We start from the raw sequence: 72,089 nt of genomic DNA, 5'->3' as shown, positions 1-72,089 counted from the left end.
CCCCTGCACTGCTGGGGGGTGGGGGTGGTGGGAGACATGGGTGGGGGCCTGGTGGAGGGTGCCCCTGGTGGCTGGGGGGGGTGGGGGTGGTGGGTGACATGGGTGGGGGCCTGGTGGAGGGTGCCCCTGGTGGCTGGGGGGTGGGGGTGGTGGGAGACATGGGTGGGGGCCTGGTGGAGGATGCCCCTGGTGGCGGGGGAGTGGGGGTGGTGGGAGACATGGGTTGGACATGGGTGGGGGCCTGCTGGCGGTGCCCCACAGTGCTGGGGGGTGGGGGTGGTGGGTGACATGGTTGGGGGCCTGGTGGAGGGTGCCCCACAGTGCTGGGGGGTGGGCGTGTTGGGAGACATGGGTGGGGGCCTGGTGGAGGGTGCCCCTGCACTGCTGGGGGGTGGGGGTGGTGGGTGACATGGGTGGGGGCCTGGTGGAGGGTGCCCCTGGTGGCTGGGGGGTGGGGGTGGTGGGAGACATGGGTGGGGGCCTGGTGGAGGATGCCCCTGGTGGCGGGGGAGTGGGGGTGATAGGGGACATGGGTTGGGGCCTGGTGGAGGCTGCCCCTGCACTGCTGGGGGGTGGGGGTGGTGGGAGACATGGGTGGGGGCCTGCTGGAGGATGCCCCTGCACTGCTGGGGGGTGGGTGTGGTGGGAGACATGGGTGGGGGCCTGGTGGAGGGTGCCCCTGGTGGCTGGGGGGTGGGGGTGGGGGTTGACATGGGTGGGGGCCTGGTGGAGGGTGCCCCTGGTGGCTGGGGGGTGGGGGTGGTGGGAGACATGGGTGGGGGCCTGGTGGAGGATGCCCCTGCACTGCTGGGGGGTGGGGGTGGTGGGAGACATGGGTTGGACATGGGTGGGGGCCTGCTGGCAGGTGCCCCACAGTGCTGGGGGGTGGGGGTGGTGGGTGACATGGGTGGGGGCCTGGTGGAGGGTGCCCCACAGTGCTGGGGTGTGGGGGTGGTGGGAGACATGGGTGGGGGCCTGGTGGAGGGTGCCCCTGCACTGCTGGGGGGTGGGGGTGGTGGGTGACATGGGTGGGGGCCTGGTGGAGGGTGCCCCTGGTGGCCTGGGGGTGGGGGTGGTGGGAGACATGGGTGGGGGCCTGGTGGAGGATGCCCCTGGTGGCGGGGGAGTGGGGGTGATAGGGGACATGGGTGGGGGCCTGGTGGAGGCTGCCCCTGCACTGCTGGGGGGTGGGGGTGGTGGGAGACATGAGTGGGGGCCTGGTGGAGGCTGCCCCTGCACTGCTGGGGGGTGGGGGTGGTGGGAGACATGGGTGGGGGCCTGGTGGAGGATGCCCCTGCACTGCTGGGGGGTGGGGGTGGTGGGAGACATGGGTGGGGGCCTGGTGGAGGGTGCCCCTGGTGGCTGGGGGGTGGGGGTGGTGGGTGACATGGGTGGGGGCCTGGTGGAGGGTTCCCCTGGTGGCTTGGGGGTGGGGGTGGTGGGAGACATGGGTGGGGGCCTGGTGGATGATGCCCCTGCACTGCTGGGGGTGGGGGTGGTGGGAGACATGGGTTGGACATGGGTGGGGGCCTGCTGGCAGGTGCCCCACAGTGCTGGGGGGTGGGGGTGGTGGGAGACATGGGTGGGGGCCTGGTGGAGGGTGCCCCACAGTGCTGGGGGGTGGGGGTGGTGGGAGACATGGGTGGGGGCTTGGTGGAGGGTGCCCCTGCACTGCTGGGGGGTGGGGGTGGTGGGTGCCATGGGTGGGGGCCTGGTGGAGGGTGCCCCTGGTGGCTGGGGGGTGGGGGTGGTGGGAGACATGGGTTGGACATGGGTGGGGGCCTGCTGGCAGGTGCCCCACAGTGCTGGGGGGTGGGGGTGGTGGGAGACATGGGTGGGGGCCTGGTGGAGGATGCCCCTGCACTGCTGGGGGGTGGGGGTGGTGGGAGACATGGGTGGGGGCCTGGTGGAGGGTGCCCCTGGTGGCTGGGGGGTGGGGGTGGTGGGTGACATGGGTGGGGGCCTGGTGGAGGGTGCCCCACAGTGCTGGGGGGTGGGGGTGGTAGGAGACATGGGTGGGGGCCTGGTGGAGGGTGCCCCTGGTGGCTGGGGGGTGGGGGTGGTGGGTGACATGGGTGGGGGCCTGGTGGAGGGTGCCCCTGGTGGCTGGGGGGTGGTGGGAGACATGGGTGGGGGCCTGGTGGAGGATGCCCCTGCACTGCTGGGGGGTGGGGGTGGTGGGAGACATGGGTTGGACATGGGTGGGGGCCTGCTGGCAGGTGCCCCACAGTTCTGGGGGGTGGGGTGGTGGGAGACATGGGTGGGGGCCTGGTGGAGGATGCCCCTGCACTGCTGGGGGGTGGGGTGGTGGGAGACATGGGTGGAGGCCTGGTGGAGGGTGCCCCTGGTGGCTGGGGGGTGGGGGTGGTGGGAGACATGGGTTGGACATGGGTGGGGGCCTGCTGGCAGGTGCCCCACATTCCTGGGGGGTGGGGGTGGTGGGAGACATGGGTGGGGGCCTGGTGGAGGATGCCCCTGCACTGCTGGGGGGTGGGGGTCGTGGGAGACATGGGTGGGGGCCTGGTGGAGAGTGCCCCTGGTGGCTGGGGGGTGGGGGTGGTGGGAGACATGGGTTGGGCATGGGTGGGGGCCTGCTGGCAGGTGCCCCACAGTGCTGGGGGGTGGGGGTGGTGGGAGACATGGGTGGGGGCCTGGTGGAGGATGCCCCTGCACTGCTGGGGGTGGGGGTGGTGGGTGACATGGGTGGGGGCCTGCTGGCAGGTGCCCCACAGTGCTGGGGGGTGGGGGTGGTGGTAGACATGGGTGGGGGCCTGGTGGAGGGTGCCCCTGGTGGCTGGGGGGTGGGGGTGGTGGGTGACATGGGTGGGGGCCTGGTGGAGGGTGGCCCTGGTGGCTGGGGGGTGGGGGTGGTGGGTGACATGAGCAGGTGTGCAGGGTAGTCCCCTGTGGTGTGTGCTGCCTGCAGGGGCCGTGGAGGGTGTACAGGTAATACCTGGGAGCACACAGCCAAATCGCGTGTGGAACTTCCTGCGCACCCCTGCAATCCACGTACCCTGACTAATCGCGTGTGGAATTTCCCGCGCACCCCTGAAATCCACGTACCCGGCCAAATCGCGTGTGGAACTTCCCGCGCACCCCTGAAATCCACGTACCCGGCCAAATCGCGTGTGTAACTTCCCGCGCACCCCTGCAATCCACGTACCCTGACTAATCACGTGTGGAACTTCCCGCGCACCCCTGAAATCCACGTACCCGGCCAAATCGCGTGTGGAACTTCCTGCGCACCCCTGAAATCCACATACCCGGCCAAATCGCGTGTGTAACTTCCCGCGCACCCCTGAAATCCACGTACCCTGACAAATCGCGTGTGATACTTCCCGCGCACCCCTGAAATCCACGTACACGGCCAAATCGCCTGTGGAACTTCCCGCGCACCCCTGCAATCCACGTACTCTGACTAATCGCGTGTGGAAGTTCCCGCGCACCCCTGAAATCCACGTACCCGGCCAAATCGCGTGTGGAACTTCCCGCGCACCCCTGAAATCCACGTACCCTGCCTAATCGTGTGTGGAACTTCCCGCGCACCCCTGAAATCCACGTACCCGGCCAAATCGCGTGTGGAACTTCCCACGCACCCCTGAAATCCACGTACCCGGCCAAATCGCGTGTGGAACTTCCCACGCACCCCTGAAATCCACGTACCCTGCCTAATCGCGTGTGGAACTTCCCGCGCACCCCTGAAATCCACATACCCTGACAAATCGCGTGTGGTACTTCCCACGCACCCCTGTAATCCACGTACCCGGCCAATTCGCGTGTGAGACTTCCCGCGCACCCCGGTATACACGCACACGTTTTTTTTCTGTCAGCGCGTGTCTGTGTTTGTGGGTACCCCTTTGCACGTCATTTGTCCTGGAGGGCCACAGTATTGGGCATTCATCATGGCTGTATATAGGTGCTATTTGTTGGCGCACCTTTTGGCGCACATTTCTTACAGGCGCAGAGACGCTACCGCCTGCTTTCTTGTGGCGGTCGTGTTTGTGCCTGTGCGCTGGTTTGAGCGTGCGCTTTTTTGCCCTATTCTATTCCATGAATACGTGTTGTAGGCGAGCGTGTGGGCGTTCCGCGCACTTGTACCCTGTGCTTCCCCCGTGACGCCCACATTTTGGCAAGTTGTTCCCCATTCCGATTGGTACGCCCCGTGGTCCGCCTACTTTTGTTGCGTGCGCCGCGCTATGTGCGATTTTCGCTTTGGCCTGTGCGATTTTCGCTGTGACCTGGCGCACGCTGTTTGATGGCCTGTGCGCCAACGTGCGCCGCGCAATTTTTTATCGCACATCCGCTGGTTTTCTCGCGCACGGACTTCCATGAATCGATGTGCGCTGCTTTTCGTGCGATTTTCGCACTTGCACTGCGATTTTCGCTATTCCACTGCGAATCGCACGTTTTTGCCCACTTGCGCCGCGCAAATTATTCCATGAAACGGCCTGTAAATATGGTTTAAATTGCTGAAATTGTTTAAATTCCTATGGGAGCCGCTTTGGATTGTTACACACAAACACTAGCAATGACTTAATACTAAGAAGCAATGTGAAATCTTAAAATTAAGGTCGGAAGCAATCAAAAGCTGTTTTACACGTGTCAGAATTTCCCTAAAATTTCCCTAAAATGAAATTCGCTGCAAACTTGGATGCAGATTCTGATGCGAATTAAAGCTATGGATGTTAGCTACAAGCAGAAGTTGGAATTTTGTTTCTAGCACAACGACTGAGTAAGTTATGGACGTTTTAGTGGAGGTTGTATTTCGAGATAGGCGCAAGAATAGAAAACAGGAATGCACTTTAAAATGACAAAAAGTATTTCTTACACTATGTTAAAGACTACCAAAAAGTATACTGCCACACAGGAAGGTCATTCACGGCCGATCATAACAGTTCAGGTGTGATACTCTACTTTCTGTTTGGTTTGGGAATTCTTTTTTTAATCAATCAATAGGAAGTTAGGGTTTAGGAACACATATGAGAGAAGAGTCCACGCAATGATTGTTCTAACAATACTGGCTCTTAAAGAAAGAGAGGATGGGTTTAAGATAGGGATTAACTAAGCAAGGTACATAGGCTATTGACACAGTTCTATCTATAGATACTCACTAGATGTGTTTGAAATGGAACCGTCAGGATTCTGGTCAGGGTTTCTGGTTAGGACAGACTGCTGAGCACTTCGGATTAGGCAGCGTCAAGACTCTCGGGACACTGCACGGCACAACTGGACTGGATCTGATCTTTTGGTTCTGATGATAATTATTTCAGCAGGCAAGCAGTACAGCACAACCCAGCTGTTTGTTTGATGTTCCCCTTAGGTTTCTGGGGTTGGTTCTGGTTCTGGAAATGTAAGGCCCTGCTGAAAATGGTTCAGCTAATGGAATGGGCCTTTCTGCTTTGCCAAGTTTCTGGAGTCTGGAGCAAGTAAGATGGATAATTCTGCTGCAGGGTGCTCCGCTAGCATCTGGATAGTGGGTGAATCTGTCTGTCCTTCTGAGTGCTGAGCTGTCTCTATTTATGCTTATGATAAAGGGGTGTGTGTGCTGGTTTATCCTAAGCTTGCCCCTTGGACAGGGATTGGTCATGGTCTCCTCTCTGCCTTGATAGGAGGAGAGAAACAGGGTGTCACCTTGCTTTTGCGGGTTTTATGAGGCCTAGAGTCCACCCCTAGCCTCGTGAAACATAAAATCTACTTTTGGTACAATACATATTTCCACATGTGCGACCTCTATTACAATGATATATACAGGTTACATATTTTGTGTAGCAGATACTCCTCCAAGCCCCGTCGCTATGGGATCTCGTGTCTGCTTTTCACCAAATTTAGCCCTTTTTATCAGAAACACAATGTCCAGTTTATCAGCAAATTTGCACAAGTGTGCACGTATAACATGGGCTTAAGTGTATAAGTTTAATATCACATTTTCCTCTGTTTCTTCCCAGAGCATGCAACAGAGTTCTAGCGCCTTTTCACCCGTTCATCCAGAAATTACATTAACAATGCTGTTCTTTCTACATTTTTCACAATGTTACATAGTAAGTTATATGTATTTAAACAAAATGTTATTTGTGAATGTTCAGCCACAGATGGCTGTTTGTCTCCGCCTCCTTCTGTCTCCCTGCATTTCAAAAGCAGTCTCCTCCCTGTTTCTCCTGGGCAGAGGCCATTTACGACCCTTCACACTTAGCCTTTCCTTTAGCTGGAGGAAGTCCATTGTCTTCTTCCCCACTGCAGACCACATTCTTCCCCCACCCTATAATCATCACATAGGTATGTTTTTCGGGTGGAGAGAAGCTGGAAGGAGAGCTGTTATTCCAGTTTGGGTGGCTTTTAGCCAGGCTTACATTTAATGTTAATTTTTTTGCATTTTTTCTTGGCTTAAAAACAAACTTGTGATTTCAAACTAGCAGCTAGAACACTTATTTCAGATTCTAAACCATTGGATTAACATTTACAACATAGGTTACTCTCAGGAACAGGCCACTTAGATTTCAAACATTTGACTTCAATTTATAAAGGTTTTAAAGTTTATCATGCAGGCTTCTGAGAGCTGTCATTCAGGTGGCTGAGGGTACTGCGCCCATATTTCGACAGATTTCACAGGCAGGCAACTTTTGCTGTGGATATTTCGTTGATAATTTCAGCTTTTCAGGAAATTGTATGTTGACAATGATTTTTTGAACTAAGTGAATTGTAGCACCCGGCAAGAATTATGCATGGTTGAGGGTGTTTTGTACCAGGATTCTGCAGTTTTAGGAACAAAGTAAAAAGAATTAAAGCAATATTTTTGGATTTCCTTTAGCAGAGCACTGCTTTTCCCTCTGTACTTCATTTTCACTTGTTGTGGAGCCCAGTGACATGTTTCAGGAGTGATATCTCTGTTCCACCACTGACAACAGGCATGGCAGTTTGGGCAGCCCTCTTTTTTGTGCTTTGCAGAGCGCGATTTTCAGAAGTATTGGCGCGCACCATGGTTTTGCGGCCATTTTGATGTTTCTGGCACCATCAGAACACAGTGATGCCGCATGGCAGAGCAAAAGTGGGTTGAGACATCCCACAGAGGCATGGTGGATGGTAAGGATCTTGTCCAGAGTAATCCTCGGTGTCCCAGTGTAGAGTGGACAACCAGGGAAGAGGAGAGGACTGTCGGCAAGTGGTATTTGCTAGCCGGAGGATAACTGGGTCTGTGAAGAATGGCCATCTGCCAAGGGGTAACAGTCTTGGCTTTTTTGATTTGTATTAATGACTAGCTGATATTCCCAGCGTGGCACTGGATTTTATTTTCTTGTAGGTACTATTTGATAGAAATACCTTAAGGTAGCTTTACGCATTTTGGAAAGGCCCCATAAGAAAGGTGAAAAGAATAATTGACTTAATTTTCCAATTTATTTCACATTTTAAAAGGTTTTCTCATAAAAACTACACAACACAGTGTATTGTTCTTCTTAAAAAATAATTCGGAAATATATAACTGTACGTGAGAACAATTTGGAGATTTCTGAGCAGCATGATGGGTGACATGATGCCGATGGTGCCAACAACTATGGACCTAAAGTTCAATATTAATAAAGTACATGTTCATTGTAAGTCTTTTTTAGAAACAATATTTTTTGTTTTCCTTCCCGCTGAACACTGTTGCTTCAATTACGTTGGGCAACAATTTTTTACCACATAGCCTTGAGTAATTACACTGCCTAGGTGGTTCGGGATTGCGAAGCAGCATGATGGGTGACACAACTTTCAGTTGTAGTTAATCTGGTGGCATTCCTGGGGGTCGAGTAAGTAGAGGAATTATGTTGGATAGTTTACGTTATCATAGGCATCCACCACCGTATCGATTGAGTTGTACACAGTAACTGTGCCCGGAATCATATCCTGAATCTGATCCTAGGGCATGAACCTCAAGTTTTGTTCCTCGTGTCAGGACCGGTCCTTTTACGTTTGTGCCCATTTCAAGCAACCGTCCCATGTGTGAAGCTGCTGAAATCCGGGGAAAGGTACGGGCGTACAAATGTCATGTAATAAGTAATGTCCGGAGGGCCTTAACAGTTAACTATGCAAAATGTGGTGCAGATTGGAGAAACAGTGTGGAATTGTAAAAGAAACAGTGCTTCGCTTAGCAACAAACCCACAAACACATGTTGATGTGTGCTGACATCCTGGGAACAGGGTGGGGTGCCAATTGTCATATAGCCAGGAATGTCCACAAGGTCCTAACAGGTGACTAAGTGAAAGTTGGCACAGATTGGTGGAACAGTGTGGAATTGTATGAGGACCAATGCTTCACAAAGCCACAAACCCACAGACCCACACACAAATGTTGACTTTTACTGAAATCCAGCAAAATGTGTGGGGTATCCAAATGTCATGTAGCCAGTAATGCCCAGTGGTCCTAACAGATAACTATGCAAAATCTGGTGCAGATTGGTGAAATGGTGTGGCATTGTGTAAGAAACAACCGTTTGCCAGAAACCCAGAAACCCACAACCCATTTTTACTGTTTGTGAAATCCAGGGAAAGGGGTGGGATGACCAAATGAAGCACCACATAGATCTAGCTTAGAAATATCATGGCTCCCTGGACCTGATTCAAGATCTCTAAGATTAGAGTGAGAGGATACCGGTTCTTGATTGTAACCCTATTCACATCTCTATAATCTATGCAGGTTCTTAGAGTCCCATCTGGTTTTGGCACAACAAATAATGGAGAAGCAGCTGGGGATTGAGAAGATAAACCGTTTAGCTACATTTTCCACTAAGTATTCCTTAAGATAATAATTATATTTCTCTGTGAGTGCATACACTCTACATCTAGGTAACACTGCCCATGGCTCCAGATCTATCCTACAGTCAAAGCTTCTATGTGGAGGTAATTCACCTGCCATCCTTTCATCAAACACATCCTTAAAATCTTGATAACATTGTGGAAGGAGCCCTAGAGTTACTCCAATGTTATGACCAGTCATTCCAGCCTCAAATAAAAAGGAGGACACCATACCCTGTAATTGATATTTCCCTTCACTGCATTCCATAAAACAGTTTTCCAAACAAAAACTGGATTGTAACTCCACTCGCCCACTCCAGTCTATCCTAGGATTATGTAGGGTAAGCCACGGCATTCCTGATATTATCTTCAAAAGTGTTGTGTCAATTAAATCAAAAGAGATTTCTTCCCTATGGCCCCCAGCTAATTCCATAACTAAGATATATGTCTCATGTGTTATAGGACCTGATGAAAGAGAGGTTCCATCCACAGCTCGAACCTTTTCCACCATTTCCCTTGCCACCAACGGGATTCCCAATGCCGTAGCCACTCCCCAATCCATAAAATTCTCGGTGGCCCCAGAATCAACCACTACCGGACCAAACCCCTTCTTTTCAGCTTTCCGAAACAAGGATAAATTTACTGTTATATGTGGAATTGCTGACTGTATACGGTGTTCGCAATCTGCTGCCCTCTTCCCACCGCTGATGATATTTTTGGTGTAAACGGGCATTTCCCTAAAAAATGGCCACTCATATCAAAGTATAGACACAAATTGTTCTCACGTCTTCTAGTCGTCTCTTCTTTTGTTAAAGGACCCCTTACTCTAGACTGCTGTTCATTTCCATTCTGCCTAACCTCCTTACTTCCAACTTCCAACCTCAGATGATTTCCTCTTATTGCAGTCCTCACTTCCCCCTGATTACTACAGCGCTGCTCTGCTTTCCTCTCACTCAAACGAAAGTCCAGTTGAACCACCAAATCTATCAGATCATAACAAGATGAAGGACGTTGAACTACACTGGACAACACATCCTTCAATACCTCTTTGAGACCTCCATAAAAAAATGAAGACCTCTTATCTTCCGGCCATTTACTCTCTAGAACTATAGACCTAAACTGTGTGATATAAGTAATCAAGTCCCTGTTTCTTTGATGCAAATGTAACAGTTCACCGTCCACCTCCAACAAAACTTGCCTCTTATCAAACATTTTCTTAAACTCATTCATAAAAAGAAGAAAATGTCTCAAGGCCGCACTCCTATGTCTAACCAATAATCCCGCCCAGGTAGAAGCCTCGCCCGAAAGATATGACATTAAGTTACCCTGGAAGCGTCTGAAAGGAATAATTCTGGTCGACTAAGAAAATGCAACTCGCATTGGGTTAAAAATACCTGAAATTTACTTGGCTCTCCATAATGATGTTTGGGGGCTGCTAAAGGTACTGGCATGACCAAAGCCCTAAAACCTCCTTCAGCCCCTATACCTCTCCCAGCAATTCTCTCCTCCCGTTCCCTGACCAATTCCAGGGGAGATCTTGTTTCCTCAGATATTTCCTCCACTCTCTGAGTCTGTGTGATCTTTACACTCAAATCATCAACCTGCCTTCCTAAATCCTTATATTCTTGGTGAGCCTCCTGTAACTCCCTAATCAAGGAACCTAACGCCTCCATTGAAGACTCGCGGTTCAAGAAAGCTTAGGCGGACTTATATTTTCTGGCCTTTCGTACTGTCAGGCTTGAGGTCCAGTAGACTGATTGTCCGCGGAAGTTGCTGAACCCCCATATTCCCCCACGAATGCTACCCTCTCAAATGGTTGAATACAGTTAAGCTGACCACACCCTCAAGGGAAAAGGGAAATTGGGACAAAATAATAAACACCAGGTCTGTCTTGCTCTGCTCAGGCCGTCTTTCAACCTAATAGAAGAAAGTGGAATAACATTGTCTGATCACTAACCTTAAACTCTGGAAATCTCCTTCTTACTCATTAAGTTAAATTAAACATACACACCATACCTGGTCCTCCCCTACAAGAGCCTAGAGGCGTTATTACTTGCTGGACTCTTCTGGCAGAAGTAAGCTGCTAGGACTGACAAAAAGTTCCTGGGTGCAGTCCAACCTTTGTCAGTGACAACTAGAGTTCTCTTGTGGTGATTGCTAATTTTGCACTTTAAACCAATTAATCTGTTGTTAGCTTCTTTACTACTTCAATTTGACCAAATAGTTTAAGTTAGGAAAGAGTTAACTAACTTGACCAGTTGTAAATGTTTTTGCTGCTCCTCTGTTTAAGTTTTCTTGAAGTTTATTAATCATTTATACAACTGTGCATCATCACGTCTTCAGTTTGTCAGTACAGAGAAATTTGTGAAATGCTGCCCAGTTGCTTAGTTATATTATCCTTTTCAGATTCACAACCTTGAATCGATGTGCAGGGATCGAACAGTGTCACAGTTAATGAATACGCAGAGAAAAGGAGAATCTGCTCGTAACGTCCGCGCGCAGAGCAATCAGTGGCTCTAACACCCGTTCAAACAAAAGATCAGTAAAACAGTATTGTGCACGCGCGCAAGGTGATTAGTGCTCCATATACATGCTGTTGATTCAGGCTCACCGCGCTGGTCAGAAGAAGCACGCGCCACAACAAAAATCCATATCTACACTGTCATTTGCACAGACAGTGCGAAATGTTCAGCACGTCACGCCCAACAACATGAGGACTAATTTAAATACTCATTATATTTATCACTCGAAACAAAACATCCTTAGCACACGGAACAGTAGTACTACTCTCACTCTTGTGAGCTCGAGCGTGGCTCTCCTTTGAAACTAGTAAATGGATTGCTTAGCAACAGAAGGGCTTTATAGGAGAACAGCAGTAAACAGAAATAAACACGCTTTCCTGGCTTGCGCAAGAAACGTAATGAAGAATAGGAATGACAAAGCAGTTCAATATGACATTCTCAGTCTTTCTGACCGCTTTAACTTAAGCAGACTCTCTACTGGATAAAGTCTTCTTTTAAGAAGGGAATAGGTTAACTGGGAATTGAACTAAACAAAGGAAAATTAACATCTCATAAGGAAACTAACAAAGTTTAGTAACTTTACAAATCACTTAGCTTGCTTCTTTCTTTGGATGATGATCTCTGGAATGACTTCTTTGTTCTCCTGACTCTCTCCAGATCCAGATAAACCTACATAGACTTAAAGGCCCAGCTAAAGTCACAAAGTTACCAGAGCTTCCTGCGGGACTGCTGACAATGAAAGGCAGTTTAGAATGTCCAGCCAATGCCTTTCTTAAGCTCCAGGCCAATCAGAGAGCTTACTTGGAATCTCCATCTTGACCTGGGAAGCTCTTCACACACTGTATTTGAAGGTTAAGGCCCAAACCAAAGACATAGGAAACACATATTCTCACAAACCCACAAACACATTTTGACGTTTTCTGAAATCCAGGGAAAGGGGTGGGATGACCAAATGTCATGTAGCCAGTATGGTCCGTGTGGTCCGGATGGCCGTAACATGCATCTGTGAAAATTGCTGTGCACATTGGTGAGACAGTGTGGAATTGTATAAGGAACAATGCATCGACAATCCACAAACCCGCAAACAAATGTTAACGTGTGCTGAAATCTAGGGAATGGGGTGGGGTGACCAAATACTATGTAGCCTGTATGGTCTGGAGGGTCCTAACAGGTACCTATGCACCATTTGGTGCTTGGTGGTGCAGCAATATGGAATTGTATAAGGAACAACGCTTTGCCACAAATACATTTTCACTTTTATATATATATAGATAAACACATGGTAATTATTCTATCTCTGAAAGAGTGGCCTGCTAACTAGACCCCTGTTTAGTAAAACTCCATGCCACAAACATAGTGTAAATCTGTGCCATGGAGGAGAGAAAGTAGCAGCAAAAGCCTCAACTGACACACACTTCAAGGGTCGGATGACCGAGAAGGTAGGTGGCAGTCCTGGAGTCAGCTTGACCTGCGGGGAAGAGAGAGGTGTGAAGAAAGGAGAAAGTGATTTCTCCAAGAGAGAAGAAGGGTAGAGAAGGGGAGGACTGAGACGATCAGAACAGTTTGTGAAAGAGTACTGAAGAAGGGCTGGGATCATCCATGTGGATGTTTTAGTCTCTGAGGAGGAGAAGTTGAGAGGTAGCGGCAAGGAGTGAGGAGGAAAGGTCAGCCGACTCTGAGAGAAAGAGGTCATCCTGGCCAGGTGGCCTATTGATAGTGGCCACAGTGAGAGAGAGGCCAGGAGAAATGGAGAGCCTACAGATCAGGCATTCAAAGGAGGATTAGTGCTGCATTGGAATGATAGAAGCAGGGATCCACTATGGGAAAATCAAGGCTACACCACCACCGGGATGGTTGGTTCTGGGTTCAGTGTGGATCCTATAGTCTTCGGGAAGGAGTGTGTTGAAACTCGTGACAGAGCTTGCTGTGACACCGAGTACATCCCAATCAAGCTCTTCCAGGAGACAGAAGTTGTCAGAGGAGTGCTTGACAGCTGAACGAGAGTTGAGAGTAGCGATGTGGAGCAGGTTGCCACATTTGAAGGACTTCCAGGGAGGGGTATAGGCCAGAGGTACACCCTGTGGAATTGTTTGAGGTGTCCGAGGATGTGCAGAGGAAGAAGGAAGAGAAGGCAGGGATGTCAGAGAGGAAGAAGAGAGTGTCGGAGGGGTGGTGGAGGAGGGAGACAACAGCATGGCCAGAGGAGCAGCAGGGGGTGCCAAAGAGGTGGCAGAAGAAGGAGGCAGAAGAAGAGCCAGATAGGGGTAAGAAGGGATATCAGTAGAGAAAAGGAAGTTGATAATGCGTGGGAAGAGTCTATCAAAGAGGAGGAGAGTGGCCTGAGGGCCATGGACCAAGACAGTGCAATTTAAGTAGACATTAATGATGGTCTTATAGGAGTGGAAGGAGGCCAGGAAGGCATCCTACTGGGTGCCACCATTAATGGGAGAAGAGATAAAAGGAGAGAGAACAGTGACTGTATGTGGTGTCCATAGGCCTGGAGAGGGAACGACAAAGAGTATGTCATTAAGGGTCTGTCTGGAGGAAGCACTGATATAGGTATTAGCGAAAACTAGAAGGAGAGAATGCTGTTGTAGTACAGAACCAAGGCAGAGCACAGAGCACAACAGGGAAACTAGAAATGAAGAATGCAGGCAATTGCAATGTGATGCCACAAACCATGGATTGCAACACAACATCAAGGACCGTAGAGAGCAAACACAAAGTCAATACAGTCAACAGGGCACAGAACAAAACAGGAACCTAGAAGAAGAATGCAGGCAATGCAAAGTAATGCCAGAAAAACAGTGGAGCACAAGTCTGTGTCAGAATAGTACACAATAGATAAAAGAGGGAAGGGCTGAGATGTGAGAAGAAGGAAGGGAAACGCAGGAGGGGGGAACAGAACAGGATGGAGGGACCTACAATGCAAGGGAGCGCATATGACTAGAGAAGCAAGGGAACTCACGTGGCTAAGATGTGAGGGAGCGCACCCACGCCACCGAACAAGATGAGGGGACCCATGATGTGAGGGAGCGCATGTAGCTAGGAAAACAATGGAGTGCACATGGCCTGAAGTTGCTGGGGAACGCACATGGCCTCATTTGAAGGGAGCACACAAATAGGGGAGACACAAGCACATGGAGGTCAGAGGACCATACTATCATGGGAGCAAACTGAGGTTTGCACAGCAGAAGGTGCATGTATTGTTTTTATTTAGGTCTGATTATTATTAGATACTCACATATAGAAAGCAACACAATGTACTACTGTTGCGGTTGCAGATGTTATAGATAGGGAAGTATTATAGGTCATGTATTTAGTTGTAGTATTCCTTGGTATGGTCTGTAGTGAGGTGCTGGGAAAGAAACAGGTGCAAGATTAAGTCAGACAGGTACTGTGGTATATGAGAGGTCAGTGTAATAATATGGCAAGAGGTTAGTGTATTAGCATGGCAGAAGTGTCGCCATAGTGAATGGTAAGGCCTAGTATACCATGAACAGAACAGAATGCAGGCCCTGCTGTGGTGCTGCAACTCTGTTTAGCTCATGACCAAAAACAATTGCTCTCTCCTGTTCCCCAGGGGAGAAACCGAGGCCAGAGACACTGGCAGTGCACATATAGAACGCTAATTGTATCCAACTGCAGGTCCTGACCAGGTTGGAATGGAATGTGAGGATAGGGAGAAGCAGGAAGGGGTGCACCCTGCAAACGATAAACTCATGAGAGCAGTGCATTATGTTTTGTGATGCAAATGGGCAAGGAGGTGATTAAGAGTAGTACTGCCCTCACCCAAGAACAGTCATCCCACTTGAATTACAAGCACATGTACAATCACAACAAATAAATCCTGGAAATGTAGGTCCAAGAGCGGTGCCTGTTATATCTTGATTGTCGTGAAAATTATGACAACCTCCGTCCCCAAGTACCACATAGGGAGATACTAAACAACTCCCTGTGTGATCCTTGAGACCACAGGTGTTAAGTGCTGAAGTATCAGGAACCAGGAACGCCGGAAACCCCCCTGACCGCTGTAAAGCAAGCAAGGGGTTAGTACATAAAAATGGCAAGAACAGACAGAGCACAGAATGTAAGCTGGGAAACGCTAATTGGTTTACCTAGGTGGAAAGGGGGGGCGTCAACCATGACCTGTATTGGGACAGACAGAGCAGGAGGCGTTCCAGGCACCAGCAGTGTGTGAATGGCGGCAGCAAGAGGTGGAAAACACTGATCACCACTCTGGATGAACACACGCTGTAACATCTGTGTGAGCCATGGTTGCGGGCTCAAGCGTAACAATGAAGCAGGGCAGTCCAAAAGCAATCCAAGAGTTATGAGGTCAGAAGCCAAAGAGCACAACAAAGTCTGAGGGATAATCCGAAGGAAAACCAGTTAGCAGTCCAGGAGTCAGACCAGAAGCAACAAGCAGAACGTAATCCAAGGGAGAGGCAAGAGGAATCCAATTAAACTCTCTGTAGTCCGATACCGTGATCAAGAAAGTACTATGACGCCAAACAGTGCCGAAATGAACAGCTGTGAAGCACTGTGCAAGCGTATCATCGCCGTTTTTAACTGAGCTGAGTAGTCAGGTGATCAGACGCCTTTGCGTCATGTGATGCACGGCTCCCCAAGTGCTTCCGCATCACGTGTTGGCCCCTCTTGGTCACGTGATGCGGATGTGGAACTGAGCTGGGCGGAGACTACGCCGAATCGTTGCAAAACACCAAGGCAGCTGCCAATGGAGGAATGGACGCAGGGACCTTGGACGACCATTCATGCCCGTCTGCCTCCATGTGCGTTGCCAATGAACACCATGCTGCTGCCGCCTGATTGGGTAAATGAGGGTAAACGGGCAGATGGGCGACTGGAATGACGGGAACCTGAAGGGGCATTGGCACCGGAGTGATGGAAACCCGCAGACTGCATGACAGTGCCCCAGTCACGTCATTATGGGTCCCCTGGGCTTTGAAGGAGACACGGGGGGGGAGATGTTTATGGAACATTCCGTGATTTGGGATAGGAGGAGAAGAGGTGATGCCAATACATTTAGTACAAGGTCGGGGAGGCAACTTGTGTGTGCCAAGGCAACTGGTATAATGAGGAGGCCTATTGTCTTTTTAAAAGCAGAGTTTTCCTAGCAGTTTACTTTGATAGCGTTTGGATAAGAGGGGTGCACATTACGTAGGAGTCTCTATTCATTAATTTGTCAAGAGGTTCAAGCCACCAATCCCAGTATCCGGATGTAATAGTGACAATGTAGAGGACCACGTGTCTAGGGGAATGAGTTTAGATAAGGTGTGGCCAATTGGTCCAGAGACTACAGGGGGGAATTTGCATGTTTTATAGGTGGTAGCCAACGAGGGTTGTGGTATAACATTGTAACCTACATATGATAATTTTGCGGTCACCGCTATATAATCTGTAAATTTGTGGAAAGTGACGAGCGCCGTCTCAGTTCGGTTCCAGGAGACCGTCTGAGAGCCTTTTGCATGTAATAAACCTTTTTTTCCCTGGTGCAGTGATTATTTGCTCTTTTGGATTATTTTTATCGTGCAGGTTTTGGGTTGGTATTTTCTTTACAGAACATATAAAGTGAGATGATTATGGAAGATCCAGAAACTTTAAATAAGGAGTGGGTTTTTTAAATGTTTTAACTGTTTTAGTATTCCTTTTGAATATTCATGATGATGAAATGAATTGAAGAATGTTAGAACATATTTTGCACTGTACTGGTGATATTGATCTTTGCAAATTATTTAGAATGTGTTTTATTAAGTGAAACCTTCATAAATAAACAAATAACTGACAAATGAATATGAATAAATAAGAACACATTCTGCACCTTGCCTATTTTCTACCTTCTCGCCCAGTGACGTAGTTGAGGGTAACATGTACTTTTCCATGACGTCCACCACTGTTATGGAGCCAACTACCATGATTTACAAGTAGAAGGCAATACAGACAGTGCCTTTCATGGCTAATGGTGCCATACCTTGAACTCTGTTACCACATTAGTGGTCTGCAACGCGAAGGGGTAAAGCAGCCTAGCTACTAGATGGCAGGACTGGGTCAGGCGTTGAATAGCTAGACATGGGGGAGGAGTCAGGAAACAGTTTGTGCAATCATGGAGCAAGGAGGAGATTGGGTCCCTTTGCTATCTGGTTCTAAGGCATGTGATGTGACCACCCTTTCCGCATCCTTGTGCGGTGCCTTACAGTCGTTTATCATCAAAGCGGTGCAAAATGCACTCTTCTTGGTTTACCCCAATGAGCTGTCTTCTGGCAAAGGTTCTGACAAAGGTTCATTATGACACTGCATGCCTTCCCCACTGACATGAACATCCCCTATAAAAATGAAGTAGTCACACCCCAAGGCCAGACGTGGAGGATGTATTGGGTGGCTATGACATCTATTCCCCCGACCCCTCTTAGGAAAGCCTCAGCCTCCTGGTCCCCCTCCACGTGGGCAGACAATGCTGCAGTGTGTCAGGAATTCAGCTCGACACACATGGCGGAAATGGAGAATGAATCATTCAAGATACCAACAATGGAACTCAAGATGGCGGCTCATCAGCGCTATTACCACACGACGATTACCGTTCTAGTTGTTTCCAACATGGCGACCGCGTCTGCCCATTCTATATCTTCCTTTCTATGGTTGGGCCAGACGCGTCGCTTCTGTTCGCTTCACCTCGCTTCGCGCTGGTGCTTTTTCTAAACTTCTGCAATACTACCGCTGAGGTTTTCTAAGCCTCTCATCCTCTCTTTTGCACTCTGCGTACTTTGTCTGAGTTCCGTCTCAACTTATTCTACTTTTCCTTACCTTACTTTTTCCCCGTTTCTCCTCTTGCCGTTCCCCGTGCACTCGTGTGCGGTTCATTTCTACTCTACTTCCTTCCTCGCTTCCTTCCTTACTTTACTCCTTGCCTACTACATAGAGCTCGACCGGACTTCCTTCCACGTTGCTGCTCAAGTTCCTTTTCGCCGAGCGGATTCCTGAACCGTTCCGTCCACAAGCCTGCTGCACACGACTTCCTCTACATTGCTGCTCGACCCTTCTTCCCGAGCGGATTCCTGGAATCGTTCCTCCTTCAGTCTGCAGTACTTACCATTCTTCCACAGCAACTCGGAAGACACCATCCTCTATGAGACACAATTGGGTTTTCTTCCCCACGAGGGTTTCCCAAGGGTACTGCCCCCGGAGTGCACTGAGTCCAGTTCTCTGGCCTCTGAACACTTTGGGGGAATTACCTATATACCTCAGAGCTATTCTACTCCTCTGCTGTTTCCGGACATTCGTGAGTACCTAATTGTAATACAGTGGCAGAAGTGTTCTGCCTTTGACCTGTCTGCTTGTGGATCACCTGTGGCACCTCTGCCTGAAGCTCTTCAGTCTCTGTCAGCACCACCACGAATCAAAACTGAAAACAGACTCTTGATCCAATCGCGGGTCGCAGGACTGAAGAAAGGAACGTTTCTTTTTTAAAACATTTTTTACTACACCTTTAGCACCCGTTTGTGGTTATTCGTGGGTGCTAAAAGCAGTATGGGGGAGGTTGGTGGGGTGGGGAATGGAGGCAAAGGGCGAGTGGCACGCAGCTGTGGGGGAGTTTGGAATGCAGCCTAAACCAGAGGATACAGCCCACGTTCTAAGCTCCCTGAATGGCTAGCACCTCTGCCGAGGCTGGCATTGTAGATACTTAAATGATGCTATGACCAGCACGTCTTTCTTCTCACTTGGTTGTACAATCACATCAATATCAGTTCTCTTCTCTCTGAATTTAAATAATGTCTAGAGCTGCAAGGAGTATGCTTCCCAAAAGATGGGGACACAGATGACAGTGAGAATACCCTCATCCAGAATACCCCCAGTGTATTTTCATTAATGCTTTACTGCATTTTACAGCCATGTGTTTTTCTCTTGTATGCATTTGTTGTTTAGTCTCTTTCCGAGATCATCCATTCGATTTTCATCAATCGTGCGGGGGGGGGTTGGAGGGGAGCTCTACTTCCTTGCTGCTTGTCAAAGAGGAATGCTTGCTTACCATTTCTCAAGCACTTGGTTTCAATAACAGTTCCGGATCAACATGCACGAGTAAACGATTTAGAAAACGTGCTCTGTTTATTTTGCATATTTGCATTTTGCCTGGGCAAGACTTAGTAAATGCTTACATGAGGCATGTGGAAAGCAGCTTGCTTGCTTAGACAATGCTTAAGGAATGCCATTCATTTTGACTATGAGGTCCTCCTTTGCCATGCACAGCTCGTTGTTCTGTTTGAAAGCACATGGGGTTCATTCTAAGTTTGCGGGTCCGGAATTTAAAGGGGTAGTCCAGCTAAAAATGTTATTTAAAAAATAGATAGGCAACATTAAAAAAAAATACTAGCACTTTTTTTTTTAAACTTCCTATGTAACATTTTGAGCTATTCAAGATCAAAATTCGCAAAAGCAAGCACATGGGCGCATCCATTTTGTGAAATGGATGCCCGCCTGTGCTGGCTTTTGCGGCACTAATGAATGAAAAGCCAGCCAGATGTAGTAAACAAAAGCTACCGCTGGGTGGCTTTTCCTTCATTGGTGCTGTATACGGAGGACGGGGACCGGAGACCAGAGCAGGAAAGCTGCAGCTGAATCTCGGTAAGTGCTATTTATTTTTTTTTAAAAATAAGCACTAGCTGCGTTTTTTTTTCTACTTTTTCTGGGCTGGATGAGCCCGGAAAACTTAGAAATAAAACCGCAGCTTTAAAAACGTATTTATGTTTGCAGTCGCTTTTGAAGCGACCGCACACATAAATATAAGGTTATTGTGTTTGAAAACGCTGCGGTTTTTCTTTCCAAGTTTCTCAGGCTCCTCTGGCTCGGAGGAGCCTGAGAAACTCGGAAAGAAAAACTGCAGCGTTTTCAAACACAATAACTTTGTATTTATGTGTGCGGTAGCTTCAAAAGCGACCGCAAACATAAATACAACGTTTTTAAAGCTGCGGTTTTATTTCTAAGTTTTCCGGGCTGGAGGAAAACTTAGAAAAAAAAACGCAGCTAGTGCTTATTTTTTAAAAATAAATAAATAGCACTTACCGAGATTCAGCTGCAGCTTTCCTGCTCTGGTCCCTGGTTGCCTGATTAACTGCCAGCTAAGGGCTGGAGGTAAATCAGGCAACCCACTGGCAAAAACAGCCGGTATTACCGGCACCTGTTCTAGCAGTGCTGATAATACTGGCAGTCCCCACATGGAGTCCTATCCTTGCCAGCACCTGTAATCAGTCGGTGAAACCAGCGGATAAGGTGCTGGAAACATCGGTATTACCAATTGCCAGTATCCTGGCGGTATTACCATCAGGATATTGGCAAACTTAGAATGAGCCCCACTTTGAGGACGCATTAGTTCACACCTAAGTTCTGCAGGTTCCTTGCCTGCTCTGTTTGCAAAATGGCTGCCAGACTTAGAGACTGCACTAACAGCCTGACCCAGCATGGAGGGTTGCAATTGAAGGTGAGATAAGTGAAGCAGATGTTCATGCAATGACATGCCCTTCTCACAAATAAATAGCATTGGGACTAAATGATAAGTTCAAAGATCAAGAACGACTTAACTTTTATTATTTACCCAAATTACCTCACAACCTTACTGAAGGTTACTTGTAGAGACTTTTTGTCAATTAAAACAGTACCCTAAATCAGAAATGCAAGTGTTGCACACTGAGATGAAATGGTGATGACTATGAATGGTTGATGTCCAGCAATGTCAAATGCATGCTTCAAATTTACCCATTAAGCTTATGGCATACAGGTCTCTAGGTAAAACTGACAAAGCACGACCATGAATTGTTATCACAGGAGATCAATGGGCCTCAGTATAACTGTGCCCGTCTGGTAACAACGGTGCCGGTAAGCCTAAGGGCACCGTTGTTACCGGACCGTACGACTGTGCAGACGGGTGGCGTCCAACCCGCCAGGGTCAGACCTGCCGGGTGGAACGGCACCCGCTCGCAGAGTACATTTAGTAGGTTTCGAGTGCTACTGCAAAGTTTCAGTAAGACATGCGTCTTTGTAGTGGAAAAAGTTAATTTTAACATGACATCAAGTCAACGGAGAGTAAATGTGCACATTGTTGCGCATTCACAAAGGCCATTTCAGCTTGTGATGGAGCCTCAAGAATCCACACAAGAAGTCACTTTCCTAACCGTGCAAACAACAAATCATCACCAAATCTGCTAGGTGCGTGTAACGCACCACTCCTGTAGACACTGGCCGCAGGCATGGCTACCCACACAAACTACTCACACCAGACTACGCCTCAACACCTCTGACATCATAATGCAGCACTATGACAAATTTGGGCACGCTGGCCACATAGCGAGTCTACAGCGCTCGAGGAAATCTCAGACTCCTCTCAGCACCCATCCACATGCCTGACCGCCTGGGTTGAGCTCTACCCGAGTCTGGCCAGCCCTGCTAAGCCTTATTTGGCCAAATGCAGATATGCATTCTAATCCTACTCCGTGACCTCCAACATTCTGGACTTCGGTCCTCGAGGGTGTTCCCACCACTAGCTCATTGAGACTATAATAATGGTAAAAGGTGCTATGTACATGACAAGTACAATATAACAATACCATTTCTGTGCATTGTATTTGGTAGACTAATTGGCTTTGCTGCTGTGTGTCAAAGTGCAAATCGGCTCTCTGTTTACCTGATGTCACGATAAAACTCACATGTAACAGTCCATATGCTAAGCATGGGTTAGCGGTCAAAGCTGGCCTATAGCCTCCATTTAAATGTACTGATATATTCAAATGTGTTTATCAAGGCCCACAGTCACAGAAATAACCTGTGAACCTTTTTATAAAAATACAAATAAAAACACGTGTAACATTTTCCTTACAGGTCAGAAACTTTTTAACTGAATAGAAAACATGCACAACTCCTAATGAGCGCTAAACTGTTAATGAGCACTAAACTTTTGAATCCCCAAATACAGACAGACACTTTTGGCATATGCACCATTGGGCACACTCTCTGCAGCTGCCAACCACTCATGTAGATCTCTCTATTTAACCCTGCCTGTGCAGGCGAAAGTGACACAAAGTGCTGGTGGAAGCTGACCTTCTTCTGCTGCTTTATCTGCAGGACTTTCTTCTTGCTTGCCCTCTTGTGTTTGATAACTTCTAATTTCAATCAATGTCTCTGGCCTCTGGAGGTATGGTTCTTCTCCTTCAATGAAGCCAGCCTAAGATGCCCACTGCCGACACCCAAATGTTAAAGGGGCAGTCTTCCCTGGACAGTCTGAACTTGGATGCACTTGGGTGAGATCTACCATCTTTATTTTCCTTTATCAATGGTAAGTAAAACAGCCCCAGAATACAAATGTGGATTTCTGTCTCTCTGAAGTCATTTTCTGAAACTATTATAGACGTTCAGAATGTGTTGGACAAAAAGAATAAGGGTGTCATTTTCGATTGAGCTGTACTGTGAAGGCAAGGCATAAAAGCCTTGAGTAAGACACACCTTGCATTCATTCCTTGGCTCATTTTCAAGCATATGTACGTTGTGGCGGAGGCGCGGAAACGCACCATGCATTTCTGCCACTCTCTTCTTCTCTGCCATATGAATGCTCCAGCATCTGTGCCAGCATGGATTTTCATTCCATCGCAAATGCTTGGGATCCCTAAGGAGTGCGACAGTGAAGTTTAAAAGGTGATATACACGCTTTGCTCTTTAGATTTGCACCCCGCAGTGCAAATGCCAATAATTTGGCTGCAGGGAGCCACTTACGTTACAGTGTAAATTTAACAGTTCTCCACCAAATTACTCATTTTAGGAACATGAGCCCCTAAGTCTAACCAATCAACCGGTGTCCCGGCCTGCACCAAAACCGCAGATCCTGCCTGGGATGTATGATTTTCATGTACAATCCTATATATAGAAGTCCTGCATCTGTTTTTATTTTTATTTTTATATTTTTTAATATGATAGTGCAAAACAAAGTTACATTTGAAATGCATGCACTTTCTATAAATGATCATACAATGAAACATGTTAAAGTCATTCTTCAATTAGTATACACAGGACTTTTGTTAAGTAATCCAAAAGAGCAAGTGGCATTGACATGCAAAGCCAATTCCACCAGCAGCCCCAAGAGTACCTTTTGCAGATTCTTAACATATTTTTTGCAATGTTTAAAAGAAAGTCATCTACACGTTCGCAAATAGTAACTAAATGGTATGGTATGGTAATGTTTATTTGTAAAGCGCCTATGTACAAGGCAAGTGTTTCAAAGCGCTCAATGAGGGAGGGAACAAGGGGGAAAAAACAACAGTCATTCAGAGTCCTTGGATTTCTGAACGATAAAAGTCTGCACAGGCAGAGTAAGTGCATATACTGCAATTGACAGTGGAGATAACAGCAAATAGGTCTGGTGACGATTCTGCAGATTTCCCAAGTGCATTGAGGTGACACCATTCAGGAGGGGAGACATGGGAGGCAGATAGACGATCTTAAAGGCACTTAAGGGTCATTATCTGCAACCCTAGAGTCCCTTCTCTCTGCACTTATGAGCCACCCGCTGGCTGCACTTGTGAGTAAACTGCACTTACCCCTTCCCCTCCCCCTTGGACTTCTACCCTTCATTCTTCCCAGCACTTGCGTGATCTGAATGACACTAGTAAGATCCTTATTTTGTCCTCCCTATGTGTCCTCCTCCTTGTATTGTCCCGCCTAGAAACACTTGTGTGCAGGTGCATTCTAAATGCTGCATCATATCATATCAAACATTATTGAGTGTTTTTGTTTGTGTTTGCGGGGGATGGGAAACCTGCTGTGCATGTCTTGGACATGCCCAATCGCCTGTCAAAAAAACGAAGATGGTAATGTCACCTGCCATGGTAAATATAAAAGTGTCATTTTCGCTTTCTGTTTCCATGGCCGGCTGGCATGGATGACCTGGGAGCAGTGCAGGTGAAAAGGGACAGCCTGGGCTAGCAGGTAAGGGTAAGAGAGGGGAAGCGAGTGTGGAATATTGTGGGAATCAGGTGTGGAGGAGCCAAGGGGAGGGACCAGGAGGGGCCAAGGTGTGAACATAATGGCAGCACTCAGGGAAGGGGTGCAGGTGGCTGGGGGAAGTTTGTGCTATGCCTGTGTTTCCAGCCATCAGATTGTGTCAGGGCCCTGGCCCAGGTGTGAATATATGTTTAGTTCTTGTTGTGTAGAACCCCCATATGCAGAAGTAGCTGCTTTCAAATATAAATACGAACGGTTTGAATATGAGGTAGGTGCATAGATGATGATTTCATAAGACTGAATTGCCCTTACATGTAATGTTGATGGCTTGAGCAGAGTATAGGGTTGGAAATCATTGAACTTGGGGTGTATTTCGTCCTGCATTGAACTTGGAATAGCTTAGGTAGCATGACCCCAATAGTTAGCAGGGGCTATTGAGCTGTCAGGGGAAACCCATGCCATGCAAACATCCCTAAGCGCCATTGGCCCACTGTGTTTGGTAACTGCCTAGACAGACGCAATGGGATACACCTGGAAGGCATTTATAACATAATTAATCATATGAAATGGACACATTATAGCTTTGCCTCAGGCTTACTATGTTATGTTTGATATGCATGAGCCGCTGTTTGGTCCCACTCTGCCCTGTTTAGTTTGGACTATTAACTGCTATAAACCGAAACTATTGCATTGGAGTAAAAATAAGGAGTAATGGCATATGACGAGGGACAAAGCATCTGAAGGTGTGGTTTGGTTATGTGCCCACCAATTGACTGTCCATGGGCAGGGCAATCCCGAGTGCCTTTCCCAACGATTCATGCATCTGTCCTAAAACACCTCCTCATGGAAACTCTTTGAGCTCTCTTTAATCAAGACTTTCCATCAGACTTTGCATTCAAAGTGCAGGCCAATGTTAGTTCAAAGCAGTCTTTGGAGAGTTAATTACTTATATGGAGTTGTAAGCATGCTGATGGCGTAATACACATTTCTTACCACTGTGCATGTCCTTCACTGAAGTCCTGTTAAAAACCAGCATTGGCAAAGCCACTTACGTCCTGTTTAAAACAAGCATTGGCAAAGACAAACTTTTTGGCTTCTGCAAAAGTTGTACGCTTTCGCCAGGCACTGTTATAAGACACCCAAATAGTCACACCATTTTGAACCTACTACCAACAATGGGTAGTTAATGCCACAACGAATGTACCTGGCAAGTGCCTTTGACATGCGTACACAAACACACAAACTCATATCCTCACCCATAATGTATTGTTAAAGGAGGTAAGAATTGCCTTAATGCAACTATGTGATGCACATTCTAACAACCTAACAGTGTGAGTTGTGGCCCCATTCAGCTTCCGAACATGTCAGGCATGGATTGTGTATTGATTTCTATGGGGACAGATGTGGAGTTATCAGTGAAGGCATATATATTGAGTATGACACTGATGGCACACAGGGGAGTTGCTAGGTCTGGAAAAGACCCGGGTCTAAGCTGATGTCGGAACTGTTGGGACTGGGGGCTAGCTAGCCTTTTGGCTGTAGCTCCAGAGATTCTATCCGGGGCTACAACCAAAAGACCAGGGGCTATAGCCCCCTTAGCCCCCCCCCCCCAGCAACGCCCCTGATGGCACATATGACGAGTGGCGAATGCATTCATGAGGAGTATGAAACGGGCACACGCGCTCCATACGTATGTAGTGGGTACTTATTTCAATTAGGGTAAATTATGGCACACGTGACAAGAAATGATCAGCACCTATGGTACAAATGATGGGAATGTTGTGGCTCTGACGACACGCATGACAAGAGTGGAGCAGCACTGATTTTAATACGGACACGTATTGAGTGGTCACTAATGGCACATGTGGGCTCTGCTGTCACACATGATAGTATGAACTAGCCAATGATGGCAGACATAACAGGAATGGAGGGGGCACAGATGCTACATGGCGTAGGTGTAGAATGGACTATGTCCAGTCGTGCTGATGTCACATATGCAGAGTATGGAGCACGCCCCCTGTGATGTCACAGTTCCTCATGTCACATATGATGAGCAATAATTAGGAACTTATTTCAAATGAAGCAGATCTGATGATTTCAGAAAGGGTGGAAAAGTGAGAGGAGAAAAGCACAGAGCAGAGGGTGGTTATTGGAATGTGTGTGTAATTGTTCACAGCACACTGGAACGCCCTTTGGTGCTGCAGTTAGACCTGTACAGGCCAGGAACATGTTCAGCATTATACATTTGTGGAATCCTATCTCAGACTTCCATCATGTACAGCAGAGAGGACTTGTGCATCCTCCAAAGCTAGAGTGGTGGTCCGGCAGCACATTGCAAGGCTCACGCCTGCATCGCAGCCATGAAGTGACCAAAGATCCGACCCCAATGGAGGGCTTTCCTCTGGAGATAAAGAGGATACATGCTTTCACCCATTTTCATTTTAAGAAGGTGCGTTCAGGGATTTTCAAACCTGCATCTTCAGGGTTGGGAATGCATTCCAGACTGTCCCAAAGCTTCTCATCTTCTATTTGATGGGTTCAGTCTTACTGAAGAAGGTGGGGGTGGGTGAAGATGATGTCCATTCAATGTGCTAGTGCCTGGCGAGTATCTTCTTTTGGTGAGGTTTCATCATTTGAACATATGTCATCTAAGTTTCTACTACTTATACGTTCTCAGATACTGTGAAGGATAGGCCCTCCTGTCCAGACACTCACTGTTGTATTTGTGTGCTGTCTGCATGTGAGTGGAATATTAATTAACATGTCATGATTAGGCCTGATAGTGGTTGCTTGTGTATGTTGTAAGGTAGGCTGGATGCAAGGGGTTCCTGTGGAACTCTTCAAGTGACCTATTGTGGTGGCCAGGTTGTTTCCACCAAGCTCACGCTCATCTTCTTCTGCATAACGAAGGTTAGAATCATCATAGTGATGGGGCTTGTGCCTTCACTACTGACTCTAGGAGTTTCCTATAGAGTTCTCAGTATCGCCTGCACCAACTGCTGCTGAGATGTCAAGTAGAATAGGGGAAGCACAGATAGGCAGGCTCCATCTGCAAGGGTAGGCTCCTGCATCAGTTGGCTCCTCAGATATTTGGGACTGCAACTCTCAACAGCCTGAACCAGCATAGTCAATGGTGAACGATCATCGGAGTAGAATCTGTGCTAGAGTGAGACAGTGAGTATGTCTCTGCAAATAGAGATCAGAGCAGTGTAAGTCCAGCTGTAGGATCAGACGTTCGATTGGCAAGTCTTGAGCTTGTTTTGGGTTTATTTGTGTTGCTGTACTTCTGTTTTAGCTGCCTTCTTCAGCATTATGAAAGCTGTTTTAGCTATCAGTAGCAGACAGGTGATCAGGAGGCATTTTAAGGTCCTGGTAATAATACCAGTTTAGAGAGAGAGATGTTTGTGAAGTCTCTTGCCAGGTTTGCTGAACCTGCTTCCATGTTGGATGAGTTTAGGCCTCTTCTGTCCTCTCTTGGTCTCCGGCCCTTTAGAAGGTGGAGGGTTGCAGTTTTCACATAGCTCTTGCACTTGGGGTATGGATGCTATGCCCTGTGGTTTGATGAATCACCTGCCAACCATGTGTAAGAGTTATCTGCGGACATTGATTGATTCTAAGAGTCTTGTTAGCAAGAATGGTGCCTTTGTCACATAACATTCTTCAACATTAAAATGCTTCATTCAGCACATGTTCTTACAAACCACAATACAACATGAATGTAATCAACTATTTTCAATGTATTATTATAGTGCAAATATTGGATATCAGAAGAGAGCATAGTAATTGGATGGGCAGTAATCCCTTTTCAGGAATGGCTTCTTATAATGCCAAGCTCTGTGCACGTCCACAAACATATTTGACTTGCATAACTGATTAAGCTGCCTAAACCAGTTCTTAAGATTATGACAGATGATATCATCATATACAGGGCAGTAAAATAAAATACATGCTGTAATGTTTGCTCTGCCTCTTGACAGTGTGCACACAAGTTCAATCCTCAAAAAACAGAAAGAATGTGTCCAGAGCAAAATATATTTATAGTAATGTATCAAAATGTATTTAAGGTGATACAAAATTGGAAACTGGTGAGTAAATCACAAATTATTAAATACTTATCACTTCAACATAGCACAACAGTAGCAGCAATATGCCTAAAATCGGCTAAAACACCATCGGGACTTTCAGACATGTGCAGCTCCATTTTTTTCTGTTTTAAATTTGCCACGTATTCCCTTCGGCGTGGCGTTCTCGTTGCAATCCACCGCGGGACGAAGAGGCAGTTACCCCGTTCCTTTCGGAGCTTGTGAGCAGACAGACACGGCAGCCACTTCATGCAGGTATGTGTGTGACCAGCCTCTTTGTTACTAGCACTCGAGCTACACACTCTGTAACATCTTATCTTGATGTGCTTCTTGCTGTACTTCTGTACTTTTGTTATTTGCCCTTTCAAATATACTCCGCTACCGCAATTGCACGAGTAGCCTTAGCGGTTTCATTTATATGCCGCACATGTTCGACTTAACAGCATTCTTGAATGCACCCCGGCCCCTCCGGCACGTTACAGCTAGATGCAGGCGACACATTATCAACTTTATGGCTTCTTAATGGTTGAGGTTTTTAATGTGTGAGTGATGTTAGTAATCTTTTGCCATTTGGCAATAGTGTTCTAATGGGAACCTCTGGGTCGTTTTCCTGTCTCTTGTATTTGTTTCAGTTATAACAGTCAGCTTTGATCTCCCCAGCAAAGTTCTGTCGTTTCTCTTTTTCCAACTTGTGCAGCTTTGGATTTCCCTAAGTTTTACAGAGCGCCCTTCAGGTGAGCCTTCATCTCCACTTCCTACTGCTGTAGGCTATCCAGTTTGTTTCTTTACTGTTTCTTTACTGAGTGCATTCTGGTCTTGGTTTGGGTCAGGATACAGTCTTGAAGCCTCTCCAATTGCTGGCTCCACTACTTCACATTGGTGCTTACAGAAGCTGGGCACTTACCAGGTCAGTGGATTTTCTTTAGGCACAGATGCTGTCACTGGCCCGGTTTATATCCACATATATACCTGTTGCTGACTCACTTTGGTTCTGACGGCCCTATGTCACTCAGCACGGTTCTGGGAGTCACTTACCATTTTGCTCTGGGATACACAACTGTTAGATTGGGATTACAATATACCTATTTACATTATGGTATGTATGGTCCCCAATTGTTGTGATTTAAATAATTCAGGCGGCTTTTAGCAGCCTTTGCAATTTTAATTGGCAGGCAGTTGGCATGGATTAAGGCCCGTCATGTATTAGTTCACAGCCATGTCTTTGTGTGCTTTTTTACAGAATGTTAACATCTACCTCCTGAGGAAGACATTGTGTAAACCAACACTACATGTCGAAACCGGTCGAGATTAACCCTACAGGGATGCAATCTTTGTATTTCCTTTTCCTGATCCACCCTTACAATAGATTGTCTGTGAACAGATTCTATTGCTTGTGAACACAATAATAATGTTTGTCATTGTGGGGAACAGTTATGAATGTCTTTTCCCCATATGTTTTTAGGATGGTTTTTTGTCTTTTAGCATTTTGGATGTATGTCACGGTATGAGTCGTGTATTAATGTTGCACCATGAATGGCAAGTATGTGTGATGATGTTTTAGCCGATTTTAGGCATATTGCTGCTCCTGTTTTGCTATGTTGAAGTGATTAGTGTTTAATAATTTGTGATTTACTCACCAGTTTCCAATTTTTGTATCACCTTAATTACATTTTGATACATTACTATAAATATATTTTGCTCTCGACACATTCTTTCTGTTTTTTGATGATATTATAATACTCTGGTCCAGAGGCTAGAGTTTTCCTGCTGCTTTCAGTTTTTCACACAAGTTCAATCTTGCCACGTTCCAGCTTTTCACACATGAGTCCAAATGAGGAATGACGATACGTATCTTAGCGTGCAGGCAGATGGAATACAACCATTCAATAAAAACAAGATATTTTACATAACCTGAGTCTTCCTTAATCAACAAATTGGCCTGGGGGATATATTAATATGTCTTATACTTCCAGAATTCTCCCATACCCAGGGAGTCTGACGTTGTTACATCACCAGGGCTTTTTTTCATTGAGTTTTTTCCAACAATTTGAGGGTGAAAAAAAATAATCGAAACATATAGGTGATGGCGATACAAGGGGGCATAATTGGTGGGGATCATCAAGGCTTCTGGACGTTTCTTTGGATGTCTAAACCAGGGAAGGGGACCACCACCTTCTTGTGCTGGGATTCCCACTGTAGCTTTCACACTTCACTCGAGGTTTGGAGGCACGCATAGATGGATCCAAATAAACCAAAGAGCCACACATTCAATATCCATTACATCCATTACATCCAGCTCTGAGATAACCAGCTGATTTTGTGCACACTTCTGTAAACCTAAAGTCTTCTTTAAAAACTGATTTCGAGAGGCAATCACTGCGGGGAGAGGATGCATACCGCAAGCCAACACCCATACATTAATGGCAGAGCTTCCTTCATCTCATAGACTTGCAGAGTCAGATCAATTGCTTGGTTCCCAATTTGTTTGAAGTCAATTTAAGAACAGTCCAACAGCAGCACATCGGGGAGAATTTGCTTTTCTATTAAAAATAAAATTCTGCCCCATCTGTATTGGCTAGTAAACATAGTCTAAAAACAATACTTTCCCAACATAACCTTCCTCACCTTCCTTAACAGTTTATGATATTCTTCTTTGCTTCCTCTTCCCATATTTAGTTTTAGGGAGTCAGAATCATGGTCTCAATTACAGATGATTTTTCTGTGCTTTGATGTGAGGTACGAGGCATTGCCCCCTTTCCTATGAAATGCCTTTGAGTGTGATTTAAGTGTGAAAGCCCTTTGCTGTCTGCTGCCCTGGCAAGGCTGCTGTGACGGCATCAGGGAAGAGGGTTACTTCCACAAGGAAGCCACCAAGCATGGGCGGAAAGGTGTGAGAGGGCGGGAAGAGGACAGGGCAGTGATTTGGGAGAGTTAGGCAGCAGGCATGGGACGGGGACATAAATAAAAATAAAGGGTAAAGGTAGAACATAAATAAATAAAGAAGTGTAATGGAGGGTGTGTTAGCCACTCCCCACGGATGTGCAGCACTTTGAGCAGCACCAGCTCTCATGGGCCTGGAAGCATTGATAAAATGTCCCACTCTCACCGTTCCAATGTGCGTTCGCTTCCACGAGAAGCAACCAATCAAGTAGGTGGAAGATGGGAGAGAGGAGGACAGGGGAGGGAGTTGGGAGGGTTAGGCAGCAGGTATGGTGCAGGGAAATAAATCAAAATAAAGGGTAAAGATAGATAAAAATATAAATAAACCAATTGTAATGGAGGTCGGGAGGCAAGCAGGACCCGCTCTTGTGGGCCTGAAAACAGTGAAAGACCCTTCCAGTCTGATCATACCAAGGTGCTTACGCTTCTACGAGGAAGCCACCAATCACAGGCGAGTAGACAGGAGAAGGGAGGGGACAGGGCAGGGGAGGGAGTTGGGAGGATTAGGCAGCAGGTATGTAGAAAGGAAATACATTTTAAAAAAAAGAGTAAAGGTAGAACAAAATAATAATAAAGAAGTGTAATGGAGGGCAGGAGGCCACTCACGATGGGACATGTGTCAGCTGCAAGCAGGACCCGCGCTCGTTATGATACGCTCTATGTGGGAGGGTGAGGAAAGGTAGGATCCACTTGATAGTGTGTGAGTGGAAAAAACACTTCTTTACTACTGTGTTGCCTTGTGGTTCAAGTAGTAAGCCTTTGTCCATTAAAATTGCAAGGTTTTTAACAAACTTTGAAAGGTTCCAGTTGGTTTCCATTACAGTAAAAAACGACTGGTAAGAAGAAGCAAGCATTTGGCGAAAAAAACAATAAATCAAGTATTAATAACAAAAGCAAAAGAGGAGGAAAAAAGCTACAAAACCTGGATCCGGCAGCAAAGAACAAATTTATATCAAGCAGACTCGGAGGCAATGGTGCGCACCTTGAGTGGTAAAAACTCTGGGGCTTTCTAGACCCTGATTGCGCCAGGTGGACAGGAAGTAACAGCGCTAGATAACAACGTGGCTGAACAAGCGTGGGTTACACACTTCAAGGAATTATATAAATCTTTGGGAACTAAATGCCCAGGGACTTGCCGTCTGTCAAAGTGCACTGGAACATCGCCTGGGACAAACAGACGATAGAAGACAAGATCAGAAAACTAAATAACTCTTGAGCACCGGGCCCTGATGGGCTAACTAATTACAACCTGAAACAGCATCCGGAAGCCTGGGCTTCCCTGATAAGTGATATATTCCAGGACTGTACAGACTGTAGTGCATTCCCCTCAACATGGAAAAACGCCAACGTAGTCCCAATCTTTAAAAAAGGAGACCAGAATGACCTGAGGCAATATCACCCAATTGCCTTACTGGATACCATAGGAAAAATCTTTGGCTCCTTAGCCCTGGAGGGCTTTCAAGACGGGACATTTGCCTCAGACAATTACGATCCACTACAGGCAGATTTTGTACGTGGTCTGGGAACTTCAGCAAATATTCTTCTGATAAGTGCATTGAAGGCAAAAGCAATTGAAGACAAAACATGACTATGTCTAATCTTCGTAGACTTGGTACAAGCTTTTGACAGGGAGAATAGAGAAATCTTGTGGCAAAAACTGATTCATCGAAGGTGCCCAAGCTCAATTCTACAACCTATTCAAGCCTTATACTCCCAGACCTCAATGAGAGTAAGGCTAAACAAAGCTGGCCTCCTATCCGACAAGATCGAAACAGCGCGTGGAGTGAAGCAAGGTTGCCCCCTAGCGCCAGCTTTATATAACTCTTACATCGCTGACTGCAGGGACTGGCTGGAATTAATTTGAGCCTTTCCACCGTCACTGGGAAATATAAAAATCCAAAGAATTCTCTAGGCAGATGACATAATACTGCTAGATCAAACCCCTGTCAGACTTCAAAGACAGATGGATAACTTGAAGATCTACCTGAGAGATAATTACTTGGAACTCAATGAAACAAAAACAAAGGTAATGTCGTTTGATAAAAGTGGACAAAAAAAAAAACAGCCTCAAATTGTATATGGAGGGGAACAGGCTGGAAAGCGTCACAAGTTTCAAATACTTGGGGGTTATACTGAGTAACAGTAGAGATGAAACACTTATGCAAGACCATCTACGAGCAAAGACGATAACACTAATAGTTCAAACAAAAATAGTGAAAAGAAAGTTTGGACGATTCTCTTTAATACCAACTTTGACATTTTTCAGATCAAAGGTGTTCCCGAGTATAATATTTGTAGCCGATGCAATGCCATCACTTCCGGACTCTGTGTGGATCAAGCTAGAGGGACTTTTTTGGCAAAAAGTGCTGACACTGCCACAGTCGACTCCTATGTTGTTGATTCAACGAGAATTAAGTTTGACATCCATGAAAGCAATCGTCGAAAGAAACACTCTGATGCTACATAGGAAGATCAACAAGCATGCAGCAAAACCAATTCTGGAGATAATCAACAGAGCAATGCTGAGCAATGAAAACCAAATGCTCACAAAATGGAGATTAAAGAACAAGAGCTTACTGGAAAAAATCAGAAGTTCAGAAGAGGAACTTCTATCCAATCCTGGAAAAGTCAACAAGAACATTTTAGAAATGGATTGGATAGCGATGCAGAATGTAGCCGAACAATACAACTTGACAAAGTACCTGCCAAAAAAAGTAAACAAGATCATACCGTGCCTCGTGAAACTCCCAGACAAGGCTCTAAGTGCAAATTTCATGAGTATTCGACTAAACCTAATCAGCACAAATGAAATCTTAGTGATCAGGCGACAAGCAGAATCAAATAAATGCCACTTTTGTATCCAAGATCAACAAATTGAGACAAGAAGACATTTCCTTCTATCCTGCTCAGGCCTCATAAAGGAAAGATCCACAAGCCACGTGTTCAAAAAAACTGCATGTTTATGATGAACAGCAATTGTGGGCCCGCCTGATCAGCGAAGAAAAAACTACCTGGGTCATCGCAGTGGTGGGTTTTTTCAAAACGATTGGCCTGGTCACTTAAGAGATAAAAAGGACTTGATGCAAAGTAACACTTACTTGCTAACTTTAGGAATGAGAGAGGAAAGGCTGAGATTCTGCTGCTAATTAACTTTACAGTAAAGCAGACGTACTCGACAACTTGAACTTGAAATATGTTCTTCTTTCTTTTTTGTAAAAATTGTTTATACAATTAAATCAAATAAAAAAAATAAAAAATAAAATACAGTTATGGTAATTCATGGGATGTGGGGTCGATTTGATGGATCGTTGGGTGTGATCATGATTTCTGTTGTGTCTGGGTTGAGTAAAATCTGGTGGTCCTTAAACATTTGTTTTTTTTGTGTGAGGCCTGCATAGTTGCAGCTGGTGAGTCCTTGTCTTTTGATGAGGTTGATGAGAGGGGCATGTAGATGTTGAAGAGGTGTGGTGAGAGTGATTACCCTTATAGGACTCTGCAGGTTGTTGTGTCTAGTGCTGACTTGAAAGGGGTTTGCCATTGTATTTCTGTCCTTTCAGTCACTCAGGACGGATTTCAACCATATTAGCACTGTTTTGCTTATTCATATCTCTTTGAATCTTTTGATGTGCGTGAAGTGGGAGAATGGGATAACCCCCATCCCCACAATTTCCTCCAGACCATGGGCTAGGGGATCACGGGCCAGACACCCCTCACGAGGGGAGTTCATCTACTTACCAGATGACAATGTACCCTGGTTCAAAAACCTACACATATGAGGACTATGCCCACCAGCACGCCATGCTCAAACCAACGCCTGCGACATGGATCAGCTCGACTAAAACAACAGCCATGAGTATTCACATCGTTAGAGATGCCTTGGCGACATAGCCAACAGACAAGAACACACGTGCCACCATGCACACTGGTCCCTCACACACCAACCCACACGAAGAACATACTCGGTGCTACGACGCAGCAGACTGTCACACCCACAGACATGCATCGTTGTTATTTTTCACATAGGCCTTCTACAACACCGCAGAAACGCAAGATGCCTGAAGAGCTTGTGTACATGTTTGCTGACGCTTTTCTCGCCACCCATCCCTAGGAGGACACCACCATGTATATCTAACGCTGCCTGTGACACTCTGTCGCCCCGCGACCTCCATACTATGGATTATGTACCGCCACCCAGGAACTGGGCCCAAGTAGGCCGCAAGCAAGAGTCCCCAGGCAGGAGCCTCGCAAACGAAAACCCTCCCAGAGCGAAATACAAGTGCTGACCATGCAGAACGAGCCCCTAACGAGAGCCCACAGCCAAAGCCACGATGTTGCAACCCGCAAGCCCCCGCGCCCAGCGCCAAGGTTACACCTGCAGTTGCCAAGCCCTCAGAGACAGAATACAAAATCTAATGCTCATAATTCAGCTCCAGCTACGGTCTCCCCACACGTGACCAAGCCGAACTGACAAGATGCCAAGCTTACGAGACGAGAAGCCGCCAGGGTCCCACGTCTGAGACACAGGTTGCAACAACGAAACGGCAAAGCTCGCGGGAGAACCAATCAGAATACAGGGGGCTTATTACTGATGCCATTACTCCTAGCCAATCACCAAGGGTCCCCTTGTAACAATTCCAAAGTAGCAACTGTTAGGGACAGCCCAAGTATACCACCTGACCTGTCCTCCACCACGAATATCTCTCCCTATGGGGGACATATACTAACCTTACCACTCGGGAAACCAATCCGAAGTGGCGATAGGTTTTGTGATGATTTTTTCCCAGGTGACGCAAGTAGCGCGTCATACTGCTGTAAAAAGGGCCTGCGAGCCCCACTAACGATGAGAGCTTCTCCGGATGCATTCGGACTAAGCGTATCCCTGCTATTACTCTAATAAACAGCAGTCATTGCCTTGCTCCTGGTGTGCATGTGTCATACTCCTTCTGGGACATGGGAGGAGTTGGGGCCTCCCCAGCCCGGAGGTCCACGGACGGCTCTGCAGCCCCCCGTGATAATCACCCTGACAAGTTGGAGGCACTGCTGAGATCTGTTTGAGGTCTGTTTCCCTGAGAGCATTATTCCAAGGCCTCTTGCTATGAGGCGACCCGGCAGTGCGGCCCCCTGTGCTGTTGCCCCCTTTTGAGGACTACAGGACCATCGCGGAACTGCGAGAAGACCGGACAGCGCAATCCGGATATTGGCCCTCGGGAGCCGCTTGAGAAGTATCCCGCCCGAGGTTGGCGAGTGTCCAGACGTGGTCCAGACGAGGCGAGGTGGCGAGCCGCTGTGGAGGGGTGCACGCAGTCGAGCGGCCCCGCCTCAAGAGAACTTGGTGAGTATGACACACCCAACAAGCAACATGGAGTGCACCCTTCATCTTGTATGGTACATACTTATTTTATTATGTCTGAAATACCTGAAATAGATTTTCCTGCAATTAAATATTGTAATTGCTTACTAATACATGACATTGCATATTTTGGGTCTTCATTGCCAAAGTGGCACAAAGACCCATTGCACCCTGCTTATTTGATCACTGCAGGAGTAACATTTCAATTTGTTTCATCTATTCCATGACAATTTCCCAAAAAATCAATTCCTATTGTGCTGATTCCTGTAGTATAATGGTCTTCCGATGCTCGCTAGATTCCCAGGGATTCCCTTGATAACACGTTAAATTGAAAAACTCTTCCCCACCCGCACAGTCCCTCATCATGTGCCACCTCCTCCCTCCTTGAATCCCCCACTCCTGCCAATTGCGTTTTCCCTCCCTGACCCTCTCCTCTTATCCCCCATCATTTTTCAATACTTGTGACACAGTTTGTTTTCCAAGAGCATCTTGCAGCATTTCTGAGGTAATCTTGCGAGATTGCCCCGGTATTCCATGAATAAACCAAACATGTTCTAACTGTAACTGACTCCCCAGACCACACCCAACTCTGCAACATTACCTGGTGCTATGCTTCCCCCTCCCTACCTCTAGCCTGATGCACGTGCATCCTTTCTCCTCCTCCAAACAGTCTGTTGATCACTTTTCATTTTGGCTTCTCCAGCATTATCGGGAATCTCTTGCATCAAGCAAAATAAAATGGCAAGTTTTCATTTATGAAAAGGTTCTCTGCTGCAAAGCACCATGGGAGATATAGACATGTTGTTGGGAGAAGGGGGAATCCACATATCCGTCAAATATGTTGAAAACTACTTTGCTGATTTACTCCAATCTAGTCAAGGAAATTAATAAATGCTTTATGCCCAAGGTGTTTCTTATATTGTCCAAATCCATACAGTGGTTTCTGCGGTCCGGCTGTTCACAAAATGTAGCCCAATGACAGAGTTGTTTTTGTTTTCTTTATATTTTTTGTTTTCTTTATAACTTTTAAATTTTTTAAACAAATTGTTCCCAAAATATCAGGTTGAAAACTGTATGTACAAAGATTTCACCTTAACTATAGGGTGGTGGTCCCTATAATATATGTTTACATATGAAGATATTGTATTTTGAATGAAAACACAAGTTGTTTTTTTCTTGCCTGTTTTCATTTAATTCATTATTTTAAAGATAATATTCACATAATATTCACATTATAAAATGACGATTCTAATTATATAAACAGCCTGCTTCCTGTACCGGGTGGTGGAGTCAATATGTTGAAGTGGGAGCATTTGTTTGGGGACATTTCTCTGTAAGTATACAACCACTGGAAAAGTAACTAACTTCGATAGATCTCATTACAGCACAGAAGGATTCTATTAAGAAATACAGCATGGTCTAAATATGTTTTACTGAAATATTTACCACATTGTGTGAAGCTTATCTGTTATCAGTGGTTGGGTTTGGAACACATTAGGGTTTACAACAATAATACGAGAATAAATAGGAGATATTTAGCCCCCTTGTTTCCTCCATGCTCTTGTACTCTTCCTGCATCTCGCAATAGCGTCTGTCCATTACGCTTTGCAATGCAGTTATTGGTTATTTAACTAAGGATGTTAGCTGTCGTATTTGATTTTTGAGGAAATGGATTATAATTAATATGCTCTGGGTGGACATTTTGAATTGTCTTTCAATTTTAATCATCTCTCACATCAGAGAGTAGGCAAAATATACCCAAATAGCACACACTGCTGCTCTCTTCAAGCAGTGTCATCTCTATTAGACCTCACTTCTTCTTCTTGGTGCTGTAAATATATGTATGCACCAATGTATTTAAATGCATCCTTCTTTTGTATGGGGTATGTTTAAGAGTTTCTATTCCAGGTACTACTAAAGTACAACCAAGATACAAGCAAAGCGAAATAGGCCCCCTACTAACATCACTTCTTCCGCAGTTACCCACCACCAAGCTTTCTTACTGACACAACTTTTATCAACAAGGGTTTTGAATGAAAACCATGAAGCTACATTGTAATAATGACTACAATGATTGTTCCTTTCTGGTGATAAAATAACATTATGTGTCTGCTTTTCTTTCAGCTGATGATCTGATCCAGGCTTAGCTGCATAGCTGGAGAAATGGCAGAAACAAATTTGAGTTCAGTGGATACGTTCCTGATTTTGGGATTTTCAGATTTTCCACAGCTGCAAGTTCCTCTTTTTATTGTATTTTCTCTGATTTACCTGGTTACTTTGGGGGGAAATCTTCTTATCATGGCAACAATCTACACTTATGCACAACTGCATACACCCATGTATTTCTTTCTCACAAATTTGGCATTTGTTGATATCAGTTACACTTCTGTCATTTTTCCGCAGATGCTGGTCAACTTCTTTCAGAATGGTACATACATTTCTCTCAGTAGATGCCTTCTGCAGATGTATTTTTTTATTCTCATGGTGTCCACAGAATTTGTTCTTCTTACAGTCATGGCTTATGATCGCTATGTGGCCATCTGCAATCCCTTACGTTACATGACCATCATGAATAAGACTGTGTGCATACTGCTGTCCGCTGGAAGCTGGGGAATTAGTTTCCTGGTTCCACTAGGACACACTGTACTAATGTCTAAGCTCTCTTTCTGTGCACCATATGCACTAAATCACTTCTTCTGTGATGTGTCTGCACTGTTAAAGATTGCATGCAGCAACACCAGCAGAATTGAGGCACTTACCTATTTCTTGGGTGCTACGCTTATGTTAATGTCATTTCTTACGATCATCATCTCGTACATCAACATTGCCTCATCCATTCTAAAAATCACGTCTAAAGGAGGGAGACACAAGGCCTTCTCTACATGTGCATCCCACTTGACGGTGGTTATGTTATTCTATGGATCTCTCTGTTCTACATATATACGACCGGCATCAACATATTCATTGCAAGACAACAAGATATTATCTTTGTCCTATATTGCTGTCACTCCACTGAGCAATCCCTTCATATATACTCTGAAAAATGCAGAGTTTAAGATGGCATTGACAAAACCAAGAAAGAAGAATAGATTAAAAGAACAATTCAATCTTTCATTAAAGGGATCTAAGCAACACAATGCAATTCCACTAAATAACATATTTGGAATGATGAACAATTAAATAAAAACAAAAACATTGTTTGTACTGCATGATCTTGCAACTTTCTTTTTGTAGTTCCATGTCCATTTTTGTATTTTTGTATTATTTTTGTAAACATTTTTGTAAAATAGAAGAACAAGGCCTTGATGTATTTTGTTGTGAAAAACATAATGGCTACATTTCAGATTTCATTGTGATCCTAGGAGGAGGGTCTATTTAGAATGTTGAAAGTGCAGAGAAATGTGTGGCTATCAAGTTGGAATAGATATAATATCACAAATTATTCGGTATTTTCACATTTTGATAGTCAGTGCTTCATTTTACAGTAGTATTCTTGTATTTAAGATATGAGTTACTACTTGAGGATGAACGCTGCATCCATACCGACCTTACAAGACAGGAGTTTGACTAGATCTTTCATGTCACCTCAAAACTATAAACATGTGGGGCCTGATTTACAAAGCGTTTATCAATGAGATTGTGCCATTGTTAAAAAATGTAAAGTGGCATTGGAAGTGGCCTGTTGTGTCTGTTGGCCCTGCTGCTCGAGTAAAGTGAAGTCTGTGATGTGAGACGATTCTACAGTGTTAACTGCAGTGCTATACCTAATGGACTTTATGGCCACGCCCCCAATAGTGCATTTTTTATAAAACCTGCCGTGCGCGCGCGCTCATGCGCGGTGGCCTTGGAAGTGGCCTGTTGTGTCTGTTTGGTCTGTTGGGGCTGAGGGGCGACGTTATTCTGTATTTGTGAATTGGTAAGACATCTTTTGTGCTTATGTCGAATGTTACATTTTGGCCCCAACGTCTGACGCTTTTTGAAAGCATTTAGGGGCCGATTCATGGAACAAACGTGCGCCGAAAATCTACGCGCAAGCAGGCGCAAGCAGGCGCAAGCAGAAAAAAAGAGGTGCACGCGCACGCGTGCGATTCATGGAAGTCCCTGCGTGTGTCTTCCTCGGGATGTGCGCCAAACCCGTGCATGGCGCACACGTCACTGCAACATCCCGAAAGACGTGCGCGACGCGCACAGTGAAAGCGCACAACCTCTGCGCATACACTAGAAAGTGGGCGGAACACGGGGCGTAACGCGCGGAATGGGGAACAACTTGCGAAAACAAGGACGTAACTGGGGATGTACTGCAGGGAAGCAGAGGGAACGCCCACACGCACCCGAACCACACGTATTCATGGAACCGAATAGGGCAAAGCCACGCACAGCGAAAGACACGCACAAGCCGATACACGTCCGCCACAAGAAGGCAGGCGGTAGCGTCCCTGCGCATTACAAACGTGGCAACATACAGCAATTGTGCGAGCGGGGCACGTGTATTTCGGGGTTGCGCGGGAAGTCACACACGCGATTGAGCGGGGTACGTGTATTCCGGGGGTTCGCGGGAAGTCACACACGCGACCTGGCCTGGGGGAGCGGGCTACGTGTATTACAGGGGTTCGCGTGAACTTTTACACACAATGGGGCCTGGGGGAGCGGGCTATGTGTATTACAGGGGTTCGCGTGAACTTTTTCACGCGATCGGGCCTGGGGGAGCGGGCTACGTGTATTACAGGGGTTCGCGTGAACTTTTTCACGCGATCGGGCCTGGGGGAGCGGGCTACGTGTATTACAGGGGTTCGCGTGAACTTTTTCACGCGATCGGGCCTGGGGGAGCGGGCTACGTGTATTACAGGGGTTCGCGTGAACTTTGTCACGCGATCGGGCCTGGCGGAGCGTGCTACGTGTATTTCAGGGGTGCGCGGGAAGTTCCACACGCGAATAGCCTGGGCGCGTGTATTTCAGGGGTGCGCGGGAAGTTTTACACGCGAATAGCCTGGGCGCGTGTATTTCAGGGGTGCGCGGGAAGTTTTACACGCGAATAGCCTGGGCGCGTGTATTTCAGGGGTGCGCGGGAAGTTTTACACGCGAATAGCCTGGGCGCGTGTATTTCAGGGGTGCGCGGGAATTTTCTCACGCGATTTCAGCAGGGTACGTGTATTTCAGGGGTGCACGGGAATTTTCTCACGCGATTTCAGCAGGGTACGTGTATTTCAGGGGTGCGCGGGAAGTTTTACACGCGAATAGCCTGGGCACGTGTATTTCAGGGGTGCGCGGGAATTTTCTCACGCGATCGGGCCTGGGGGAGCGGGGTACCACTCACCGTCTGCCTTGCGTGTAGTAGAACGCGTAGCCAACACCCGCTGTGAAGTAATAGCGTGTGAACCCCAACGGATGGAAAACACACGCACCACACGAAAAGCACGTACAGAACATAAAGGCACACGGGATCTCCAAGCCCTGCCAGGGCAACGCCCGTGCGCAAAACGTCACAGACGCGCTTACGCTGTAAGGGCCTTTGGTCCAATGAAATCGCGTACGCGTGCTGACGCGCTTACGCGCTAAGGGCCTTTCCTCGAATTACACGCTGACGTGCAGATTTTTCACGTGCCAAATCACTCCGTATCAAGCTGGCCACGCGAAAACACACGGAAGACCACGCTCCTGCCCAGAAGGCCGAATTACTGCCCCCCAGTGCCCCGAGCAGCCTCCCACGTGCCATCTGCTGCTGCCTGCCTGCCTGCCTGCCTGCTGCCACCGTGCCCTGCCATTTGGTGCCTGCACATCAGCCATCTGCAGGGGTCCAGTTGCTGTGTCCACCCCTGCTGGAACAGTAGACTCCCGACTGGGATACCATCGCTCCACAGCCCAGCCCCAGGACCCAGTTGCCCACCCACGCCTGCCTCGGGGGTCGCCATGTCAGGGCAAGCACCATCTGAGACCAGTGGCGACCCCCAGCCAGAGAGGCAGAGGGTCACCAGCTTCAGTGAGAAGGAAGTTGGTGTCCTGGTGGAGCATGTCCTGGGGCATTATGATGCCCTCTTCGGAAGACCACGTGCCAACAAGGAAGGACGGGAGAGGATCTGGGACGATGTAGTGGTTGCCATCAACGCGGAGGGGGTGGCAACCCGCGACATCAAGCACATCAAGAAGCGCTGGGAGGACTTGAGGGCCAGGACCCTCAATAAGGCCTGGCGCCTCGCGGAGGGGGGCCGGGCACCCCTGAGTGACATCCAGATGAGGGTCCTGGAACGCGTAGACCCAGCGCTCCACGCCCAGATCCTTCGGAGGCAGACCCATCTGGAGTTGGCCGGTAAGTGGCCAAGCATTACTGTGTGAGACAGGGCATGTTGCAGTGTGCTGGTTGTCTGATACCTGCCTGTATGTGTGACATAGGCCATGTACGTATGTGTGTGTGCAGGGACATCATGGTCAGGCATGTGAGTACAGTGATGTGTGAACCACATGGTTGGTGCATGTGTTCTATTGCAACATGGGGGGCTCTGTGCGGAATGGACACATGGAAGCATGGCAGTCTCTGTTCCTGGACATGGGTGGGGGTGAGGGATGGGTGCTGGTCCCATGTACACGTATGGTGTCCATGTGTGTGTGTCTGACCTGCGTGTCTGTGACTTGTAACTGCCATGGATGCATGACACATGTCTGTGACAATGTTCAGATTCACTGATGCAGCCTAGTCATCCTTGTATCCACTGCGTCTGTGGTGTACGAGGCCAGATGGATGGAACTACGGTGAGGTGTGTGCATGTGATGGCAAGGCCCATGATGCATGTGAGTTTAAAACCAACATTGTATGAATCATGAGTCCCTTGGTCATGTATGCCAATGTCCATGGCATGCGCCATGGCTGTTACTGTATGTGTTTTGCCTGCACTGACCCATGTGTTGTGGAGGGACATGATGGAAGTGATGTATGACAGTGCCACTCATCTGCTGTTGCTTCCTGTCTAGGGGACCATTGTACAGTACCCTGATGCTTGTGTTCTATGTCTCCCTCTACACAGTGGCAAGTGAAGAAGAGGGCGGAGAAGGCACTGTGGAGCAGAGCGGCGGGGATGCCGCCACGGCTGCAGCGGAAGGGGTGGGTGAGCCCCCACAGGGGCTTGCACCGGCGGAAGACGGCGTGGAGACATCCAGGTTGGTGGTTTCCACAGAGGGGGAGGAGGCCGCTACTGAGCCACACATGGGGCCTGGTGGGGGCATCCCCGCTGGTGCAAGTGGTGCAGTCCAGGGCCAGGGGCAGGAGGCAGCACAGGTCGCCGTGGAGGTGCCTGTGCATGTCACTGTCCCTGACACTGTGACTGCACCACCATGCACCAGCAGGGATGCCCCATCCCAGGCCCGTCCGCAGGTAGGGGAGATGTCCATGTCATCTGACACTCCTCTACCTGCGGACGAGGGGACCCCTGGCCGTGTGGAGAGGGTCCTGATTGGTGTCGCGTTGCGCACGGCTGGCATTCGTGATGAGGTGCATGCTTCCCGGGAGGAGCATGCACATCATCACGAAGAGCACCATGCGTACGTGAACCATTTGGGAGCCGCCATGGTCGGGGGTTTCCTACATGTGTGTGGCCTTCTGGCGACCCTCTCCTCCTCTGTGGAGGCTATGCGCCAGTCGTGCTCCATGCCGTCTTCCGGCCCAGATGCCACCAGGGCCCCCTGTGGACCTGCCCCGACCAACGCAGCCAGCTCGGTGGGGACCCCATCCCTGCCACAGTCGGGAGTCGAAGGTCCAGCAGGGGTGGACACACCAGCAACTGTCCCCCTGCAGATGGAGGATGTGCCGGCATCATCTGGCAGGGCACGTGCACGACGGCATCGGTGGATTCCATCAGCCTGGATGCCGTCGTGCTGGCAGAGGCAGTGGCGTCGGAGGCAGCAGCAGGCTCGACGTGGGAGGCATCATGGCTCGGGGCCATCAAGATCAGAGGGGCAGGCATCGGCCGGAGGGCAGGAGAACCCTGGGATGGCAGTGTCTTCCGTGTGGGAGCAGTTGGTCCAGCGGATAGGTGCGGAGCGGCAGCGGGCGGAAGAGGAGCGGCTCACCATGGTCAGGGCGGAGTTCTCCATGCGTCGGGCGTTGAGGCGGGCTGAGTGCCTCGAGGAAGCTCGCAGGGAGTTTGAGGTGGACACGGGGTTGTCCCTGCGAGACCTCGGGGCCAGGACAGAGTCCCGCCTCCGGGACATCGACATGGAGTTCGATGATGCCCTGGCCGGCAACATCACAGAGTGAGCCGCAGGACTTGCCCGCTGCCATTGTATATAGTTCTTTAGTTAGTTAGTGTTAGGTTTCCTTTATTTTTTAAGTTTTTTTTGGACCGCTCGGACAATGGCCACTTTTCTGTATATATTTTTTTTATTAGTTAGTAGTAGTAGGTTTCATTTATGGTGTTGGGCTCATGGACCCTGGGATATTCTTGTACATAGTTTGATGTTTGGAAAACATTTGTTGGATTTATATTTGTGTTCACCATGAGGCAATGGTTTTTCCTTATTTTTTCCCCCCATTATTTTTCTTTGGACTACATTAGTTTTTGGATTCCTTTGTTTTTTGATTTTTTCTATTAGTTCTCGGACATGGACCATTTGTTTTGTCATCCCCATTGTTGTGTGTTTTATTTCTTTACTTCATTTTCATCTTTAATACATATATTTATTACTTACATTTGTGGTATTTTCTCATTGGTTTCATGCATGTCATGATATGGGTTTTGACATTCACTTGCACCCATTGTGTATGTGTGTGTGACGGACATGTGTTCATTTACATACTTGCCATTGGGGTTGTATCATGTAATTGCATCTACTATGTGGGTGGATGCAATCCTTGGCTGGGTGTTTGTGCTGGGTATGCTGCCCATTACTGCCATGATTGCGTTTCGTCAGGACCTGGGGGCAGGGGGACATGAGTGGGGGCCTGCAGGGGGGTGGGGGTGCAAGGGGACATGAGTGGGGGCCTGCTGGGGGGTGGGGGTGCAAGGGGACATGAGTGGGACATGGTTGGGGGCCTGCTGGCAGGTGCCCCACAGTGCTGGGGGGTGGGGGTGCAGGGGGACATGAGTGGGACATGGTTGGGGGCCTGCTGGCAGGTGCCCCACAGTGCTGGGGGGTGGGGGTGCAGGGGGACATGAGTGGGGGCCTGCTGGGGGGTGGGGGTGCAAGGGAACATGAGTGGGACATGGTTGGGGGCCTGCTGGCAGGTGCCCCACAGTGCTGGGGGGTGGGGGTGCAGGGGTACATGAGTGGGACATGGTTGGGGGCCTGCTGGCAGGTGCCCCACAGTGCTGGGGGGTGGGGGTGCAGGGGGACATGAGTGGGGGCCTGCTGGGGGGTGGGGGTGCAAGGGGACATGGTTGGGGGCCTGCTGGCAGGTGCCCCACAGTGCTGGGGGGTGGGGGTGCAAGGGGACATGGTTGGGGGCCTGCTGGCAGGTGCCCCACAGTGCTGGGGGGTGGGGGTGCAAGGGGACATGAGTGGGGGCCTGCTGGGGGGTGGGGGTGCAAGGGGACATGAGTGGGACATGGTTGGGGGCCTGCTGGCAGGTGCCCCACAGTGCTGGGGGGTGGGGGTGCAAGGGGACATGTGGCTTGGCTGGGGGGCATGCCCATGGTGGATGGGCTGCCTGCGGGACATGACCAGGGGTGCAGGGTAGTCCCCTTTGGTGTGGGCTGCCTGCAGAGGTCGTGGAGGGGGTAGAGGGGAGACCTGGGAGGACCCACACTGGCAATTCACCTCTTCAACTTCCCGCACACCCACGTAATACACTGCCCCACTCGCACAGGCCCAATCGCGTGTAGAATTTCTCGCGCACCCCTGAAATCCACTTACCCAGGCCAATCGCGTGTAGAATTTCTCGCGCACCCCTGAAATACACGTACCCTGCTGAAATCGCGTGTAGAATTTCTCGCGCACCCCTGAAATACACGCGCCCAGGCTATTCGCGTGTGGAACTTCACGCGCACCCCTGAAATACACGCGCCCAGGCTATTCGCGTGTGGAACTTCACGCGCACCCCTGAAATACACGCGCCCAGGCTATTCGCGTGTGGAACTTCCCGCGCACCCCTGAAATACACGCGCCCAGGCTATTCGCGTGTGGAACTTCACGCGCACCCCTGAAATACACGCGCCCAGGCTATTCGCGTGTGGAACTTCACGCGCACCCCTGAAATACACGCGCCCAGGCTATTCACGTGTGGAACTTCACGCGCACCCCTGAAATACACGCGCCCAGGCTATTCGCGTGTGGAACTTCCCGCGCACCCCTGAAATACACGCGCCCAGGCTATTCGCGTGTGGAACTTCCCGCGCACCCCTGAAATACACGCGCCCAGGCTATTCGCGTGTGGAACTTCACGCGAACCCCTGAAATACACGTAGCCCGCTTGCCGTGCTGTTACAGGGTTAGCGCAGCCCTTTGCGCTGGATTGGGGATTTTGATGGCTTTTCCCTGTGCGGAAGGCGTTCTTGGGGGCGTAACTGGCGCTGCTGCAAGGTCGCTGCGCCACTATGCGCCACGACTGGTTTCGGTGGCTGGAATCCATGAATACGCTGTGCGCGGAAATGGGTTTTGGCGCACGCGGCTGGCGCAGGGATTCGCACGCGCACACTGTGCGCCAGCCGCGTGCGCCACTTGTGCGCTGAATTCTATGAATTACCCCCTTATTGTCAGAGCCCATACACACGTGCAAGTCATGAGCTCTAAAAAATCTGTTAAGGGCCAAACATTGTTCAGTTGCTGTGTCCGTACCCCATATGGCAACTAGAATGGGTGTTGCTCGTGCGGCGGCAGTATCCGTACTTTATACATCTAGCCTCGAGGAGGAGATGATGGACTGTGCACAGCTCTGCTCGATGGAGCAGAAAATGCTTAACAGCCCAAAGGCTGATGCTAATGTTGCTAATGACGTCCAGCTGTCTGAAAGTTCTCAATCACTGTTTGAAGAAGAGGGCTACATTGAAGATGCGAGGCAGGAAGTTGAGCTCGTTTGTAAAAATAACAAACTGAACGAGAGCTTCCTTTACACAGACACCCCCCCCTACCCAATTTTTGTCACAGGAGAAATCTCTTTGCTGGCTCTGTCACAGCATTTGGACCAAGATGTTATCTGTAACGATGTTTCACTCCCAAAGTTAAATAGTGTTAACTTGCAAACGGCTATAGAGCCATGCTGCAAAGAGTCACATTCCTTGTTGCTGTCTGAATTAAAAACACATACAAGACTGCTTAACGAACTGGTGCTAGCCTTTACAGCTCTACCCGAGAAGCTTACTGAAATATATGTCAAATGCCGGGATGAGTTAAAATATGTGCAAAAGCATTCAGATGTTAGTGGGGTAGTAAACACTAATGAGTTGGCTGTGGATGTCAATATGGCAAAGGCCATTTTGGGTATAGTGCCTGGCATTGCTGAGGCTAACACTTCAGTAACAGTCTTAAGTGGCCCTAGTGTGGGTGTCGAAAAATATGATGGTGTAACCTTGATAAGTGATGAAGAGAATGGTATATTTGTTGAAAAAATCTCTAAAAAAAGGAGAAAAAAATTAAGAAAAAACAGGCTAAACAAGCAAAGCCTAGTCTCACCTTGTCTCGCAAATTTATGAGAACTCTTGACATACGCGAGGCCTGGTTAGACAGGCAAGTAAATGTCAGCTCAGCTAAATATGTTATTAGTAGCAAAGTAACAGAGCCAGCCCAAACTGTCCCCCCAGTGCACACGGTAGCTTCAAACTTAGTAGAATTAGGCAGCTCTGCACAATCAGAGTATACCGAGGGCACTTCTACGTTGTCAGAAGTGTTGAAAAATAAAGCAACTTCTGACAGGATAGATAGTAATTTGCGTGCCTTAGAAAGAGGGGTCCAAGACATATTTGACATTTTTAAGAACCCGGACGCTTTGTCTAGACCTAACACTCCTATTGCCCCGGAGTGTGCAGCCTCCATTTGCTCTGTGTTTCCGGTTGAACAGAACAAAGATCTCAACATGGCTCACATAATCGAAAATAATAGTAGCAAGGGAACTATGTCTGAGTCCGCTACTGCGGAAACACAGCAGAATGTGATGTCCGGTCTGAAACTGAAGGACACACTGACTGCGCCACCCTGTAAAAAGCATGCAGTAGTTACATCCCCAATTAGAGACAAAATTGAGGTGCAGGACAAAAATGTGGTTGAGAACTCACAGTTATCTAGGGAAGCAGTCAGCAGTATTATTGAAGATATTCTGAACCAAAAATTGAATGAAGCCAAAAAACTTCTACCAAGCCTAGCAGGTTTTTCTCAAAGGAAAAATTATAGTGTGTCCAATTTAAGTGGTCTAAGCACAAACAGTAGATTGTTTGATGCAGTCTCTTATAATGAGCCACAAAACAAAGATATAATAGAGGTACATGGGAAGACTCATGGAAGGCAGGAGTATAATATAACGTCTGACTATAATATCTGGGACAACAGGGGCAAGAGGATTGAGACGCAAAACCTTAGACGACCAGTCTATTCAAAATAACCAAGCCTTGTGCTTTATTATGAATTCGATGAAGGAGGTCCAAGATCCTTAAACAGGCACTAAATACTAAATTTATTTAGTGATATTGAGGAATTGAGCCTGATAACCTCCACAGACATTCAACTTATCGATTTTATTCATAATGAAAGATATGACTATGTTAGGCTAATAATAACCTTCCCTCTGGTCAGGGCCCTAATAATGAAGGAGGCTGGTGCTCTGCAAAAAAGAGGATTTGATGTAATGGAGTTCCAAGAAGTAAATAACACTAATGTTGCTTCCAGTAAGATTGAAGGTCACCTGAAGCACATCACTAACCAAGGTACAAAAACAAATGAGCCGAAGCCAAATCCCAACTCTCTGATATGCAGGAGTGGAGATGGTTAGCTTTATCACTAAGGGAATCCATAGACAAGCTAAAATCAATGAAGGATTAACTTTAGCAAGAACACATCATTTAGCCGTGTATCATGGAATACGAGGGGAAGCTCACATTTGACTGCCAATAAAAAAATTTTAAAAATGTTGGAAGAGTATGACTGTGTGTTATTGCAAGAGACTTGGGCAACCGGTAATCTACTGTGGGATGGCTATGGTATAATTAATTTGAAGGCGAAGAAGGGTTAATTTGGTCGTCCCAGTGGCGGACTCATAATGGCTTACCGATCAGAAGCCACCATTACAATGGTTACTGAACAATTGATGTTGGACTGTGCAATCGTTGGTACTTTTAAATTGTCAACAGAAAGGGGTGGCATCGATATAATGATGATGAATATCTATTAGAATGTTGCCAATCACTCAAATGAACAGCTTTTAAATCTGTTCGATATGCTAAACCAAAAGATAAGTGATTGTCTGGAATTAAATATGGGTGGTGCACTGTTGCTTTCAGGTGACTTGAATGCAGACTGCAATTTGGAAAATGGTGACGTGTCCTGGATTCTGGCATCAACAGGTTATGATTGTGCCGGAGCATTTAACAAAGTATATAGAGGGAGCCTATGGGTGGAATTCATGCTCAGTTGGGGCATTCAGCCAATGTATAACACCACTCCAACATGACAAGCACGAGGTCTCAATTCTATTTTGGATTATATTTTCGTGATTAACCACTTCCAGGAAGCTTCGTGTATCTTGAATGTGAGGAGCCTAGGTGAAAGTGACCATGCAATGATTTCAACACATTTTCTGTGGTTAAAAGAAAAGAAAGGGGAGGAATTCTGTATGGAGAATTTCACAGTTAATGTTCCAGGCACTAAGGTTAAGTGGACTCCAGATAACATAACTAAGATAAATACTTTGATGTTACATGATTATACAACTCTTCTGCTAGAGTGGAAAATGGTAACTTACTCAGGAAAATGCTTTATGACATATGTCGCTCGAATGTTGGAGAAGGCTAACGTCATTAAACTCAATCTGCAAACTCCTATAAAAACTTGCACGCACACCTTCGATACTGAAGTAAAAGAGAGAAAGGCACATCTAAGAAAAGAAGCGCACACCTTTAAAAAGCTAAATTTAAATCCAATAGAATTGAGTTGCAAAATAAAGCATTGTAAATAAATTTTTAAAAATTGGCTTCTGTCACATCGAGCAACTATGGCTCAAAAAGATGGTGAAGCAATGATTTCTGCCTTAGAATATGGTAATACCAGGAACATATGGTCCATTATTGATGGCACTGAAGTAACGCAGTCACAGTTGACAATAAACCCAATAGCTGGTAACATCTTGGTAGAAAGCTATATAAGTACCCTGACGTCCATCCACCAGCTCTATACACTAGTAATCAGCCATGGTCATTGAACATTTCGGATAAGAATATTTCTACTCACCTAAAGAAGGTTAAGGCAACAACCACTCCAGGTCCTAATAACCTTTCATATGTTATAATTAAACACAATGTATCAATGTGGGCTGGTCTACTGAATTGTATGTATAGCACTAGTATGAGTGAGAAGAAAATTCCTAAATCCTGGAAGATGTCACATGTCATATTAATATTTAAAAAAGGAAATCGTCTAAGTTCACTGAACTATCGACCAATTATGTTGACAGATGTTGAATCTAAGATATTTGCAGCTATAGTATTAGATGAATTGAATATCTGGATAAAAGCCAACAACATATTGGACATAAGACAAATAGGATTGAGACAGGCTATGGGTACAGACATGGGTGGGTCAATTGTAGCGAATTTACAGAGTAAGGCTAGAATGAAAGATAAGCAACCCCTATACCTAGCCTCAATGGACCTTTCCATGGCATTCACCATGGTTGATAGGAATATCCTATGGAAGACGTTATATGACCTGGGTATTGAAAAAAGTGTATTAGAGCTGATAATAGCTTTATATTTGAATACAGTAATGAGGGTGCGACTCAATACTAGAGGGTTACTGTCTGACCAAATTATGACTCATAACAGCTTAAGACAGGGCTGCAGATCGGCAGCTACGCTGTTTAATCTTTATGTATCCTAGGCGGGAATGTTTTTGGACCCTAGCGGTTTAGCCTCACCAAAATTAGGTAAGATTAGAATAAAATGGATAGCATATGTGGATGATTTTCTCTTATTTGATGGAACAAAAGTTGGCCTGCAAAGAACGATAGCAGATTTCATATGAGATAGAAAACTGTTGATAAACCCAAACAAAACAGTAATATTTTACACAGGTACAAAACTTATAAAACAAGACTCTTTCTCGGTTTCTTGTGGTGGTGTAAAGCTAAAGAATAAACCTGTGGTGAAATACTTTGGCTATACTTATACCACTACACATACACTTGGTTTTATAAGAAATACTCTCAAATTAGAAGCTTCTGTTATTGCCAACCAGATGAAATTAGTGGAGAGAAGATACGGGAGATTTACTTTAACCCCATGTATTTTATTCTATCACACAAAGGCAATCCCATGTTTGTCACATGATCTTGAGTTTTGTTCAGAAGACTTGGTACCTTTTTGAAATTAATTGAAGCACAGGTGTGGCGAAAGGTCTTAAGACATATCCCGAAATGCATACCAATGGAACTGTTACGTTGTGAGTTGGGCCTGCCCTCTTTAAAGAATATCATGTACTGGAAGAAGCAATCATTATTACGCAAATGTCTTGTGTCCGATCGAAATAGGCTGTATTATTTTCTGGGAATAGACCTAGAAGGGGTTTTTATGTGTGATCTTAAAAGAGAATGTGCCAAAATATTATGTGATCTAGGTCTAACCATGGAGACTCCTATAAGGAATCAGGGTAACGTGAAAGAACTGTTAAAAGCATCAGATTGGTTGGATAATAATGTGGTGATCCTCAACTCTCATTTGTACTCTCAAGCAATATCTTTTTCGAAGTGGAAACCTGCCCCAGAGAAATATATAGAAAAATATCCATCTAGAGTCTTTACAAATCTGACTATGAGATTGCGTGTTAATGTTTTAAACACTCTTGAAATTCAGAATATAAGGAATAGAAATGATGCAGAAATCAAGTTCTGTAGACATTGCCATGTAAATGGGGTTACCGAATCGCTAATGCACTTATTGCTGGTATGTCCGGAACTTTTGAAACAAAGAATTGAATATTTTGCAGTGTTTGTAAATGAAATCTCTAATGTGAATAGAGCCAACTTGTGGTATGAAATGCTCCACGGTAATTGCATGGTTTTAAAAATACGTATCAATGAATTTCTGAGAATTATATGTGATTTAGTATGATATTGTCAATGTTTCGATTAAGTGTTCTAATGTAATCGGCAGGACATTTTAATCTTTGGTATGCGTAGTTCTGGCTTGATAATATTCTTAAGGAAGCTCTGCCAATATGTTTCTAACTTGTTATTGGTAATTCTAGTTTTATCTGGTATTTGGACTCAAGTTTATTAATGTTTAATATGTATGTATGGTTGCTACTGTTTTCACTGTTTTTATACAAAAATGTTTTGTACTTTTGTAATCTTTTTTTGTACTTTTTGACTGAAATTTTTTATAAAGGTTTATATAAACCAGAAACAATAAAGATAATAATAATAATAATAATAATAATAATAATAATAATAATAATAATAATAATAATAATAATAATAAACTATTTTGTAAATCAGACTCATTCACGTATAGGGAACTGAGATTAGACTACTACATAAAAACATACACTTACTAATTACAATTAAACTTTATTTAAACCTGAACGTAGTACTAAACATACATTTAAAAGCAATAGGTCAGAAACATTAGAGGATGCATTTGGAGAAGTAGTTACACAGATAGTCACAAATCTCAAATAATATCTAGACCATGACAGAATGTACAAGGGATTTAGGATTGTGATGTTTCCAGTGAGAGACTAGGGGAAGATTGGCAGGACAATTTGACAGACCCATTAACAAAGATGATTCAATCATTGATTAAGCATGCAGAGCTGTACATGCTACGTGAGAAGAAACAACCCCAAAACTTTAAGAAGAAATACACAGAGTACATTCCAATGTTTTGATTAAGAAAACATATTGGATTCCTAATAGAATAATGGAGGATTTCCAGGATGAATTTAAATTGAGCGAATCATGGAAATTCTTTTGCAATGAAAGATATTACCAACAGGATAGTTTATACACTATCAGCGAATTAAGATGGAATGAAACAGAGATCACAATCTTTAAGAGACAACCCAGTTAGTTCAAACTCTTAAAGTGTAGAGAGTGGAGAGAGTGGAGAGGTTCGTACATCATCAACGAGAGCCATTTCAAAACAAATTGTCACTGTAAAAATAATGTGTGAGGAAAATAATTGCGAACAAAGATTATTTTTAAGGAGTAAATAGAAAGTTGTACTAATGTGTAGTATATAATTATGGAGGAACAAGAGGAAAGGGAAGAAAGCATATAAAGAACATCAAAAGGCAAAGGGTTTATGATGAGATTATGACAAAGACACAAAAAGAATCAGAAACAGATGACACGTAACAGAAGACTTATCCAACAGAGAACTTACTAGATAAGAAAATAAAATATGAGCAAGGAGTTATCTTTTAGTCCAGGTACCTATCACATTTGTGAAAATACTTACATAGAACTCCATAAGTATTTCAGAAAATTGAAGCCCAAATATCTTTCCTTGAGTAAGGACTAAAAACAAAAAAAATAACAAAAAGCTAACCATATTTTGAACATAATGTAACCCTACAGACGAATTAGCCCTGAAGACACTGATTTAGCGTACAGTGATCAAACAAGAAGAGGGAAAATGTGGTCATTATGAATGTAGTTCAAAATATTTTCAAGGGATTGGAAAATCTAAACATGACATGTTGTTATAAAGATGTACAACATGCTAAAATAGATTAAGTGAAAATGGAGATTAGTAATTAGGTAGATTTTTGGATGAATCAAGGATTTTTGAATGAGTAGTAAATGAACACTGGCTACGATATGCATCACCAACAATATGTGCTTGGTTTCATCTCTGCATAGTATTTGAAGTTAGCCCAGTTAAAGGTAAAAAATCCCGCATCATGTGTGACTAAACATACATACATTCTTAGATGTACAAGCATCAAGGAGATCTAAAGTCAGTGTGGTTAATTACATTTTGAAACCCCTCTCAGAATTAAAAGACAATTTCTTTAAACAATAACAATATCTTTAACAAATTGTGTAAGAGACACTGCGTATACTAAATAAGCATGAAGACTTTGAGTGAGAAAATAGCTATTGGTTAGTGACCCATTGTATTTCCATTAATCATGATTAAGCCTCTTATCACTTCAAGCAGTTAACTACCATTATCATCCTCCTACACACAGATCCTTATAATGAGGGAATGATTGGAAATAACTATAAAAAATAAAATATTTTACTTGATGGATAATTATATCAACAATCATCTGATGTAGCTACGGAATCCACATATTCACTCTCTCATGCAAATGTATTCATGGGTCAAGGAGAAGAGACACATACATTGGTGGCAGAACAAGATGATATTTTTTGGCATTTGATGAATTCATAGATGATGTTATTTGGCATTTGGAATGATACAGATTAACACCTGTTAGATTGTTTTGGGTATAGCAGCAAGTATCGGTTTTACATTAAGTACACCTTAATCTACAGTAAAACAGAAAAACATGTTTGTATCAGATGATTATAGAAAATACATTGAAAACAGGTTGTGAACATATACTGATGCTAGTACAACACTATAGGGCACTAGTTGCTACATGAAAAGTGTTATTAAACATAACCATTTGGGAGAATGTATGCAGGAAAACATAAATTGGCGTTTTTATGTAGATTAGGAGACACACATTTTAATTATTAAAAACTATTTTACAGGAGGGGTTATTATGAGAAACAAATAAATTAAGCACATTAGAAAACAAACACAAAGAATGTTGGCTAAAACAAAGTTTCAACCTTAATAATACATACACGAGTAAGACACTATTTATATATGTACAGTAAAAAACAGTAACAATTCATAATCATGCATTACCATAAAAGAAATACAATATAGAAAGAGAACATGATTCATCAAATTACTTTAACATCCAAATTCAAACATTTTAAAAATTCTAACACTGCCAAAAGCAGTGAAATAGGACCTCGATCAGGCAATTTCTCCAAAATGTTTCACAATCAAGCGTCTCCTTATCATTTAAATGTGGACTTAGATAATCAACTGGAATGTCAGAAAGATTTGGGCATGAAGTGATGATGTGCTTCAAAGTTTCTAATTCACTCACATGTTTGCAGAACCTACAATGAACTTTCTGGATTGCAATTTCCTTATACCTCAAAAGAATCTTGTTAGTTAAAAGTAAATTCCAGAGAAATCTAATGTACAATAATCTAACTTTCAGTCATGGAAAGCACCAAACATGGGGTGCCAAAAGTCCCATGCACTTATGCTCATGGGCCAACTGGTACATTGAAGGAGATTCATGAAAACTGACTACCGTTAGACACTAATCCGAAGTATACAGGGTGCACTTTACCTTATTTGGGAAATCCGTTAGATCATTTATGCTCATGGATACATGATTTAAAACATTGTTACAGTATTCTACAAATCCATTCATAGCAGGTACAGAACGCGTAAAAAACATTCTATGAATTTCCACATACAGAGTATTAGGATATGTATTTAAAATCATACTAAGAAAGACAGCACTGACTCTTATGGAAGTAAGTCCTAGCTCAAAATGAATAGCAACGGACAGAACCACATTTTGGATACCCAGCACTCTTTGTCAGATTAGGCTCTCAAGTTTTTGTAAAATAGCCAAGGCCCATATCTGCAATATTTTAATACCATAGGTACTCTTTGGGACTACCTTCCCCAACATAAAGAACAGGCAACATATTTGTAATCTTTTTAACACCCTGTGTCAGCAATAACAAACAAAGACTAGGTTAATTACTGATTATAATTGTAAAGGTACACTGTAATATAGGTGTCTCAGAAAACAATGGATTTCTTTTGAATGACAAAGAATGACAATGAAATTGACAGCATGATCATATAAAAACATTTTATTTTCAAATCTTCTAAGTACAGAACAGTGACTAAGTAACATATGATTGAGTAATATTTGGGTGACATTCCACAAAAAGGGAAAGTATATATGTGTCACATTTCACATTTCTGCTTTCTCTAATTTGACAATGGCTATCTCTGTCAATAATGTTGTGAATTGTATTGAAACTGGTGTGATATTAACCATGTGCTGTAAATCACAGTTCTCCTTGGGATATTCTTTCTAAGAATAGAAGTCACAGCAGTAAAATGTATGCAATTTGTTTATGTTGTGAATATTTCACAGAATAATGTTTACAACTAATTTCAATGTATTGAATCACACAATAACATTCATAATAAGATAAATGTAAGACCGGCAACGTTTGTTAGCAATATAGAACATTACTGTAAATGGGTGTTTCCTACCATCAATATGGCTGTTAAATTATTCATCATAACAAATACATGTATGAAGTAAATAAAGTTAAATTGTATTGTTTTGCACATTTCCCATTATATTATATTCTAGTCAAAGGTGAATTCAATTGAATTGACAATGTATAGGATATGTAATAGTACAATCACAGGCAACTAATTGACACTATTTACCATAGTGTCAATTTACCACTATTTAGCGCCGGAGCCATCATCCAATTCAATTGGCAGACACACATCAAACTTGAAAAATGTAGAAAGTAATCAAAAAACCCATTGGCTAGAAACATGCAGCATGGTCATGCGTGATGTATTTAAACAGAAATCATAATTGCGCATCACAGTAAAGCAGAACACCAGCAAACACTTGTAGACACATTTCTGAGAAAGGTTGCAGTAGATAGTGAGAGTTATTTTCAATAAGTTCAGAGATGTGTATCCTCCCTTGCTATTTTGAATTTAGTGAGCATGTAACATATGTGTGCTTCTCTATATTGTTTCACATCACTTTAAATGAAGACTTTGATTTTCAGCATACATAAGGGACATTGTGAAGGTCTGCAATTCATTTTAAGACACCACCAACTGTCAAAATGTGTGATACCTATGTCCCTGTTCGCTCCTTGGACAGGACACTGATTGGCCAATCGGCTTGCGTCATGTCCGCAGACATGCAACGTGTCTGCTGGTTGGCTGGAGTGTGGCGTGAGGTGCGTCACATTGTTTCGATGAAGCCGCCATCTTGGATCTGCTGAGATCCACGGACAGCGTGCCGGCGAACAGAGGCAAAATGCAATTTTGGTATGCAGGATTGCTTGAGGAGGGTTGGGGAGTAAGAGATGGGTCAAATACTGTATTTGTTTAGGTGGCAGGGATCCCTGACGTTTTCGCCATGTCCGCGGGCTCTGTGGCTGTCTGCAGACATAATAAATGCACTACTAGCTATTTTACTTTAGTATGATGTTGGTTTTGGTTTGTTAGTAGAGCATTGATTGTAATTAATATCCCCTATAAGCGCAGCCGGCGACCGATGAAGACGTGAGCCCGTGGAGCTCCCGAAGCCGCCAGCTACATCCTGAAATATCCTACGAATCTGGGCAAATATAGCCCTAAAAAAGTTCCTCAAGGGTGGCGGAAACCCAGTAGGAACAATATCTGCAACTGGTGCTAATTCCGAAGCGTCAATCCCGAGATATCGGCAGTTGGAGAGAGAGAGGCGGTCGGCGCCAAGACGAAATTAAAATGGCCGACGGCGACACATTATAGTCCCACGGGCGCTGCCTCCCGCGGAAGCCGAAGAGTAGTGGCGCCAACCTCCGCCGGGGGAAGTCACCAGCCCTGACTATCGTTGCTGACCGAAAAGAGCAACCACCTCCCCGCTCCCCGGGGCCCTCGCTGGGCTAGCTATCCTCCGGGAAGATATCCCGGCTACGCCGAGGCCTACGAGACCAGCACTACAGGCCTAAGCTGAGCGGGCGCTCCAATCTCTTGTAGAGCGCCTGCCACCAACAGCAGCGACCGCTGCGACGACGAAAGGAACCGGAGAGCGGCACGCGGCAAAACCGGTAAGGAGAGGGGGAAGGAAGGGAGGCGACCTCCTGAGACACCGAAGCACAGCAGACGGCACCCCGGATTGTCCGTCCGCCAGCCCGTCTCCACCCCCCCCACCCCTACTACGAAGAACAGCCAGGGGGAACGCACGTGCATTATTCTCCCCACACACCAGCAATGGGCAAAGAAAGGCTTAGAAGAACTGGAACCCAGAACACAATGGAGCAATATACAACGTCTGCCCCGACACCTGTGGCTCAGAACAGAACTGTCGAAGCACCAGAGCCCGAGGACGACATATCCCTTAGAGACGTGATGAACGCTATCTCCAATTCTCGATCCGCCATGGAAGTCAAAATGGATAGCATTTGCACAGAGGTCTCCCTGCTGCGCCATGATCTGCAGAAACTATCATCCCGTACAGGGGAGGCGGAAACGCGCATATCAGTGGCGGAGGACACTATAAGAAGCATGGGTCAACAAGTGAATGCCGCACTAGACCGCATTAAGACACTGGAAGAGAGGGTGGAAGAAGGAGAAGGCCGATCGAGAAGGAATAATATCCGAATCCTCGGCCTGCCGGAGAAAGAAGAAGGACCCAGCATGGAGCTGTTCCTCGAACAATGGTTCGCCGATCTATTCGCTCCCAAATCCCTCTCAAACTTTTTCTCAATCGAACGGGCACAACGGATACCGACTGGCAGACCAATTCCCGGAGCACCACCACGAGCGGTGATAGCCAAGATCCTAAATTACAGGGACCGAGATGTGATTCTCCACATGGCAAGGACGAAAGGGGCCATGACATATAACGGCTCCAGGATAGCCCTCTTCCCTGACTTTACCAAAGAAGTACAAAGAGCAAGGCAATCCTTTGACACTCTCAAAAAGCGACTTCAAGGGCTGAATGTGAAATACGGCTTGCTATTCCCAGCTCAGCTGAAAATCTACCACAAAGGCACTACTGTGCACTTCACGGATCCAAAAGAGGCATGGAGCTGGGCGGAACGCAACCTAGAAAGCGAGTGGGGCCCATGGAGACGGCAGGAAAACCGAAGAAACAGACCTCGACCAAACAGGCCGCCAAATGAACCGCCACAGCAACAAATGGAAGAATTACCACAAAATGCCGATGAGTAAACATGACCGACAGATCATTGCATGTAACGCTCTCCGCAACTGAACAATCGGAGGCACAAGCTGGAACAAATATTACACAGAATGGCTGGCGGCTGCGATAAACCACACCACGCAAGCCACCCCCCCGATTGCAACCGCAACAGAACGAAACTTGCAATCACCCGCCGTGGTACCTCCAACCCACGGCGCCCAATACAATACCCAGACTCTCCACTACGGCGCCTCCAATGCCACAGTGACTAGAGACACCCCAAGTTCAACGGTTTGATTAAGTTTGGTTGTGTGGGCGACAGATGCTTCAGTTGGGGAAGGAGTATGGGGAGGGGGGAGAGTTGGGACTTGTTCGCGTTATTTGTTGGCAACAAGGAAAGCACGGCTCAGACAAGCACTTTGAGATGGGAAGAAAACAGGGCAGTCCAAACACCCATAGCGCGGGATTCCCCTCGCCTAAACTGCTATCACTGACACGGACATTCAAACAGGTCAAGGAATGAGTGCGAAAGAGCCAAATACCAAAAAACTTAATATCATGACATGGAATGTCAATGGCCTGGGAAACTGCATCAAAAGAAGACTGGTAACACAATACCTGAATCGTCACAACCCAGACATAGCACTGCTAACCGAGACGCATTTAGCTGGCACACGGTGCCAATTCTTCAAAAGAACCAAATACTGTACAGCAATACATGCAGGTTTTTCAATGGGCTCGAGAGGTGTGCTAATACTAATAAACAAGAGAATCCCTATTGAGATATCCAACATAACCCTGGATACCGGAGGAAGATTTGTCTTCATAAAAGGAACGCTATGGAATCAAACCATTGCCATACTGGCGATCTATGCTCCCCCGGCGCTTATAACTGCCTTTCTCGACGACATCACACCGATCATAGCCAACAACACTGCAGATATACTAGTAGTAGGTGGAGATTTCAATGACGTAATGGACGTCAACTTAGACCGCACACATATAAGAGGGAGAAACCCAGCGATACCAACTAAAATAGCCACCTTCGCTACAGCAATGGGACTGAAGGATGCATGGAGAGATCTGCATCCGACGGAGAAACAATACTCTTTCCATTCGGGAGCACACGCATCGTTATCTAGACTAGACTACTTCTTCCTCCCTGGCGAAGACATACACAAGGTAACGGAGGCAACGCTACACCCCAGAGGGATCTCAGACCACTCGCCGCTGATGATCCTACTCGAAACAGAAAGACCCATGCCCCCACTGACTTGGCGCCTGAATTCATATTATCTAGGATTCACAGAGTTAGTGGAAAAAATTCAGGAAGCCACTGCCTCATATTTTGAATTAAATCAGGACTCGATAGACGACCAAGGAACCATATGGGAGGCGTACAAGGCAACGCTGAGAGGTGAAATACTGAGTTGGACTGCTGCTCACAAAAAAGCGCACAGGAAGGAGGTTGAAGACGCTGAAACAGAGGTCAGAAATGTCGAAATGCAATATATAAATACAGGCGCTCCAGACGACAACAGAACCCTGCAAGCGGCACAAAAGAAGCTGCATAATATCACACTCACCTGTGCGAAACAAGCACATAGAGCTATGCGCACTAGACTATACGAGACGGGAGACAAAGCCGGCAAGATGCTGGCGTGGTTGGAGAAAAGAGAGGAGGGGCAGCGCCAGATAAGATGTATAACCACCATGAAAGCTGAACGGACCTGGACTGATTCGGCCATTGCTGAAACCTTCGCAGAGTACTATGAGACACTATACGCCTCCCCGACGACTGCAGTGGATCCCAGCATCCTAGATAAACTCACCATACCACACCTAAGTGATACGCAAAGGATGAGCTTAGAAACAGAAATCACAGAGGAAGAACTATCAACAGCCCTATCCCAACTCCAAAATGGTAAAACCCCAGGGCCTAACGGCTTCCCAGTGGAGGCTTGGAAAAAGATTGGCAATGAACAAATTGTACCATATATGCATAAAATGTTCCTGTATGCCAAAGAAAGAGGAACCCTACCCCCGGACCTGAGAAATGCCACCATAGTGGTGATTCATAAGGAAGGCAAACCAGCAGACATATGCAGCTCTTACAGGCCGATTTCACTTATAAATATAGAAACCAAAATACTAGCCAAGATATTGGCTAACAGACTCCAGACAGTCATACACACTCTTATCCACCCAGACCAATGTGGCTTCATGCCGCAGAGATCCACACGCATGAACATCCATAGACTGCACGCCGCCATTGAAAAGTCCCCAACGTTACGGGAGTCACTAGCACTCCTCACGATTGACTTCGAAAAAGCCTTCGATTCAGTCCACTGGGAGGCCTTGTGGTGCATCATGGGTAGGATGGGGTTGGGTGAGCAATTCATAGGCTGGGTCAAGTTGCTCTACAATACACCGACAGCTGAGATAAGGGTGAACGGATGGACCTCACGCACCATTAATTTGGGTAAAGGGACCAGGCAGGGGTGTCCCCTCTCGGCGATGCTATTTGCACTGGCAATTGAGCCCCTGGCAATAATGCTGAGAGACTCACAGTTGTGGAGGGGGTTCCAATGGACCCGGGACTGGGAGGATAGAGTTTCCCTCTATGCCGATGATCTACTGATCTATATGAGCGACCCACCAGTGTCATACCCCATCGTCACCCAAATATTAAACAGCTATGGAGCATTTAGTGGTCTACGAGTAAACTATAGCAAATCCATTCTATTTCCGATCCAAGGAACTGATGCGACAGCTCTATGCAATTGTCCATACAGAATAGAAACCGAGCAGTTTAAATACCTTGGGGTACAGGTTACGACGGACCTCAAGCAATATGTATCCCAAAACCTACACCCAATCAGAGATATATTCGCAAACGACGTGAAACACTGGATGACCCTCCCTCTCACCCTATTAGGAAGGGCAGCAATGTTTAAAATGCTCGCTCTACCCCGATTCGTATATATCCTCCAAAACGCTCCACTGTATGTACCCAAAATAGAATTCCACAAAACAGACGAGATTCTCAGAAAGCTCCTCTGGGGTGGAGGACACCCCCGGATCGCACTAAAAATCCTGCAACGCTCCGTATGGGAAGGAGGTATAGGACTCCCCCACCTACAAACATACTATTGGGCAGCCCAGATGCCAATAATAAATGACATCCTGCATAACAACCCTGAATTACCACACATTAAAGCGGATAGCCAGATGGTTATGGGGCTCTCCCCACTAGAGACCCTCTACCATAGCATGGTACGCATGATCCCCAACACAATTAGAGCACACAGAACGCAAATATGGCGAGACGCACACAAGCATCTAGGATGGGATGGGAAGCTCACGTTGGCACAGCCCCTATGGCGTAATAGGCGATTACCAGAGCTGGGTAAACTGCCGAAATGGGCGGCCTGGGAGGCAGCTGGGATAACGAGGCTAGCAGACATAATTCAAAACGGAGTGATAATGTCATTCCAGACCCTGAGGGACAAATTCAACCTATCCCCCACAGAACACTTTCATTACAGACAAATGCATCATGCACTTACCACATGTGCGATAGACCTACCGAATATTCCAGATTGCACACCAATTGAGAGGAACATTGTGGTAGAACGTATCGACAGTAAAATAACCTCCATAATGTACAATGCAATAGCCTCTTTCGCCACAACGGAACTTACAGATCTGAAAGCAAAATGGGAAAGAGATGTGGGGCCAATACAACCGGAAGAATGGACCAAAGCACTCATGTACCCAAGGGAAGTCGCCATGTCGGCTAGAATCAGATTGATCCAACTTAAAATCCTACATAGGGTATACTATCCAAGAGAAGCCCTACACCAATGGGGGAGAGCAACTGACCCCAACTGTCTAAGATGCCAACAGGCGAGGGGGTCCTTTTTTCACATCTTGTGGGAGTGCCCACGAATCCAGATCTTCTGGCAGAAATGTTGTGACAGATTGTCAGCGGTCATGGGCCAACGAATACCCATGGACCCCAAACTGCTGTTGCTTGGGATGGATGACGACTTAGATATTTCCCGATTTGAGAGACTCATGTTGGCAACTACCACAGGACTCGTAAAGAGGAATCTGGCCCAACTGTGGGGCTCATCCTTATCCCCACAATACGACCAATGGATAACAGACGTGGACATCTGTGTGCAAATGGAAATGAGAATATACACCACCAGAGGATGCCCAGGGAAAGCACGCAAGATCTGGCAAAAATGGGAAGACACATAGTATGTTGTGAGTTCATGTATAGATTCCATAGACGTTTGGACTCCCGTGGAGACCCATCTGCATCATGTATAATTTGGATGACCTGCAACTTATTATATGAGGGACTTCATAATTTGACACTTGCAATGTGTATGAAGAGCCGTGCTTAGAGAATGCTTGTATACCCGATCGATTTGAGCGGGTTCTTTGTTCTTGATTTGTATGTTTATGTTTATAAAATGAATAAAACTTGTTATAAAAAAAAAAAATATCCCCTATAAGCAGCCCACATACCACAGTCTTAACGTTTGGTAGCATAGGTGTGTTATGCTGCGGTAGTTGTGGCTAGGGCCTAGGGTCTTGGGCGCAAGCCAAAGCCTTGCGATTGACAGTGCGTACAATGCGCTTCTTACACCCAAAAGGAACACTGTGTGACTCACGATAAACATTTGTGAACGAAGAACAAAATTACCTATTTGCTTGACTATGGCAATCGCATGTGTAAAAAAGAGGAAAAGTATGGTACGGTGCATAGGAAATGTTTGTACGATCGATCAACATATGCTTAGAAGCACATGCCAGAACACTTGGGACAATTATATTTCTGAGTGCACTATTCTTTTAATAGATCAATGTTTTGCTGCATTTGCTGCATAGGATTTTCTAAGGTCTCTGTCTCTGTATTATTTTTAAATTTTCCAATTGCATGTGTCATTTATATTGCATCGGATTAACACAGAGATACAGGCTGTATTTTTAAACTCTGTACGTACTCTTTTGAGATATACATATAAACGTTAATAAGTATCTTGCTTTGTGATATAAAATACATAAACACTGATTAAATAGACGGATGATGTTTAATAATAAGGTGTCTAATGCTTTGCGAAATCTGGAAAGCTTAATTGTCCGAAGGACTGCCTAAGCTTGATGAAGTGCATAATGCTAACAGTGCTTGTATATGTCAACTATTGATACTTTCCCGTGTTGGTTTTCGGTACTTTAAACAATGAAGTGCCATGTGCATTCAAAATGTATCAGTATGATAGTTTTTGTTGTTTCGTGACATGCTTTGCTATTGGAACAATTCAAATTGTGGGCCATTGGACTTGAATAGTGAATTTCATAAAGTGTCTGGTGCTATTGGCAGTTTATGAAGCTTAATTGTGCAAAGGATTGCCTGAGCTTGATAAGGTGCATGGTGCATACAGTACTTGGACATGTAAACAATTGGTACTTCTCTGAATTGATTGTTCTTGCCTTGTGCAATAAAGTGCCATATGTATTCTGAATGTATCATTATACAGACAGTTACATTAATAAATTGTCAAAAATATGTGCATTGTGATGTGCAAAATCGATATACTTTTCTAAAATCATGATCATTATGTTGCATACTATTTTATGAGATGCAATTCACGTCCATCACTATGCAGGAAGTTGCTTTTGTGATATTGATATTGTTCGATGTGCTATACATGTCATTATATCATTGTATATACTGATGTTAACATTATTATGGACCAGAGTCCCTTTTAACAGTATATTCTTCCACATGATTATTACTTGATCTTTAAGACTTCCATCAGTTTGACCCTTTTCCCAGTACTGTGGTACAAGCTCATTCTAAACAATACTTCTAGATCTCATATGGTCAGGATTTGATATTTTAAGATGCTGCATTGTGTCAGAGAGAATGTATGTTAAAAACTTGTGCTGTGCCCAAAACATTTAAATGTGCCAATAAGAAACATATATAAAAACTGTATAAAACGTTGCATATGAAAAAAACACACATAAACTACTTGTTCAGTTTGCTGCCCCAGATATTGCTTATCTTTCCATCTGTCAAATGCACTTGATATCATCCTTGTTATATTGACTTAATATCTATTTTTCTCCCAAAAAAAAAAACAATTTGCCTTTCTGATTTCTTGGACAACATTGACATTTCCGCTCATCACCAGAATTCCCAATTTCTAAGTAATTTCTGTAATTTATTCACTTATAAATGTGTACAGTTCTTCATTTTTATTATGTCCACCTGGGTATTTAGTATTATAGTCAATTATATATCGACTGTGCAATTGTCGCAATTGCCGCTCTCTGTCACCCCTGTTACGCTCACCTGATTCCCACGGGGGCGTCGATCTGGACTGGCCCGCTGTTGCTTCCACCAGAGTAACACGTAGAGCCAAGATGACAGACTGGACAGACCCACTTAGCTTCGTTTGTTGGACTCGTACGAATATCTTTCTGCAATGGAGAAAGGGAATTAACCTCCCGTAATCTGAGCATTAACCCGCCTTCCCACTCCCCTTGTCTGCCCACAGAACACTCCTGGAGTTCCCTCTTAATCTCACCTGAAGATTTGGAAAGATGAGCTCTCAATCCTGCGTCGAGCGCAGGGGCGCGTAGACGACCAGTTACTTCACTGGCGTGGAGGAATTGGTGAGTTCCAGTATTGACTCTAAGTCCAATTGTTCGTAAGAGTTCAAAAGTCTGATCTTCACTCTGCCAGATTCCTTGCAGGTTGCGGATTTAAACCACCAGAAGAGTTCCAAGTGGCTATTGGTAAGATCCTGGGAAGTCTATTGTGGTTCTCCCCTTTGGGGCCGGGGTACAGCGATGATGCAGAATTAACTGCGCCGACCCGAAATGAGGTGAGTACCCCCCTGTGGTAAATCAGGTAAGTCTTTGGTGTTAGGTTGTATTGTCCTTGTTTTTTCCCCTTAGGGGCCGGGGTGCGGCGGTGATGCAGAATTGACTGCGCTGACCCAAGATGAGGTGAGTACCCCCCTGTGGTAATCAGGTAAGTCTTTGGGGGTGATTTGTATTGTCCTTGTTTTTCCCCTTAGGGGCCGGGGTGCGGCAGTGATGCAGAATTGACTACGCCGACCCGAGATGAGGTGAGTACCCCCCTATGGTAAATCAGGTAAGTCTTTGGGGGTGGTTTGTATTGCCCTTGCTCACCTATCTGTTCTTGTCTCCCCCAGGTGTTGAAGAATGGCCTGGAGATGCTGGATTCGCGATGGAGTAAAGGAATGCAGCCCCGGTTGGTGAGTTCAGCGCGGCTCTGTGAGGTGCGTGGCAATGCACCTGAGAAGGCTTCTCTCTTCCAGATCGACGATGTGCTGGATCAAGGATTCAGGTAAGGGTTTTGTTCTGACCTCTTCTCCTTCTCCTTTTCTTGTTCCAGGTGTTCCAGGGCTGAAGCGGGCGTGGCTGAAGACTGGAGCTGCTGAAGACACGGTGAGCGTTACGCTGCAGCAAGCAGAATAACGCGAAGCACGTGTGTCTGTCCGGGTGTGGCTTAAATAGCCTTGGAAGAAGTACCAGGTAAGTATTCTTCCACAGCCCCACCCGAGAGGAAAGGAGTCCCTGAGATAAAGTAGTCCCTTTAAGCCTCATTTGGCTTGTGGCTTCGTGCAGCATGGTCTGCATCAGGTAGGTATGCAGCATGGTCTGCAACAGGTAAGATTTCTGTAATGAGCCTGGCGCCCATGGCGCCAGGACTGTCTTTATTCTTATGAGCCTGGCGCCATAGGCGCCAGGACTGTAGCCAAAGAGCCCCTAACTGGGGTTTTTGGGCATGCTTCAAGTGCACAATGCCTGCTTCCGGGGTTGCTGGGCCTGGTCTGGCTTTCCGGGGGCAGGCATCATGACAACCCCCTCTTGGATGTTGATGGACGTGATCTATGCCAAAGAATTTGAGTGACTTTATGTCTTCTCCATGAACTTCTGCAAAATGTTTAGCTAGAGGATAAGTTGGATCTTGATTTTCTATCGCTCTTAAGTGCTGCAATATTCTGATCTAAACTTCCAATTTTGTGCTTCCTATGTACCAAGGGTTACAGCTACAACTGATTACATATATCACAAATGTAGTGCTACACAGTATAGTTTTCGTAATTTCCACTTTCACTCCTATTCTGGGATGTTTATATTGTTTTACATTTTCCCCAAATGTGCACGCTTTACATTTGACACATCTCTGGAAGCCTCTTGTCTTGTCTGGGAGCCAGTTTGGTTTGGATTTTGTTAGAAACAAACTTGGAAACACTTTCGATTGAATGGATTTGGCATTCCTGAGAGTCACACTGGGGTTTGTGCTGAGCAAAGGATTGATATCTTGATCCTTCCTCAGAACCTGCCAATGTTTAGACAATATTCTTTTTATGTTCTTGGCTCCTTTGTCGAAGGTTGTAATAAATGTAATGATTTCTTTCTTATTTTTCTGAGCCTCATCTATTTTTTCATTTGTCTTTTTGATTTTCGTGAGAATTTCTTGTCTCGTTTGTTTATTGCACTGAATGTATTCTTTGTTGATGATTGACTTATTATATCCTCTAGCTTGAAATATGGATGTTGTCAGCTTGGCATTTTGCACGAAGGTCGTTGTTTCACTACAATTCCTTTTCATTCGGAAAAATTCTCCATATGGTATGCTGTTTTTCAAGTTTGCCGGATGGGCACTTTCTACATGTAGGACCGTGTTGGTACTTGTTGGTTTTCTGTATACCACTGTTGTAATTTTGTTGTTCACAATCTTTATCTTAATATCTAAGAAGATTACTTCAGTTTGAGTGTGATATATATATGTACATTACACAGCCCACGGTAGCGGGTGTGTAGTTATGGTTAAGTTGCTCAAATCATAGGAAGAACACTTTTGGGGCAGCTTATAACTTCGCTCTCCGTGGACGAATCCTCGCCTAACTTTGCAGGAAAAGTATATGGACCGATGGTGAAATTTCGACCAGGGGGGCCAAAGTTATAGGGGGGTCCCAAACTGAATGGACAAAAACTTTGCACACACGTACAGTTAAAACTGTTGGACGGATTGTCATGAAATTTGCGGCAGGAGCGGCGGCTTCATCCAAAAACCGTGCTTTTGTAAATGTTGTGATAATCAGCCATGCACTTTTAAAAAAATTAGCTGAACGGTACCTCTCAAAAAGTTTGTGATATCTGGCTCCGCTCTGCGGTCTCATTTCCCTGTTTGCTCCGCGGTCACAAGTCTGATTGGGGTGGAGTGTAGCATGATGTCAGCGGACATTGGACGCGCCCAGTGGTTGGCTGAAGGAAAGCGTGATGTGTGTCATCATTTTCGGTAATGCCACCATGTTGTATCCGAGGACAGTGCGGTGCCGAAAGGGGCAGATTGCATCAGCTGGTGGTGGGAAGAGGGGATGGAAAGGGAGGGGGAGTGAGAAGTGAATCATCTGATATATTTCATCAGATGGAAGAAGACAGTGATGTGGCAGCTGTATTAGTGCATATTGCAGCAATTCGTGGGCATGTCCTTAAGCGAGTACCTTGTGGAGTGAATGCGAGTAGTCTTCGTTACAGCTGCATAGGACCTGAGGCGACTTCTTTCGTAGTAGTTCGTAGTAGTGCCTTGGATGCATGGTGGCAGCCTTTGGATCAATGGTTGCAGGCCTTGCACCAAAAAGTATGTCCATTGGTAGCAAGTAGGTTTGACATTGTTGCCTTGGGTGTGTGATTTGGCAGCATTGTACACATTGTTGGTTGGTACTGGCAGGCTCAATTGCAGATGACGAGCGCATAGCACATGACATGAGCATTTTTACATAAGGAGTAGTATGGTTTGCAGTGTGTGGTAAGATCTTAGTGACTTGGATGCATTGCGGCAGGCCTTGGATGCATGGCTGCAGGCCTTGCACCGAAAATTATATTAATTGGTTGCAGGTACGTTTCACATTGTTGCTTTGGATGTGTGGTTTGTCAGCATGGTACACATTGTTGGTTGCATGGGTGTGGTGATAGTTAGCACAATCTCCAGTTGTGGGTACATGGCTGGAGATTGTGAAGTGAACAGTCCTGCAGTCTGTCCACTGGGTGAAGTGTTGAAATACTGTGTGTATACAAGTGTATAGGGCTCCAATGAATGGTGCATAAGGTTGGGTTGTCGCCATTGTGCATATTACTCAGTACTGAACTGTATTATGCTGTAGTGGTTCTTTGTAGTCAATAGAGTGTTGGGGCCAGGGGCAATGTTGTGAAGATTTTGTGTTTTGGTTGGAAGTAGTAAAATGCTATGTGCTTGGAAGTCGGTTGGGGTGCCAGAGGCTGTGTTATGTTTGTGGGTTCTGGTACCTAATTACATGTTTGCATGCATAGCTGCATTATGTTGCATGTCTTGGATGGGACTGACGCTGTCTGAGTTAAGTTTTTGGGTTGTGGTACCTGGTCACATGCTGGCATGCATAGCTGCATTACGCTGCAGTGGGTGTGGACAAGGTTGGTGGTTGCATGGCTGAAAAGGCCATAGGCTGTAGGCCATGCCCACAAGAGGGTAGGCCTTGGCCACACCCACCGCAACCTAATGCAGTCATGCATGCCAACAATGTTATACTGGTGTATGGATGCCACAAGTATGTTTATGGGGTCATTTATTTTTCACCTTGGCTCCTTTGGGTAACTTGTTATAATGATACGTTGCTGCTTCGTCCATACTTAAAACTGTGCATCTCTCCGAGGGTGGTCACCTTTACAGAATGCTTGTGAAGGTCATTTTAGAGTTGCTGGAGTAGTGTAAGAGAGCTGTTAAGCCTATATTTCAATATGGTGTAGGTTACAGTACATGTTCCTCATTAGGGAGCAATATGCCACTACTTGTGTTTGCTGTGGTTAGCCCCTGAACAGACCCTTAGTTTAAGCAGCACATGTTTATTGCGAAATGAAAGGATTTGCTCTGCATCACACATTTAAAATATGAAAAATGTACACAGACAGCCACATGTGGTTATGTAAAACTTACTTTTACCTACATAGAGAGAAGAGACTACCTTTCACTTGATGCAATGAATGTACAGCTGCTACAGTATATTAATGTACATTTACGGGCCCTATCTGCTATCTCTACGTGTAGAGTCTTACGAATGAACAGTGTTGGTTGGCTGACTGTGTGTGCTCGATGGTTGCGCATATGTGGCGGCATGGTCATTTTACGCACTGTAGTGCCTTTCGCCAAGGACATTTCACGCCCTCTTGTTCATGAAAGGAAACACATTCCTTTATAACTCCTTTACCGATTGTACTTGATTTCCAATGTCTGCTTTACAGTGAACTGAACCGATTGTGTTGCCTGTGTTGTAGATTATGGCCATTGGTGAGAAGGTGTTGTTGGCAAGTGGTACCTGTCAGTGTGTGAAGGTTGTAAGTGTGCACTTATTTTTGTTTCCATTTGCAGTACATGTTGAAAGCATTCTCATTACGTTGTGCCTATGTGATTGTATATGTAAGGTGGAACGGATACCGGAATTGCAAGGCCTACACAATATGGTATGGTTTGCATTTTGTGAGTGTTAGGGAGTTTGTTTTTTTCATCCTGCCAAGAGTGAGACTCTTTTCTCCCACTCTTGGACATGATTGTGGTTGATTCCTTTGAATGTCAATGTGTTCTATGAGCTATGGGGTCTTTTACTCCATAGGGCCTCATGTGTTTTGCTATGTGTGTTACACTGCACCCTCCGTGCCGTAACACTGGGGTGTCCTAGAGGATCCCCACCATAGACTCCATAACCTGGGACTGACTACTGTCTCCCAGGGCATGTAAAGTCACCATTGGCTTTACTAGACCTAAATTTACTAACAGAACTAGTACAAACCATCCTATTTTGGACGTACTGGTAGGGGTAATTCGATTACCCCTGGGTCTGTTGTTCAGGGGGCACTGTCCCGTCCCCCCTCATCGAGTTTTGGCTGGTGGCAGTGGATACTACTTTTATATTCGACCGCGAATATATTCCTATGGGATTCTTCCCATTGTTCGAGGCAAATACTTGTTCACATTAGTCTCTAACATACCGCCGGTTTATTTGTCTTAAATAAATCCACTGGTTGGTATTTTCTGCAAGAACTCGGTTTTTAAAATGGCGTATGTGTTCGCCTCTGGTACTCCGAACCAAAGGTTGAGCCCTTTGTTCCACTTTTGGCGGGCTTCTGCACAGAAGCCCTCCAGAGTGGTGCCATTCTGTCTGGGTACCACAGGGTGTGTGGGAGGGGGTTTAGGCACCCTGGACT

This window comes from Ambystoma mexicanum, chromosome 3p, assembly GCF_040938575.1.
Source record: "Ambystoma mexicanum isolate Mex_15411 chromosome 3p, UKY_AmexF1_1, whole genome shotgun sequence".
Taxonomy (NCBI): domain Eukaryota; kingdom Metazoa; phylum Chordata; class Amphibia; order Caudata; family Ambystomatidae; genus Ambystoma; species Ambystoma mexicanum.
Note: the sequence above shows the minus strand (reverse complement) of the source record.